Source organism: Crinia signifera, chromosome 7, assembly GCF_055691185.1.
Source record: "Crinia signifera chromosome 7, ASM5569118v1, whole genome shotgun sequence".
Classification (NCBI taxonomy): Eukaryota; Metazoa; Chordata; class Amphibia; order Anura; family Myobatrachidae; genus Crinia; species Crinia signifera.
In genome coordinates this window covers 13158593-13230681 of record NC_139223.1, presented here as the reverse complement: position 1 = coordinate 13230681, position 72089 = coordinate 13158593, and the positions used below count along the sequence as shown (strand labels likewise).

The window sequence follows — 72089 nt, the reverse complement described above, 5'->3', positions numbered from 1 at the left end:
TGATCCATGCAATGCTCACCATTGTAAAAATAGAAGAAAAAAAAAATAATTACAAAAAACGGCGTGGGGTCCCACCCCCCACGGCTAGAACAAGCCCCAGGCTGGGGACCCCACGCTGTTTTTTGTAATAATTTTTTTATTTCTTCTATTTTTTTACACTAAAAGCCTGCATGGATCTGACTGATCCATGCAGGCTTCCTTCAAATATGACCAAAAAACATGGTCTATTTAAAATTCATATTCACTAGGGATTCGTTTTCTCCAGTACGAATCATTAGTAAATTTGTCCTACCCATTGATAATGGAAAGGCTTTTACGGCCGCATTCTACAGATGTGTACTCATTCGTATTTTTTAGAAAACGTAAAAATGACGAATGGCAAAAATTCAAATCGTAAATTTACTGATGAGTTAAATACTTAGGTATTTCACTTCGAATGGGTACGAATACGACTATCCGTACCCATTCGATCTTAGTAAATTTCCCCCACAATATCTCATGTTTTTAATTGCATAATAATTCAGCAATTTTAAAACAAGATTGATAGATCTTCATCCAATGGCGCTGGAATTTGACAGCCTAGGACATAATGTCATTGAAGAACGTCACCATATTCCATTCAGTCTCACAAATATATAAATTGATTAGATAATTCTATCCTCATGTGCCTAAAAACCCAATTGGCCCACTTTAAGGATGGGTTTAAGTAAACACAAGAACACAGAAGTATACAATATGTTCCTTAAATGTGTTTTTTTCACTTGTTCCTTTCTTCTCCAGAAGGGTTTTTCAGGTAAGTTTAATGTTCTTGATTTCTCTCGTTGTGCCGTGGGAAAAAGAACAAAAAATAGAAATAATGTGTAATACTGTTGTTAAATTTCCATTAGTTGTAGTCATTAATCATTTCTATTGGCAAGTGGGTGGCCTTCCACAATCAGGGGAGTAGAATTAGCATACCGTGACACACTCAAAAGGATGGTTGTACAAAGCACATCAAAGGTTTCTTTTATCCTACAAGTGCCCAAATAGAGGTTTCTATGAATGAGTTGGCGTACCCTACTAACACTGGGATCATATGGCTTCAAGAAATTTGCCTTTAGTAAATCTCTGATTTAAATCAATTCAACAAAAAACATTTTTTTTTTAGTAAATTTACTTGGACGCTATCATATCTCATCTAATGTTTGTCAAGCTATCTGTAGCCTTATAAATAAGTGAAAGGAGAAAAACAAATGGCAGAATAATAAGACTAAAGACGGAGACTGGGAGTCTTGTTGAAGGAGACAATGTAAGATGTATTTATTATTATTATTTATTACCAGTTATTTATATAGTGCACACATATTCCACATCGTGTAATAGCAGATCATCTTAATAATTATTGTTGCTCGGTATTTACTACTGAAAGAGAGGGGAAAAGGCCACAGTACAGGTCGAGTATCCCGTATCCGAATATCCGTTATCCGAATTATTCCGAAATACGGACATTCCAGAAAGTGAAAAAAAAAAATTTTTTTGCTAGAAACTCACTGGGGACATTAGTAAAAGCATCACTGGGGACATGATATGTAACTGGCACTATATATGTGCAAGACAATGATTGCTTGGCATTCAAATTCAGTGCTGAGATAGTACACACATTTTGTTTCACGTTTTGAAACCTTGTTTTTTGAACAATTAAAATATATTTGTGTGTATTTTATGTGGTAATAAAATATATTTGTGTGTATATTATGTGTTTATACAGCATTAATGCAAGATACTTCAAAATACATCATTGAAATATTAAAATATTCCGAAATACGGAATAATCCGTTATCCAAAATTCTCCTGGTCCCGAGCATTTTGGATACGGGATACTCAACCTGTACTGTAAATTGCAGGGATTTTTAGAAAAAAATAAACAAGTTAATTTACGTAGGAGAAGATCCAAACAGAACTCTTAAATCTGAAAGTGGATAAATATATGGGGCCAGATGGGATACTTCCAAGGATACTAAAAGAGCGTAAAGTAGTGCTGGTAGCACCATTAACAGAATTATTCAACCAGTCACTAGTTATAGGAGTAATTCCAGAGGACTGGAAACAGCCAACATACTACCACTGCAAAAAAGTGGAAGCAAGGAAGACGCAAACAATTACTGACCAGTGAGCCTCATATCAGTAGTAGGTACATGGATGGAAACACCATTAAAAGAAAGAGTTGTGGATAATCTCAAATGGAGCAATTTACAGGATCTAAAACAGCATGAATTTAGTCAGGGGAGATCATTTCAAACAAAACATATTGACTTTTTTGACTGGGTGACTAAAATAATAAAGGAGGGCCATATATATAGCGTATACAGACTTTGGTAAGGCTTTTGACTCTGTCCCACATTGCAGACTGCTAAATAAACTGAAAAGCATGGGGTAAGATAAGAAGATGATTGAATAGATAAAATCTTGGCCACAGGATAGAAAACAGGAGGTGTAATAAGTGCATTCACATGAGGAGGGGAGTACCACAAGAATCTCTACGTGGACCAGTGCTTTTCAATATCTCTATTAGTGACATTGCAAATGGTATTAAAGGGATATTTGCAGATGACACTACAGTATGCAACAGTGTACTCATACCAGGAAGGGTTAATACATTTTAGATTATCTAGGTAGACTAGAGGAGTGCTCAAGAGCATGCCAAAAATGTAAAATCATGACCCTGGGTCTCAAAATTCCAAAGGCTAAATATAGAAATAATGGCAGCATGGGGGTTATTCAGGTTCACTTGCAAAGCACATTTGGTTTGTGCACTGCAGGTGGGGCAGATGTAACATGTGCAGAGAGAGTTAGATTTGGTTGGGGTTTGTACTTAAAACTGATAGTGTGCAGTGTAAATATAAAGCCATCAGTATTTACCCTGCACAGAAACAAAATAGCTCAACCAAATCTAACTCTGGGCAGTATTCAATGAGAATATTCTACGTGCATGGCGAGAGTTTTTTTCTTCTCTCGCCATGCACTCGCCGTGTTTTTGCGGAGATTCTCCATGTTTGGAGATTCTCTGCCACGGGACTTTGGAGAGTATTCAATGTGACTGAGACTCGCCGCCCCTCGCGGCGAGTCTCAGCCAATCCGGCGTCATGAGGTGACTGCCGCAGGGAGCCTGAGGACGGTGGCAGGAAGGGAGATGGAATCTCCCTGCCTGCCCCAGAACGTATGTGGGGGGAGGTGGAATATCTAATGAGCATCTCCTTGCCCCCTGCTGGCTGTTATGTGTAAAAAAAAAAAAAAAATTATTAAATATATATCCTATGCTATAAGCACATGAAAATAACATGCCCTTTCATAGAATAAAAATCCTGATTTTTTGACACCAAAATGAAAACAAAAAACCTTTTATTTTAAAAGTTCACATTCCACTTCTCCATGAAAAGATGGAGAATTGCTACCTGGAGAGACACAGCGAAAATCACTTAAAAAGACGGTGAGAAGTGCACGTTGAATAGGGTTGTTCGCTTTTTGAGACCAAAATTCTCCGTCCAACGCGAGAAAAGCACAAACTCGCCATAAAATACGGCAAATTTTTCTCATCTACTACTGCCCTCTATCTGCACATGTTACATCTGCCCCCCTGAAGTGCACATGGCTTTGTCTATTAGCAAACCCAATGTGCTTTGCGAATGAACCTGAATCTGGCACTACAGTATTTTGGACACTACCGAGGAGGGTTAGTGGATAAGTGGAACAGCCTCCCATCAGAGGTCATACCTCCCAACAGTCCCGATTGCAAGTATGACAGCCAGAATACAGTTGCAAAAGAGATCTCCCAAGCAATGAAATGCCAGGTTGGCACTTGATGTCGATGTACAACATCTGTAGTGAACATCGTAGTGGTCCTGTGCCCATGCTACCAAATTAAATTACTCTCTAACAGCAATCCTGAAGCTTTATAGGGAAGTTAAAATACTTCTCATGAAAAGAACACTGTACCCACTATTCACCTATAGATATGTAGTGACGTGGCACTGGTCAAACATATGACAACATGAACATGACAACCCACTGGATCACTATCATTCCCAGCAGCCATCATTAACACCTTCATCTTCATAACCAGGCTCACAGCACCAGCTCATGTGTAGGCAAGCTACGCTACGTATTGCTGGCTTCTCCTTAATAGTATGTATGTCTTCGTTTCTTTTGTAATATCACAAGGATGTGCAAGATCTTGCAAAAGGTTGACTACGTAGTGTCAGCCATACGTGACACTAGATTTATGTCCTACTTTAGGTCATGTCTTGTTTTCCAAATGACCCAGATAGAACACATGTAAATACAGTAGATCCTTGTGAGAAGATTTATAGTTCAGATCCCAAGTGCTGAATCCTCTGCTTTAGCTTCTACTAGTGCTGCTATTAGTAGTAATTATAGTTGTAATAATAATTCCAGGGGAAAATAAAAATCACAGACAACAAATGCAGCACAATAACCAGTGACATCTTTTATCTATGGACTGCAGACCCCCCAGTATAATCTTGCACCTGCTGGGAATGTCTAGCAGTGGCTTCCCATAGGCTACCAAACACAGCCAGACAGTCTCCCAGGGGGTGGTATTTTCTCCCAATTGGATGGCCAGTCTGGACTGGGATAGCACAGAGTGCTTCCCATGGGAAGCCACTCCCCTTCTAATATGGCAACTCTAACTGGCTTTTACAGGCTGCAGCTGATGCATCCATAGAAGACTGGCTGCTCTCTACCAGCGCTGGTCTTAAGCCCTCTGCCCCACGGCAGCTGGACTTACTCTGAGTGAAGTCAGTCATCAATAACCGAGGGCAGGGCCAGGGAGATCAACCAGCTACTCCAGCCAAACAGGTAAGGCGCCACCTCAGATAATAGCCTCTGGGCAGAAAGGAAATGCCCAATTTTGAAAGTGACAACTAGCAAAATTCCATTCAAATTGGTTATTGCCAGTACATCATTTCAACATGCAGATGTGTAATTCTATTGCAATGCACTCACAACTCCAGGTAATTTTAAATACAACAGTATTAAAATTGAAATGAACAAATACAGAAGGAAAGAAACTGTCCTCAACCTGCTAGTATGGCATCTAAGACATGTTTCTTGAAGGGCAACAAAGAGAAAAGCGAGTAACACGGATGACTAGGATCAGAAATAATCTTACCAGCCTTTATGATTCCTAGGACCAATTATCCTCCATCTAAAGGTGCGTACACACTATATCATTAACGATGTGCGCTCCTGTGGGTCATTAATGTCATCGGTACATGCAGTCAAATTTTGACTCATCAGCGACATTATGCACCTGGATGTGGCCGCTGAACTTATATAACGGGGTGCACAGATTATAATGCTTAACATTTGAAAAAGTTATAAAACAAATGAGGAAACAAAATGTATGAATTACTTATAAAAAGTGTTAACAAGACCAAAGCTGGAATGATTCCATGTGGTGTTGTGCATTGGATTGAGATAAATAAAGGAGCCTGAGAGTCTTAAGGCGCTTATACACGGATAGATATCGGATCCAATTTCCCTTAAAATCCAGAACAACATATTGGAAGAACAATTGAGTAAACGATCAAAGGATTTACTCAGTCGTTCTGTGTGGCCATGATCAGGGGTGTTCGGGGTCTGTCGCTCCCCCACTCTCTGCTGCACCACGGCCGAACCACCACCACTGGCAGATGGAGAGAGACCTGGAGCGGGCAGGAGATTTCAAAACTCCTATTCAAATGAATGGGTGGCCGCTGATAGAGATGGTCACATCGTTCATCATGTCTACACATGGAATGATGTTGCCCAATCCAGCATGACGAGTCGTTCATCTTTCCACCTGCTGTAGGGATCAGCAGGCTCCAGGAACGACCCGCATTACGATTCTCATTGGATCATAATCATGCCCACACACGGTAAGCTTTTAAACAATTGGTCACTCCAATCGGTCGGAAATGGCAATATCATTTAAAAAAAAATCTTACCATGTGTGGGCACCTTTAGAATGCGCAATACTTTCTGTGACGTAAAATTAGACATCTGAGGATGAACTGTACTACACCACAAGCTCTCCAGACACAAATCCAAAGACTGGAGCCCATCTTGCAAGTTTAACCCATGGAGGTGAGCCAAAAGAGACTGTTCCTATGATGTCAGTCCAATGGAGTGTGATGAGAAGCATGATGCCTGTGCAAGGACAGTTACAGTACCTGAATGGCCTCAAAATATGTGGTGTCACCTGCAGCTGGTCCATGTTTTAATTGACGGTGACTCACCACACTATTAAACCTTAAGAAATGACAATATTCAGGGCTCCAGTTTTTTCTTGCATTGATTCTAGCAACCACTTTCACAGCCTTCTGCACACTGACATATCTGTCTGGCAGAGGTTTGGCACCCTGGCTCCCGAAAGTAAGGTGATAACATGGCCACATCCCATTTTCATGCACATACCTTTCGTGTATATACACATACACACAGCTATATTCATTTATCTACACAATGCTGATCGTACAACAATTTTGTGTATATCCACTGGCGAGTTTACAGATATATATCACTTACACAATGTGCTAAGGTATATTTGTTAGAGTCTCTGTGATCTAAAAGAAACTCAAAGGAAAAAAGACCATAGTGCAATAATGTCTGAAACAAGATGCTGATTTGATGTTGTATTCAATGCACTCACATTTCAGATAGATATTGTATGCATATCAATAGGTCTGTTACGATCCGCTTCCAGCGGATCGGTGTTATGTACCATTCACATTTTCTGTGTGTTCTCCCTGGGTTTATCTCAGCCTGTGTGTGTGTGTACTCGCTAGTGGCATCCAGTGGTCAGCCTGGGCCATTGCAGGTTACTTTCAGTACTGTGTGTTCTGGACTCAGGTGTCTTGATTAGGCTCCTAGCCTGCAGTGCACACCTTCAGGCTATGTGTAATCAGCACCACATTGTGCTCTCTATATAAACCCTCTGGTTGTTCAGTCCCATGCCGGTTATAGCTTTTGCACCTCAGGGTCTCAAGTGTTCCTGGTTCCTGCTTACCCACTGCTCCTGGTTCCTGTGTCCAGTCATCCTGCATCCTGTCATTGATTCCCAGCTGTGTCCTCTATCCAGTCTCCTGTCCTCCCGGTGTCCGTGTGTCGTCCTTTATCCGTCTCCCGGTCCCTGCAGCTCCTGTTGGTCTTTGTGGGATTCCTTCTCCAGATATTGATATCCCTCGGTTCCAGATAAGTTGGGAAGATTCCCCCTCTTTGTCTCCGTACTAATCATTTGCTTATTGTGTCAGCGTATAGTGTATTGTTACACCTGTCAGCAGTACTTATTGTGTCAGCACATATAGTGTATTGTTACACCTGTCAGCAGTTCTTAGTGTGTCAGCATATCGTGTATTGTTACACCCGTCAGCAGTTCTTAGTGTGTCAGCATATCGTGTATTGATACACCCGTCAGCAGTTCTTAGTGTGTCAGCATATCGTGTATTGATACACCCGTCAGCAGTTCTTAGTGTGTCAGCATACTGTGTATGGTTACACCTGTTAAGCATTAGCACAGCGGGTTCCTGTTTAGAGTGCTATCCACTTGCACCCCTCTCCGCAGGGCAGGTTGGTCCTCGCCTCTTTGTTTGTAGATAGGTTTCCCCTTGTTCATCATTGGCCTTGGCGTGTGTGTTGTCCTAACATAAGACCAGGTGGCATCGAGGTGGGAGCCTGACTAACGGGCTCCCACGAACGCGGCTATTATTGGTGAAGCCTAGCACCCCGCACACACACGTCAACTCCATCTGAGTACAACGGAGTCAGGTTGGCGAGGCTGCCCTGGTCCTGTCGCTATCTCCTTCCAGCCAGTGTCACGTGGTGTCTCGCCAGACAGCGTGGCACAGGAGATCCTAACAAGGTCTTTTCCATCCTCTCCAATCTGTCACATGAAATGTCCCTGTGGACTTGATGAGAGGTAAATATAGTGCAGAGACGTTTTTTCAAAAGTACAAATTAACACTTTATTAGATACACTCACATGCGGTAGATAAAATCAAGTAGAAAAAACCCCTCAGGGTGACAGGATCCCGGAACTGTGCCCTGGAACATGCAGGTCCTTCAAGCAACCGGCCAGCGGTGGATGTTGGATAATGCAGCCCCTCTCTTGCGGCCTCAGGAACAGGATCCGTTCGGTGGTGTTCACTCGGCTTAAGCGCGCTTTCGGGCTAGTGTGCCCTTCCTCAGAAGAATAGTGGACACCATCGGACGGGGCCTTCTTATACCCTCCCATACAATTACAAATTTCCATCAGCTGTGGCAGCTCCGATCTCCCGGAAGCCGCGCTCCGGTCTCAGTAGCCGGAAGTGACGTCACGGGCGTCACGTACATGTCCCTCCGTCAGTTTCCTGGCTGTGGAACGCAAATTTTCTTTCTTCCGGAATGCACCACCATTATTATGACACAGTTCGTATTCAATCCATCATTGGTTGAGTCCAGTTTAGATGGTATATCACAAATAACGGGACATGAGTCCAATCAGCTCACAGGGTGCAATCCATAATTTGAAGATGTATAAAAAATATATACATAAAAAACGTATCAGTTACACATATAAAAGAATTCATTATATTTATATAACACAATTCTAAAATATCGATATATTGTGCAACATCGATACATGTAATAATTTATTTAAAAAGGGAAAAATACATATATTTAAAAGGAAGAAAATATATACATATATAAATCCATTATAAAGAGGAAAAAATAGAAACATAGACTATTTTAGGATAAAAAGGTACATGGCTACAAAAACCACTTGAGTTCAAACTCACTGTTTAAACCCAGTGGCACTAAGGTATGTAATTTGTATATCCATTCCATTTCCGTCCTTGCTAGTCTGGAAGCTATATTATTATACCGCCAGCTAGGACTGATGGTCTGGATCCCCCAAAAAGTTTTAATACACCCGGGATTCGAGCCATGTACCTTTTTGAAATGTGCAGACACCATGTGATTTTCAAAGCCTTTTTTGATGTTATATATATATATGTTCCGCTAGGCGGACTTTCAAACATCTCGTGGTCTTGCCTACATATACTAATCCACAATTGCATTCTATGGCATATACCAGATTTCTTGTGTTGCAGGTGATGAAGTCTCTTATAGGATATTTTTGGCCTTTCACTGTAAATTCTTTTATCTTACTTGTGCCTTTCGTAGTTCGACACATCAAGCAAAGGCCGCAGCGGTGGAAGCCTTGGCTTCTTTCACTGCTCCTTTTTGGTACTTCCATTGCGCTTTTTACTACGGTATCCTTAATCGTTTTGGATAGATAAAGCCAGGATGATTAGGTAAATTAGGGCCCAAAACTGGGTCCTTCTGAAGAATAGGCCAGTTTTTCTTGAAAATATGTTCGACTTCTTTATGCTGACAATGGTATTTACTAATAAATGACCATTGGAGTCTATCATCTGCTTTTTTAGGTGGTTTAGTTCCAGACAGCAAGGAAGTTCTTTCGATAACATCAACTTTCCTTTGAGCTTCCTCTATCTGGTCCACATTATAACCTTTTTCTAGGAACCTGGAGCTCATTTGGTTAATTTGTTCTTGATAAACAGATTGTTCTGTATAACTCCTTTTCACCCTCAAGAATTGGCTGTAGGGTATGCCGTTCAGCCAATTCTCGTGGTGCTGACTTGATTTTTCAATAAGACTATTGGAGTCAGTTGGTTTCCTATAGATTTTGGTATGCAGGAGATTTTCTTTAATGTATAGGCTCAAATCTAAAAAGCATATTTGTTCTTTGCTTTTACAGAATGTTAGCTTTATATCACAGTTGTTAACATTAAGTTTTTCACAGAAGGAATTTAATTCATTGGGATCTTCGTCCCACAGGAACAGTATGTCGTCGATAAATCTGGTGCCCTGAGGGTTTTTTTCTACTTGATTTTATCTACCACATGTGAGTGTATCTAATAAAGTGTTAATTTGTACTTTTGAAAAAACGTCTCTGCACTATATATACAGTACCTCTCATCAAGTCCACAGGGACATTTCATGTGACAGATTGGAGAGGATGGAAAAGACCTATTGATATGCATACAATATCTATCTGAAATGTGAGTGCATTGAATACAACATCAAATCAGCATCTTGTTTCAGACATTATTGCACTATGGTCTTTTTTCCTTTGAGTTTCTTTTAGATCACAGAGACTCTAACGAATATACCTTAGCACATTGTGTAAGTGATATATATCTGTAAACTCGCCAGTGGATATACACAAAATTGTTGTACGTTCTATGTTTTAAAGCCACGGTGAAGGCTTTGTTGTATCTCCTGGGCTGAGTTTAAACTGCGCTGTGGGTTATTTAGTAACTTTTTTCTTTGTTACACAATGCTGATGCTCAAGCAGCTGAGTGATTATCGCATTCAATTCAATGCGACAAAATTTAATGATACTGCTCTCAGTGAGAATTGCATTGCAGACTGAAGCAAGGGACAGGGAAGGTAAAGGAGGTGGAAGTAGAAAAACAGGCATTTCAGACATTTTCAAGGCAAGTAACTGCGATCATGTAGGCTTAGAAATAGCACCTATGTCACTACTTCTACAGCCAGCCTATGAGGCCATAGAGAAAGAACCCTCATTACTACTTCTACAGCCGGCCTACATGGTCATAGACTCAGCGCCCTCGTTACTACTTCTACAGCCAGCCTACATGGCCATAGACTCAGCACCCTCGTTACTACTTCTACAGCTGGCCTATGAGGCCATAGAGACAGCACCCTCATTACTACTTCTACAGCCAGCCTACATGGCCATAGACTCAGCACCCTCGTTACTACTTCTACAGCCAGCCTACATGGCCATAGACTCAGCACCCTCGTTACTACTTCTACAGCTGGCCTATGAGGCCATAGAGACAGCACCCTCATTACTACTTCTACAGCCGGCCTACATGGCCATAGACTCAGCACCCTCGTTACTACTTCTACAGCCGGCCTACATGGTCATAGACTCAGCACCCTCATTACTACTTCTACAGCCGGCCTACGTGGCCATAGACTCAGCGCCATCATTACTACTTCTACAGCCGGCCTACATGGTCATAGACTCAGCACCCTTGTTACTACTTCTACAGCCAGCCTACATGGCCATAGACTCAGCACCCTCGTTACTACTTCTACAGCTGGCCTATGAGGCCATAGTGACAGCACCCTCATTACTACTTCTACAGCCAGCCTACATGGCCATAGACTCAGCACCCTTGTTACTACTTCTACAGCCGGCCTACTTGGCCATAGACTCAGCACCCTCGTTACTACTTCTACAGCCAGCCTACATGGCCATAGACTCAGCACCCTCGTTACTACTTCTACAGCCGGCCTACTTGGCCATAGACTCAGCACCCTCGTTACTACTTCTACAGCTGGCCTACTTGGCCATAGACTCAGCACCCTCGTTACTACTTCTACAGCCGGTCTACTTGGCCATAGACTCAGCACCCTCATTACTACTTCTACAGCTGGCCTACGTGGCCATAGACTCAGCACCCTCATTACTACTTCTACAGCTGGCCTACGTGGCCATAGACTCAGCACCCTCGTTACTACTTCTACAGCCGGCCTACGTGGCCATAGACTCAGCACCCTCCTTACTACTTCTACAGCCGGCCTACATGGCCATAGATTAGCGCCCTCATTACTACTTCTACAGTCGGCCTACGTGGCCATAGACTCAGCACCCTCATTACTACTTCCACAGCCGGCCTACATGGTCATAGACTCATCACCCTCATTACTACTTCTACAGCCAGCCTACATGGTCATAGAGTCATAGACTCAGTGCCCTCATTACTACTTTTACAGCCGGCCTACGTGGTCATAGACACAGTGCCCTCATTACTACTTCTACAGCCAGGCTACATGGCCATAGTCTTAGCTCAAGGGGTGGATGTTCCACAGTATTGTGCCATTGCTGTGTATACAGTTGCTGAGGAAGTTGCGATGGTTTCTATGGTCATGTATATTCTTTTATGTACAGCAGCTTAACTAATTAGCAAGTCTGTAAGCTGATAATCACAGTGATGTATGACGCAGCACCATTGTGGAAACTACTGCCACATTTTCAAATTATTAGGACTGCTTTTTCACCTTAATTTCCAATGCGAACTTGCCTCATTCTGCCTTCTTGAATCTTGGCAGCATTCAGTGCATCTTTACTTCTTTACTGCATCAGCCAAGTTTCCCAAAAGCATTATCTTCATAATCACTACCCCAGTTGCACACTGATCTGCGGCCCTTTTTATAGTCAGCAACCAGGATAGGCCAGTGAGCCATGATTTCAGCTACAGTATCACCTCTCATAACCCCCTTTGTGTTTCTGGCTGTTAGGAAACCAAATGATTGGTAAATTTAGCACTATGCATAGGTGCCGATTCTGTGGGTGCTCAAGGGCCCGAGCACTAATGGATATTGATGAGCACCCACTGACCCGAGTCACACTGCTGGGCTGCCATATTAACTTGCTAATTTGCGGCTGCAGCACCCACATTGCCGGGTCTGCCACCTGGGAAACAGTATCCCGGGAAGAGTGTATCCTGTCTGCCGTAATTTGAATATTGGAGACAACTGTGCTCCGTAATATAAATTGGTATTATTTTTGGGCCACACCCCTTCCCCATGTTTTTGGCTTGAGCACCCACCAGCAAAAACATAAATCGGCACCTATGGCACTATGTATTTTACATAAAAATAACAATGAACAGTGAGATCTAACATGGCGATTTGCAAAACAGCAGTTTAGACCTTTAGTAAATCTGAGATCAAAAAGGATTCCAACAATTCAAATTCACACTTTCTATCATTTGCCCTTTGGAAAACATAAGTGTTTTAGTTGACTTCAATGAAAGCAGGTTAGTGCTAATGTGGCACTCTGTAGTGTGTTTGTGTGTGTGCCATACCGGTTCTCAACCAGTCATTTATGGTATCTTGTCTTCGCAGAGAGATAAGTAACACCAGCGTTGATAAAGCTTGATTGATAAATGACAACAAGTTCTGCACGTTCACAAATTTATGACACTAAAATACAGTAGTATGCAATATAATTTTTGATCACCGAAATATGTTTTGTGCTGTATTGCACCAAAGACTTAGGGCAGTATTCAATGAGGCCAATTCGCCATGTTTCATGGCGGATTTATGCTATTTTCACTTTGGAAGGTGATTTTTTTTTGTGTCAGAAAATGAATCACCCTATTCAACGTGCACTTTTCACCGACGGCGAACAGTGAATGACGGACAATTCGCCGTCTGATACCTCCGCAACTCGCTGTGGTTTTTCAATGGGTTTTTCAATGTTATTCGCCGTGATTGTATTCAATGATCAGTGATTTTCGCCGTGTGTCACCGTGTAGCAATCGCCATCTTTTCATGGTGAAGTGGAATGTGAATTTTTTTAAATAATGTTTTGTTTTTTTAAATTTGGTGTAATAAAATCAGGAATTTTATTCTGTGAAGGGGCATGCTATTTTTATTCATGTGCTTACAGCACATATCTCTTATATATTTAGCCAGATCTGTCACTCAACCCCTGTGGAGAACGTTCCTGTGTAGAACAGTTTCACTTTCATGTGTCTGACGTTCCACCCCCTTGACATCACCTCCCCCGCCCAGCCAGGGCTACAGTACACGCCCACCATCCACCATTACTCCACAGCCACCATCCACCATTACTCCTGCACATCCCTACCCTCTGCCAGGACCCCCCTCCCGCGATTCGCGGGACCCCCCGCGACCCCCCCTCCCGCGATTCGCGGGACCCCCCGCGACCCCCCCCTCCCGCGAATCGCGGGACCCCCGCGCCCCCCCTCCCGCGAATCGCGGGACCCCCGCGACCCCCCTCCCGCTATTCGCGGGACCCCCGCGACCCCCCCTCCCGCGATTCGCGGGACCCCCGAGACCCCCCCTCCCGCGATTCGCGGGACCCCCGCTTTCCACCCTCCCGCGAGTCGCGGGACCCCCGCGACCCCCCCTCCCGTGATTCGCGGGACCCCCGCGAACCCCCCCTCCCGCGATTCGCGGGACCCCCGCAACCCCCCTCCCGCGATTCGCGGGACCCCCGCGACCACCCCGGTATCCGGACTATTGTTAGACAGCACTTACATCGACAGCCATTACATCGACACCATTAGTTCGACAGCTCAATAGGTCGACATGATTTTAGGTCGACATACCATTAGGTCGACATGTCATTATGTCGACAGCAGCTCATTAGGTCGACAGCTCATTAGGTCGACATGTTTTTAGGTCGACACTGCCATTAGGTCGACAGTGTCTATGTCGACAGTCAAAAGGTCGACATGGGTTTTTTCACTGTTTATTGAGCCGACATGTGCCGACAGGCGGTATTTCATGCCCTACTATCCACTAGGGCGTGGTGGGAGAATAAAATAGTGTGCTGAGCGCAGCGAGGCACCGTGCCCGAAGCATAGCGAGCGGCTGCGGTACACTTCAAACTGTGTCCATGTCGACTGTGTCGACATTTCGGCCAAAAAAACAGTAAAAAAACCCATGTCGACCTTTTGACTGTCGACATAGACTCTGTCGACCTAATGGCAGTGTCGACCTAAAATCATGTCGACCTAATGAGCTGTCGACCTAATGAGCTGTCGACATAATGACATGTCGACCTAATGGTATGTCGACCTAAAACCATGTCGCCCTATTGAGCTGTCGAACTAATGGTGTCGATGTAATGGCTGTCGATGTAACTGTCTAATATTCGTCCCAGACCCGACCACCCCCTCCCGCGATTCGCTGGACCTCCGCGACCTCCCCCTCCCGCGAAACGAGGGACCCCCGCGACCCTCCCGCAAATCGCGGGACCCCAGCTACCCCTCCCTCCCGCGAGCCCCCTCCCGCGATTCGCAGGACCCCTGCATCCTCCCCTCCCGCGATTCGCGGGACCCCTGCGACCCCCCCTCCCGGCATTAAAAGGGCCCCCCGCGACCCCCCCTCCCGCGATTCACGGCACCCCCCCCCCCTACTGTGATTTGCGACCCCCCTCCCGCAATTCGCGCTGCCCCCTCCCGCGATTCACGGAACCCCCCGTAGCGCCCCCCTCCCGCGATTTGCGGGCCCCCTCGGCACTTCTTGCGATTTGCGACCGCCCCCTAATTCACACATTCGGGGACCCCACCTCCCGCGATTCATGCCCCCCTCACGCAATTCACGGCACCCCCCACACCCCCCTTCCTGCGATTCGCAACCCCCCACGACCCCCCCTCCCGCGATTCACGAAACCCCCCGTAGTGCCCCCCTCCCGCGATTTGCGGGCCCCCTCGGCACCTCTCGCGATTTGCAACCGCCCCGTAATTCACACATTCGGGGACCCCCCCCTCCCGCGATTCATGCCCCCCTCACGCAATTCACGGCACCCCCCATACCCCCCTTCCTGCGATTCGGAACCCCCCACGACCCCCCCTCCCGCCATTCATGCCCCCTCCCGCGATTCACGGACCCCCGCACCACCCCCCCTTGACTCACGGCACCCCACGCGCCCCTCCCGCAATTCACGGACCTCCGCAACCCCCCCTCCCGCAATTCACTAACCCCGACAACCCCCCTCCCGCAATTTGCGGACCCCCCTTCCCACGATTCAAGCCCCCCCGCGCCCCCGCCCACGATTTGCGGACCCCCGCCCCCTCCCGCTAACCGCGGATCCCCACACACCACCCCCCCTCCCGCAATTTGCAGACCCCCAGACCCCCTTCCGGCAATTCCACCCCCCAGCGGACCACCGCGGCCCCCGCTCCCGCATTTCACGTACCCCCGTGACAATGGGGGATCCTGTACCACCACAAGCAGGTACCGCCCCTAGGTGGGAAATCCGGCCCTGGCTGCCGCACTGCAGGTTTCCCCACTGCCCTCTGCACCAGCGCCACAACTTTTATCAATGTCTTGCCCACATACCACTATTATACAGCCTCCTGCTCTCATGCACGCTCACTCCCTCCCAGTGGGAGGAGACGCTCACCCACTGCCGGGAGCTGCATACTGTCCCCCACCCTCCTCCAGTTCTAGGGATGCCCATCGACCATCAATGATTTTCAAATAATCGATGGTTTATGGCCGATGTTGAATACTTTTGCCATCAATGTGGGAGGACACTGCCCTGCCTCCTGTTCTCCTGCCCCGTAACTTCCGCCAGTGGAGACCCGCTCACCCTGTGTTGCCCACATTCCCCTATCATGCTTTACCGCCCAGCCTCCTGCTCTCATGCACCCTAACTCCCACCCAGTCGGAGGAGACACTGACTCCTGTATTTCTGTGCTGCCACGCTGGACCCTCACCCACTGGCAGAAGCTGCACAGTGTCCACCACCCTCTTTAGTCCCCCGTATGCCCACACACCCCTATCACTACCCAGCTTCCTGCTCTCCTGAACCGTAACTTCCACCACTGGGTAATCGCTGACGCTGTGTTGCCCACATACCCCTATCATGCCTCATATCCCAGCCTCCTGCTCTCATGCACCCTAACTCCCACCCAGTAGGAGGAGACACTGACTCAGGGCCACCGTCCGGTACTCCTGTGCTGCCACGCTGGACCCTCACCCACTGCCAGAAGCTGCAATACAGGGCATCTTTCATACAATTCTAACCATATTTCTCACAATACAAATGTTCACAAATTAAGGGGCGTAGCCCCTTACGCCGGTGTGAAGAGCGCCCGTAGGGCGCGATGAATCACCTAGTCTTATATATTTGGCTACATCTGTCACTCAAAGTGTGTCTGGAGCTGTAACGCTGGGTTGTGGACTTCCATCTTAATTTATGATTGTCATCACCTGTTTTAAACAGGGTAATTGATCAGAAAGGTGTTTAAGCACAGGTGATGGTAATCCATAAATTAAGAAGAAAGTCCAGAAACAAAGCAATGTGTCCCTCCTGGAGAGGGTCATGTTGGGTGTGCACCTCCCTCCCTCCCCCCCCCCCCCCCATTCACGGCATCCCCACGATTAAATGGCACATGCAAAACACTGACATGGCTATGGTCGACAATGAAAAAGGTTGACAAGATTTATTTTTCACTTTTTCAATGTTTTCATATTCATTCTCATGTGTCGACATGGACACCAATGAAGTGCCACACTTATGTCAACATTTACATGTGTTGACCTTTCTGTGTTGATTTTTTCTTGTGGCGATTCGCGGCACCCCCCGCGACCCCCCTCCCGCGATTTGGAGCACACCCCCGCAATTCGCGGCACTCCCGCGATTCGCGGCCCCACCCCGTGACACCCCCCCCCTCCTGCGATTCGCGGCACCCCGCGACCCCCCCTCCCACGATTCGCGCCAACCCCCCGGGCCCCCCCTCCCGCTGTTCACAGTGCCCCCCACGACCCCCCTACCGCGATTCCCCACCCCTGAACCCCCTCCTGTCATTGCGGCAACCCCCCGCCCCCACGAACCACCCTCCCGCGATTCACTGCAACCCCCCGCGCCCCCCCCCCCTCCCACAATTCGCGGTACCCACACACACACACACCCCCGCGACCCCCCCTCCCGCAATTCACGGCATCCACCCACGGCAGCACCCCTAAGCCCCTCTTTAGTCCCCCGTATACTCACACACCCCTATCACTACCCAGCTTTCTGCTCTCCTGAACCGTAACTTCCACCACTGGGGAGTCGCTGACGCTGTTTTGCCCACATGCCCCTATCATGCCTCATAGCCCAGCCTCCTGCTCTCATGCACCTGAACTCCCACCCAGTAGGAGGAGACACTGACTAAGGGCCACCATCCTGTACTGCCACGCTGGACCCTCACCCACTGGCAGAAGCTGCACAGTATCTCCCACCCTCCTCTTTAGTCCCCCTTATGCCCACACACCCTTATCACTACCCAGCCTCCTGTTTTCCTGTGTCGTGACCTCCGCCAGTGGGGAGCCGCTGACTCAGAAACACCCTACTATACTATTGCACACACACACCTAAACAACACGCACACACAGCCCCCCCCCACACCCACAAATGTCACTGTACCATCCACACTATCAATGAACATCTTACTCTGTAACCGCTTTTTAATTAAACAAAACAATACACGGTACTTGTTTCCTATCTGGGCGCCCAGGTTTTCTACGTACGGCACCGTAATGAAATCTGATCGCATCGCATCGTACACATACACGATATTGAACGATGCGATGCGATGCGATTTGATTTCCCATAGGAAACAATGTGAAATGGCTCAATTTAGCCAAATTATCATAGGAACAATAGTAAATGGGCCAAAAACACCCCTGAACATTGAAATGTCCCCCCAAAAGTAGTTGACGCCACCCCGCCATCAACGTGAACCCGAAGCGTGGCGAGCGCAGCGAGCCCGCGAGGGGCGGCGGTACGCGTCCTCCGACCTTTTCATGCCCTACTATCCACTAGGGCGTGGAGTGAGAATAGAATAGTGTGGCGAGCGCAGCGAGCCACCGAGCCCGTAGCGTGGCGAGCGCAGCGAGCCCCGCGAGGGGACGCGGATACCTTCACAGGTAAACGCGTCCCTTCGCGGGCTTCCCAGGTGTCCGCGTCGCCATGGACACCTGGGAAGCCCGCGAGGGGACGCGTATAACTGTGAAGGTATCCGCGTCCGCTCGCCACGCTTCGGGCTCGGTGGCTCGCTGCGCTCGCCACACTATTCTATTCTCACTCCACGCCCTAGTGGATAGTAGGGCATGAAAAGGTCGGAGGACGCGTACCGCCGCCCCTCGCGGGCTCGCTGCGCTCGACACGCTTCGGGTTCACGTTGATGGCGGGGTGGCGTCAACTACTTTTGGGGGGACATTTCAATGTTCAGGGGTGTTTTTGGCCCATTTACTATTGTTCCTATGATAATTTGGCTAAATTGAGCCATTTCACATTGTTTCCTATGGGAAATCAAATCGCATCGCATCGCATCGTTCAATATCGTGTATGTGTACGATGAGATGCGATCAGATTTCTCTACGGAGAATAGCATGGTGCGCAATTAACTTAGCAGGCGCCCAGATAGGAAACAAGTACCCAATACACACCCCTTCCAAATCATATGCTCTCTATTCAACACATTTCACCTATAACTCAAGTTGCAATACAGGCATCTTTCATACAATTCTAACCATCTTTCTCATATACAAATGTTCACAAGTTAAGGGGGCGCAGCCCCTTACGACGGTGTGAAGAGCGCCCGCAGGGCATGATGAATCACCTAGTGAATATATATTTCATTTAAAAATATATATATATATATTTTTACACATAACAGCCAGCAGGGGGCTGGGAGCTGAGAGCCGCTCATTAGATATTTTTATATTCACTGCTCCCGATCATTACATATGCACAATCGGGAGCAGTGCATACCCGGTCCCCTGTTAGCTCTCCTGGGGGGCAGCTTGTGCTGCCTGGGTCCCGGGGAGCTCTCCTACCCCCCACATACATTCTGAGGCGGGCAGGGAGAATTCTATCTCCCTGCCTGCAGCCATCCCATCCGCCATCTCCCTGCCTGCAGCCATCCCGTCCGCCGCAGGGGTTAACATTCACCGTCAGGGGCAGCGAGCCCCTGCAGCATTGAATAGTTTGTCAGCGAGGACTGGCAGCGAGTGCTCCAGCCCTCCAGAAAACGGCGACAGTGCAGCGAATCCTAAACAGAATTCGCTGCACATCGCGATTATAGTCATTGAATACTGCCCACAGAGTTTGTCAATAATTCTCCAACATCATCATGTCACGGTTTACATACAATGAAGGTTACACTTCTTGGCCGTAAATACTTTACACAATAAAATCCTGTAATGATTATAAATAATACAGAGAAGAGGGTGCACCGCCTTGGGTACTGTAATAGCGTGCCCCTTCTGTTTGGTCCAAAGACTATAGAAGAAAATATGAAAGAAGAACATACAGTATGTCAACTGCCTTAAATAACTTCAGGCACTATGCAGTGACTCTATATCAGGGCTGGGTAATAAGTGGCCCTCCAGCTGTTGGACACTTATTGCCCACCCCTGCTCTATATCAAATAAGGTTATGCACCTTGGGAGACACAACCAGTGTGCAAGTTACAGCCTTAGCGGAGAGGAACTGGGTAATTCCATACTTTAAAAGGATCTAGGAGTCCAAATAGACAGCAAACTGGGATGTAGTTCCCATTGTAATGTAGCTACAAAAAAGGGCAACAAAATTCTGGCATGTATTAAGAGGGGAATGGTAACTAGGGACTCAAGGGTAATTATGCCACTGTATAAAGCATTGGTGAGACCTCACCTAGAGTACGGAGTACAGTTCTGGGCCCCACACTATAAAAAGGACATCATAGAATTAGAAAAAGTCCAGAGGCGAGCAACAAAGCTTATTAGGGGAATGGAGAATTTAAGCTACGGGGAGAGATTAAGCAATTTGGGACTATTTACATTAGAAAAGAGATGTTTAAGGGGGTACATGCTCAACATGTACAAGTATATCAAGGGCCAATATAAGGAACTGTCACACACCCTCTTTTCTACTAGAAAGGAATCGAGGACACAAGGGCATGAGTATAGATTAGAAGAAAAAAGATTTCATTCAGCTAGTAGAAAGAATTTCTTTACGGTCAGAACAGTCAAACTCTGGAACTCTCTTCCCAGAGAGGTGGTAACGGCTGGCTCATTAAATGCGTTCAAGGCTAAGTTGGACAAACATTTACTGGAGAAAAACATCCATGGGTACAAATAAGAAATATATTCTGTCTGTAAAATACCAGAACCTACCAAATCAGCAATGGATATCTATACCAGGTTGAACTAGATGGACGCAAGTCTTTTTTCAGCCTTACCTACTATGTAACTATGTAACTATGTCACTCCAGATACCAGGATGTTGGGCATTAAAGGCCCGCTGGCACCTATAGTCCTCCTGTAAAGGAAATATTTAAATAAAAACAAACACTGGTTTTAAAATATTTTATTAAACTGCATCTTCTCTCTTCATCCACGGGACAGGGGGGCGGCTTCTGTGGTGGCTCCTAGGACATCAGGAGCACTTCTCTACTCCTCCTCCGGTGGACTGTATGCCCCCTGTCTCACGCTGGCTAATATAGCCAGCTCAAGTGGGCTGCACAATGATGCAGCGAGCTGTGATTTAAAAAAAAAATTTTAATGCCATTTCAAAATTCCACCACCGCAGATAGGGGACCTGGAAACACCGCCCTGCACATGGGAGCCCTGGACAGCCACCGCTGCAGATGTTGGAACTGGACCACCATCGCCAGAGGGGGACTCAGAAACAAAGACACTGATAATGAAGATACTATTCCAGCACTGCAAAGCCTTTCTCCTTCGTCCTCCTTTCCCCAAAACTGCTTTTGGGGCCTCCAAAATCAACTTAAACATGATGCAATAATTAAAATGATTAAATTAATATACATATGACACAGAATATGTAAAGGTCTGGTAAAATTACCTTAAGTTTTGCTAGAAGCTCTCTCTTCGCACAGGTTCTTTGCCGGGTTGATAGGCAGCGCCGCACCTCCGTAGAAACCAGGGCAAGGCGTTCGAGTCAGGTATAACTGCTTATGTTTTATTTAGTGGCAAAGTGCAAATAAAAGGTTGTTACACATTTAAACGACTGTAAGTGATTAGAGACAGCTTAATTCTACAATAATGAACTTCTACCAGCCTAGCGGGTTACCATCCCGAATAGGGTCAACAACTTTACATAAAAATGCAACACGATCTCCCACGTCACTGGGGAGTGAGGGTACAACTCCCGCAGACCATCAATTGGGTTTGGGGAAAATAATACCCTCACTCAGCAATGCTAGCAACCCGATGGGGCCTAGCCACCTGCTCACATATAATCACAATATACATGTAAAATAATGTATACAAAATACAAACAGTACTGGATGTATAATAGGACCTTGAAATGTATCTTACTAACACTAACTTAGATGAGTTCTGCCTAGGTATACACCCTAGTATGATGTCCCTGGATGGGGGGTAAAGATTGAAGTCTTAAGTAAGAATAGCAAAACTTGCTCCGAGCAATATGAATTTTAGCCACAAGATGGCAGTGTGCTCCTTTTCCTGTGCAGATGCACTAACGGTGGCGTCTCTACAATTTACACACAAGCTTCTCCATACAGATGCCCTGAAATGGAGGGCTAACTCCCCTCGTGGAATGGGGCTGACGTGAGGCTCTCTGTATTCCAAATAATAGGTGGGGCTGCCCTCACCCTGGCTTGGGGTATCTCTGTCCAGTATTCCGGGGCTCTACTATTATGGGGTTTTCACCCACTGGTCTTGCTGGTGGAATGCGGAGGGTGGCGTGTGGTAAAGGGACCCGGTGCGGTGTGGGTAGAGGTAGGTGCGCTCCGGGGGAGCGATATGGTGCCTTGCCGTGGGGTACAGGGGGGGGGGGGGGCGCTGGGCAGTATAGGGCTGGCAGCTGGACAGTACCTGATACTGGAGCACGTTGCAGGCTCCTGCCCGTCACGCTTCCACCCACACTATGTCCGGTCGGCTGAAGGCTGAACACCAGGTCTCCTTCCACCGGTCTGCATGGCCTCCTCTTCTCCTTCTTCGGCCAGAGGGCGTACTAGTGTGGGCATCGCAGCATTGCCGCACTCAGTTACCCCTCCGGCGGCTGTCTTCTTCTCTGGACCTCGCGCTGTCACTCACGCGGCGGCTCTCCAGGCAGGTCTCCCCCTCCACTGGTCGGGTCGAGCCGGCTGCTGCTCCGCGTCTCTTCTCCCTTCCCCGTCACTCAGGTCAGTTCTCCGTCTTCCTCTCTCCTTCGCGCGCTCTCCTCCAGCTTCACGTGCTGCGAACTCTGCCCTCTATTCCGGATCTCCTCCCTCACTTCCTTTCACCTCATATACGTCCTCAGGGGCTGTCCGTCAGCCTGGGGACATTCCTTTGCGCCAACCGAGGTGATTAACCCCTTGGGTCCAGGGTGCATGCCGGGAGTCACTTTATGGTTGCCTAGCAACCCAATTCACACTGTTGCCCCTGTATATGGGGTGCCACAAATATGTGTCATAAGTATCTTCTTTGTATTAAAGAAAATTGGTTGTCGCATAAAAAACATGCAAAGAGGGAGGTCATCATATAAAACTGTGGAGTATCTCTCATGCAGTCGCTCTGTTCCTCTGGAGGTAAAAAATATAATTTAACAAAACTAGAGCGCACTTCAGTAGTTTCTCCATCAAACAACAAGTAGTTGTAATTCATATGTTCTGCATTCTGCCCCCAGCAACACATACCTGTACCAGCTGACACCAGTGATTGTATTTTAGTGGTAAGACAACATCTGTATATTCTGTCCCAGTGGTCGAAGTGGGGCGGTATACGGGGGTATGGCATACCCCCACTTTAATCTGAAGATAAAAAAAAAAAGTTTTTTTTCCCCCTCAGGATGCTCTCTGATCACTCAGCAGCACATATTGTGCTTTTGTAATACCCCTGTACAACGGGGCAGTCTGGCAGGGGACGTTGATGGACAGGGGGGTGTCCGAAGGTGCGCACTATATTCACTCTTTACTTTTCCATACCCCCACTTCAAAATTTCCATACCCCCACTTCAAAATTTCCACTTCGACCACTGTTCTGTCCATCATATCACTCATGTTATTGCAGCAGCTTCCTCGTTAGCCTGTAGTTATGTTTTCCCTGTAGAAGGTTCTGAGGCGACAGAGAAACGAAAGTGAAAGTTCTCATTTCCAGATAATAAATCCGCCTATTATTCCGTATAAGCTATTGTTTGTTAGCTGATAGATCTGGGCTCAGCCTCAGCAGACAGACATGCTAAGCTCATAGAGGAGACATACATGGGGCTGCTGGGGGCTGCACACAGGAACACGGAGAGAAGGTAAATTCATTTGGATCCTATCATTTGTAATGAGATAGTTTTACTTAAGAGGTTACAAACCCACTGGGACGGGTACAATGTAATAACCACATCAGCTTTCACAATGTTGTTATTCCTCCATCTGTTTCTCATAATCAGTCGCTGGTTCTGAGTCCCCGGCAGCTCTGTATGAGGCTGGATAGCAAGTGAAATGCTAATATGTGTGTATAGTAATGTAATGGATGTGTAACGCACAGCGCAGATTGTGTCTATGTGTGCCAGCAGCTGTCATCACTATCACTCACGGGGGGATTTGGGTTGGTTTGCAAAAGCAAACTCCTTCTTTAATAGACAAAACCATGTGCACTGCAGGTGGGGCAGATATAACAGGTGCAGAGAGAGTTACAGATGGAGCGCCTCTCATTTTTGCTGGCGCTGCGCCAGCGCCAGAATCTGGTGGAGAGGCGCCCCATCTGACTGAGACGTCAGTTTCCCGTCAGCGGGGGGATGGGAATCCTGTCCGTCTCCGCTACAGGGAGACGGACAGAGTTAGGGGGGGGGCAGCAAGGCGGCGGGGATCTGGGGCGACCCTCGGCGAGGCGGCATGGACCCGGGGGGAGCCCCATTGTAAGGCGACGCGTGCGCATCTCGTGCGCGCACGTCCCCTTACGGCGGCTGGCGGGGGATGGCGGCTGGCGAATCTTCAGCCACCCCCTGCAAGAGCGAGACCCGCTCCATCTGTACATTTGGGTGGGGGGTGTTTAAACTGAAATCTAAATTGAAACGTAATAATAAAGCAGACAGTATTTACCCTGCACAGAAACAAAATTACTCACCCAAATGTAACTCTCTCTGCACATGTTACATCTGCCCCCCTGCAGTGCACATTGTTTTGCTGCTCATTAGAGAAGGAGTTTGCTATTGCAAACCAATCAGAATCACCCCCATAGTACCCTAAGGGCCTGATTCAGACCTGATCACTGCTGAGTGAAGTAGCAGCAGCCAGTGATCGGGTAGACGCCGCTCCGCTATAGTGTTATCCCACCTGCTGAATAGATGTGTACGGCTGCTTACCTATGTGTAGCCATGCAGATACGCCCAAATCCACTTGTCAGATGTTTCCCCACTGGGCACCAGTCATCACAAGCGCTGCATAGCCAGGAGTTTACTTGGCGGCTGCGATGAAGCCTGATCGGGGCCGGAGCTGATGTCACACACCCTCCCCTAACACGCTTAGGAATGTCTGTGGGTTTACTAGGCATGTCTGCGGTTTTCAGTCACACCTAGCATTGGCACTCCAAGTAAATGGCCAGCTACCGCGCCCAAACACCGGCTTCCTGTCAATCACTACAGCAGTGATCAGGTCTGAAGTGCTGGGAGTAAGAGATGCACATGCAATAGTCGTCCTCTCAGCGTATGCACAACTCACAATATGGAGTCACTCCTGGCCACCTGGCAACAATCGGCCATCGATGATTCATAATCATAGTTTTGCCATCAATGGGGAGAACCAGATGGTTTCCTTCCATCGATGGCACAGCAGAACCGAATATTCCCCCCCCCCCCCCCCCAAGCTTTTGGTACATGGAGCATAGCCCCACCCCCCATGGGGCAATTAGTCAAAGAAAAGGGATGACCATCGATAGGTGTATTATGTAGCGGTCATCTGCTACATAATATGCTTCCTTTGATGGCCGTTTGCACTATTGCCACCAATGGCAACCATACCAATGGCCATCCCTACCACATGACCCTGCCATAAGTCAGCTGTCCCCTAGAACCAGAGGCAGAACTCTGGGAGGCAATGGAGTCATCTGCCGCTGGGCTCCTGCTCCTAAGGGGGCACCTCTCCACCCCCTGGAAGTTTAAATCAGTTGTTTAAAAGCCAACAATATTGCTTCTGTGGCTGAGTTCTGAAATATATATGTGTTCTCTATCTGAACAGAAATATATATTTTATATAAGGTTACATAGGGTTGTATGTGTGTGTGTGTGTGTGGGGGGGCACCAATTTATATCTTGCCTCCGGCCAACTGGAACGAACTTACGCCACTGCCTAGAACCATCTATTATATGGAGGGAGAGATACAGCCATGATGCTTCTGACTTCTTCATTCATAGCTATACAAAGATGCATATGCCATAACTCCCAACTATTGGAGGCTTAAAGGGGGTGGGCCTTGTTGGGGTGGGTGGGGCCTCAGGAGGAGGAACAGGGCCTCACACCACAACCCCCGATTTTATTATTTTTGGGGTGTGCCCAGCATTCCCCAGCAGCTGGACAGACCCCGGGTGCCCTCCCCCTGCAGTGATGAGATACCGTGCGCGTATACACAGCATCTATTCAGTGATCACCGGATCCCCCGGCTGTACCCCCTTTAGGCGAGACAGCGACACAGTGACCAATTAGCAGGACTATCCCGCTGTAACCAGGACAGTTGGGAGCTACCTGTAGGTGCATGCTGGTTGCAGCGCTTGTGCAATATGACCACATCTGGACCTGTACTGTACAGTATATATATATATATGACTCTGGGGGTGACTGAGTCATTCTCTTACACACCATAGTACTTAATGGGGATGTGATAATTGGTTGGGAGCATGGGATCGGTGCTCTCAGATTTAATCAGCGCCTCACTATCCATTTCTAGGACAGTGTACACTAGTCACCTGTCATTTTGCGCTAGCACTGTACACTATTTATTTATGGGAGCACTACTGGTGCCAGCTTGCCCTAAATGTCTGGGCATATTGGCATTTGTTGCATCATGCTGGGACAGGCTTGCTGAGACCTGTAGTCCAGCTTTACAGAGCAATATTATCTTTTCTGTAACCATTAACCCCGCACCAACTGCCACCAAGGCTGGTAGTTCACATGGTACTTCTGTAGTTTCACGGCACCAGTATGGCGCCGTGCGTCTGAGTCCCCTTGCGGGGCTAGCTTTGCTCGCCCCCGCTGCGGGCTCGGTGGCTCGCTACGCTATTTAAAATCAACTCCATGCCAACATGGATAGTGGGGGTATGAACTATCCATGTTGGCATGGAGTTAAGTTACTTTTTTTGACATATTTCGTGGCGAGCGTAGAACCCGGAAGTAGCACGGCGCCATGCCGGCGCCGTGAAACTACAGAAGTACCGTTCACATTTTATTTTTGGGGTCCACCCTTTCCAAGGAATTACAGTTGGGTTAATGTTATCTCAGGGGGAGCTAATGCTGTGTGTGTCTACCTGCTATACCATCAGCCCCGGATGGTTTTTGTTAAAGGAAAATAGAGGAAAGCTGGTGCTGGAAGAGGACGGCGGAGTACTGTGAAGGAGCGCTAGTGGGCGGCAGGTGTTCCCTGGAGACTCACCTCTTCAGCCTGCTTGTCATATTCCAGAACCGCCCACATAACCTTTATAAACATCTCCTATCCAATCACATCACATCCCCACTGTACAGTCCTCACTTTCCCATCCCCGGCCAACATTGCTGGGTGACTGTACCATACACCCCACCAAGAGCCTCTGCATCCTGGGGACCATTATGCAATAGATACCACCTGTCCTTGTGCATCACATACCTATTTCCCTATAGAGTGTAAGCTTATGAGCAGGGCCCTCCTACCATTTTGATTGTCTGTAACTATCCAGTTTGTTTTATCGCTGTTTTCATTTGTAAAGTGCAACAGAATTTTCTGCGCTGTATAAGAAAGTGTTAATTAATAAATAACTAAATCATATAGTACATCTTTTTCAGTAACTCTCTCCCTGTGTTTGCAGATTGGCCCCAGGACGTGGATCTATTTAGCAATCACGTACTGTGTTCCTTTGGGAATGAAAGGTCAGGATTTAACAAAACACAGCGCTAAAGGTATAATCCAATCCCCTGAATGCTCAGTTGTGTTTCTTAACTATTTCCTTACAAGACCAGCTGGGACTCTAATTACCCCCTGGTGCCCCCTGTCCTGGAGGAATTTGTCATTACAACATACTGTACAAGCTCTTGGCTCATTCTACTGTACACAGTGCCAGATTAAGCCTTTGGGGGGCCCGGGGCACTTTAGACAGGGGGGCCCCCTTGCACTTGTCATCACTGGCCGCAAACTGCATGGGGGAATATTACACTGTCAAAACACTTGTATAAACTTGGTCAATGGGTAACTTCAGGGGATATATATATATATATATATATATATATATATATATATACATACATACCACATGAAAAGCCTGTGTTTGTCCCTCTGCACCTTACTCTGTAGGAGACCTCACAGTCCCAGTGCTGCCTCTGATTAAAAACCCTCCCATGACTAGGCTGCTGCTGCTGTTATCCATGGGCCTGAGAAGCATGTAAAGAGCTCCACCAATCAGAGCTCAGCACAAACGTCTCAGCCTCTGCCCTCTGGTGCAAAGTGTCATGGGACTTAGTCAACTCCCAGTAATGTACTGCACACTTGGCTCCCAATGCTCAGCACCATTAATCATTGTCACATTGGCAGATAGGTGAAGCTGCAGCACTACCCCACTCCCATGCACAAAACTTTTTTTTTTTAAATACATGCCAACCACAGGGGGCCCCTAGCTAGAGGGGGGCCCAGGGGCACTGACCCCTTGTGCCCCCATTATAATCCGACCCTGACTGTACATGATGTATATTTTCATATTCATATTTTTGTAGCATACACACTATATTACCTTGCTACAGTACTTCATAATAACACATTTAATAACACATTACTACCCCACACCTCCCTGTCTACAAGAGAGGACAAAGTCATTATTCATGCAAATCTGTGCAACTTCTTCCTGGTGAGATTAACCACAAGTGTTCTCATGTTGACTGTACGTTCTTGTGCTGGGAACTCATACAATTAGGGTAGGGCTGCAGATAGGGTTATGGTTAGTCTTTACCTAAAACAGTACTGGTGACATTCTGTCAAGATTTATAGTATGGGCATTCATGCAGTTTATCTCTAATATTAGTATTATTATACATGAGATCTATGGCACCACAAGGGTTTCCACGCCATCTAACAAAGTACATAAACAAACAAGAAATCTGTGACTTACATTACAACCAATGTAGGACAAGTGGACATAACAATGTGATAAGCGGCAGGATGGCAGAGACTGAGGGTTAGGTCCTGATGCAGGGTGTATGGAGTAGAAGTTAGTACACATAAGGAGAGAGGGCCCTGCTCTAAACATAAGAGAAGGGGCAGACAGGCAGGGATTACACAGATGGGGTAACAGTGAGCATGGAACAGAGGGTTAGAAGAGTTGGGGTAGAAGTGAGCATATAGCAGAGGGTTATACCTAGGGTTGCCACCTCTTCCGGATTTCTGGAATTCTCCCAGATTTGATGGCAACCCACCAGGAGGCTTTTCCAGTCTCCCGGAATCCGAGTGAGTGAAAAATCCTCCACAGCCTTCCACTGCGGGCCCGGCGTTGTCACTGCCAGAGGCCGGCACCGTCAATATACAGGAGGCGGCTCCAGCAGTCCCTTGTGCTGGGTTTGGGGGTGAGCGGTGATGGACAGCGCTGCTGTCAATACACAGACGGCTGGGGGGGCGCTGGTCTATGGCTGTGCGGCTGTCACTGGGCTGGTAGGCGGCGCTTCTCCCCGGCTGTGCGACTTTCGCTGGTTGGGAGGCAGCGGCGGCTTAATTTAATTGCCCATTGGAAGGTGTAGAAGGTGGTTCCCTCCTACAATGGCTCCCTGTAGTCCGACTCTGGGGTATCTTTTTTTCCTAGCAGCTAGCAGCTAGGGTGGACAGTTACCGCACAGTGCCCACAGCTCCTGTGCTCTAACTCCTTCCTGCCACCTGCGACTGCTGCTGTATGTTTACAGCTTACGGCCCTCCTATCAGCAGTAGCGGAGTATACAACCAGGTGGGAGCTACAGATGAGCTCTGACTACTTTGCCGGCTGCTCACTTAGCTGTCAGTCTAACAGCGCTGTTTACATGCCACTTTTCTGAAGAGGCCACACCCATTTCACGAGGCCACAACCACTTTTCCGGGAGCAGGGGGCAATCCCCAGGAATCAATGATGTGTGAGGTGGCAACCCTAGTTATACACCTTTCACACCACACAAATAACCTGGGTTTCACCTGGGTTGTTGTCAGTGTGAAAGGGCCTTTTGAAAAATACTGAGTCCAGCAACCCAGAAATCCGACCCAGGCTAAAAGAAGGGTTTTACACAGGTCGGACCCAGATTGCTGGGCAGTGGGAATGGATAACCTGGGTCGAGTGACTCGTGTCCCATTCACAGGATAGGGAGAAGGCAGCATCATCTCCAATTGCTGCCTCCTCCGCCACCCCCCCCGGTGATGCGTTGCCTCTCCACCCACCCAATGATGTCAGCGAACCGGCTTATTGGCAGTTCTCTGTAGGAGCTTCACCTCGCAAATTCCTGGCCCCCAGAGGATGCCCTCAAAAGACATACCGCTATGGTATGTCTCCCCATCAGTCACCCCGCCCAGCTGTGTCAAAAGTAGGAAATCCTGGGAAAGGTGGTGAGGCTGAGAGACACAGAGGGGGAGGGTATGAAGCACAGAGGGCCAGACTGAGAGACACGGGAATGACTGAGAGATGGGAAGGTGGTGAGGCTGAGACAGAGGGGATGGGTATGAAGCACAGAGGGGGAGACAGCACAGAGGGCGAGATGTATCAAATGGAAAATGCGGTAAAACCCCAGTTTTACTGCATTTTCCTATGTATCAAAAATGATACCGCATTGAAGGGTATCGCCACCTTTGGGTGGCGATACCCTATAGAAGCCTATGGGCTTCTTTTCGCCTCCGCCGATGCAAACCCGCCGCCTCGCCGACCCCCCCTCTGGCTTACCTTCCTGAAGGGTCCTCCTGGACCCTGGAAGGTAAACCCCTCCTCCCCCTAGTGACACAGCCGGACAACCTTCCGGCTGCAGGGGGCAGGAGGAGGCGCCGGGGACAGCTTGCTTAGCTGTCCCCGGCGTGACGCCGCGTGAGGGATGCAGGAGCTGGCTGGGAGGTGACGGAGACCCCCCGCACACCACATTCCAGGTATCGCGGGGGGGCCTCCGTCACCGCACCGCAATGCCAGCCGCATATGTTAGTACATATGCGGCGGGGGGGGGGGGGCGCGAAGGGCGGCGATGTATTTTAATACATCCCCCCCAGAGGGAGAGACTGAGAGACACAGAGGGGGAGGGTATGAAGCACAGAGGGAGAAACTGAGAGACACGGGAAGGTGGTGCGGCTGAGAGACACAGAGGGGGAGGGTATGAAACACAGAGGGGGGAGACTGTGAGACATGGGAAGGTGGCGAGGCTGAGAGACACAGAGGGGGAGGCTGAGAGACACAGGGAAATGTGGTGCGGCTGAGAGACACAGGGGGTGTGAAGCATAGGGTGGAAGACTAAGAGACACAGGAAGGTGGTGAGGCTGAGAGACACAGGGGGGAGGGTATGAAGCACAGAGAGGTAGACTGAGAGACACAGGGAAATTTGGGGAGGCTGAGAGACACAGAGGGGGAGGGTATGAAGCACAGAGAGGGGAGACTGTGAGAAATGGGAAGGTGGCGAGGCTGAGAGACACAGAGGGGGAGGCTGAGAGATACAGAGAAATGTGGTGCGTCTGAGAGACACAGGGGAGGTGTGAAGCATAGGGTGGAAAACTGAGAGACACAGAAAGGTGGTGAGGTTGAGAGACACAGGGAATTGTAGTGAGGCTGAGAGACACAGAGGGGGAGGGTATGAAGCACAGAGGGAGAGACTGAGAGACACAGGGAAATGTGGTGAGGCTGTAAGACACAGAGGGGGAGGGTATAAAGCACAGAGGGGGATACTGTAAGACACAAGGTGGTGAAGCTGAGAGACACATAGGGGAGAGTTTGAAGCACAGAGGGGGAGACTGTGAGACATGGGAAGGTGGCGAGGCTGAGAGACACAGAGGGGGAGGCTGAGAGACACAGGGAAATGTGGTGCGGCTGAGAGACACAGGGGGGTGTGAAGCATAGGGTGGAAGACTGAGAGACACAGGAAGGTGGTGAGGCTGAGAGACACAGGGGGAGGGTATGAAGCACAGAGAGGTAGACTGAGAGACACAGGGAAATTTGGGGAGGCTGACAGACACAGAGGGGGAGGGTATGAAGCACAGAGAGGGGAGACTGTGAGAAATGGGAAGGTGGCGAGGCTGAGAGACACAGGGAAATGTGGTGCGTCTGAGAGACACAGGGGAGGTGTGAAGCATAGGGTGGAAGACTGAGAGACACAGAAAGGTGGTGAGGCTGAGAGACACAGGGAATTGTAGTGAGGCTGAGAGACACAGAGGGGGAGGGTATGAAGCACAGAGGGGGAGACTGAGAGACACAGGGAAATGTGGTGAGGCTGAGAGACACAGAGGGGAGTGTGAAGTATAGGGTGGAAGACTGAGAGACACGGGAAGGTGGTGAGGCTGTAAGACACAGAGGGGGAGGGTATGAAGCACAGAGGGGGATACTGTAAGACACAAGGTGGTGAAGCTGAGAGACACATAGGGGAGAGTTTGAAGCACAGAGGGGGAGACTGTGAGACACGGGTTAATGTGGTGAGGCTGAGAGACACAGAGGGGAAGGGTATGAAGCACAGAGTGGGAGACTATGAGACACGGGAAGGTGGGGAGACTGAGAGACACGGGGAAATTTGATGAGGCTGTGAGACACAGAGAGAGAGACTGAGAGACACAGGGAAATGTGGTGAGGCTGAGAAACACGGGGGTGTGAAGTATAGGGTGGAAGACTGAGAGACACGGGAAGGTGGTGAGGCTGTAAGACACAGAGGGGGAGGGTATGAAGCACAATGGGGGATACTGTAAGACACAAGAAGGTGGTGAAGCTGAGAGACACAGAGGGGAGAGTTTGAAGCACATAGAGGGATACTGTGAGACACGGGTTAATGTGGTGAGGCTGAGAGACACAGAGGGGAGAGTTTGAAGCACAAAGAGGGATACTGTGAGACACGGGTTAATGTGGTGAGGCTGAGAGACACAGAGGGGAGAGTATGAAGCACAGAGAGGGATACTGTGAGACACGGGTTAATGTGGTGAGGCTGAGAGACACAGAGGGGAGGGTATGAAGCACAGAGTGGGAGACTATGAGACACGGGAAGGTGGGGAGACTGAGAGACAGGGAAACTTGGTGAGGCTTAGAGACACAGAGGGGGGGGGGGTGAAGTATAGGGTGGAAGACTGAGAGACACGGGAAGGTGGTGAGGCTGAGAGACATGGAAATGTGGTGAGTCTGTGAGACAGGGGGGGGGGGGGGGGGGCTTTGAAGCATAGGGTGAAAGACAGAGACACAGGAAGGGTGTGAGGCTGAGAGACACAGGGGGGATGGTATGAAGCACAGAGGGGGTGACTGAGAGACACGGGGATGAGGCAAGGCTGTGAGACAGAGGGGGAGATTTAGAGACACAGGGAAATGTTGTGAGGCTGAGAGACACAGAGTGGGGTGTGAAGCATAGGGTGGAAGACAGAGAGACATGGGAAGGTTGTGTGGCTCTGAGACACAGGGGGAGGGTATGAAGCACAGAGGGGGAGACTGTGAGATACGGGAATGTGATGAAGCTGTGAGCCACAGAGGGGGAGGGTATGAGACACGGGAAGGTGGGGAGACTGAGAGACAGGGAAAGTTGGTGAGGCTGAGAGACTCAGAGGGGGGGTGTGTGAACTAAAGGGTGGAAGACTGAGAGACATGGGAAGTTGGTGAGGCTGAGTATGCACAGTTAGTATTGTGGTTGAACATAGTCCTTATGCAAGATTCATACTCTGGGAGATACAATACAGGTGACTTAATCCAAGATATGGTCCAATAAGGCTAATCGCAGTGTGCTCTATTTTCCTCTTTCTCTCTACTTACTATCCTTTTTATTCACAAATTTGAGTGTTTTAATATATATGCTTGTGTGTATGCACAGTTAGTATTGTGGTTGAACACAGTCTTTATGCCAGATTCATAGTCTGGGAGATTCAATACAGGTGACTTAATCCAAGATATGGCCCAATAAGGCTAATCGCAGTGTGCTGTATTTTCTTCTCCACCTTTACTTACTATCCTTTATATTCATATTTTGATTGGTATAATGTATATGTCTGTTTCTGTGAATACGCAGTCAGGATTGTGCCTGTACACAGTCTCTATGCTAGATTATAACAGGGGTGAGGTAATATAGGAGATTAAATTCGATATATGGCCTAAACAGGCAAATTGCAGTGTGCTTTATTTTCCTCTCTGTCTTCACTCACTATCCTTTATATTCACATCTTTGAGTGTTATAATATGTTAGTCTGCATACCTAGACAGGAATGTGGGGGGATATAGAGTTTTGTGTCGGATCTATGGTCTGGGAGATGTAGTATAGGGTACTTAATCGGACATCTGTCTATTTGAGGAGCTAGATTCTTAGCTATGATATAAAATGTGCTCCATTGAAAGAGCAGTACTCCTACATATAACCGTACGGATATATATTTTGTACATATTGTGTAATCTCTGATAGGCTCGGAAATTTGTTCCCCTATGTTTAAATATATACATGTGTGTGTGTGTGCCCAGGTATATATATGTGCATGTGCATAAATGTATTTTTTTTTTTTTTTTTTTTAATCCCCTCCCCTTTCACCAGGGAAAATATTTGTGTATTGAGGGAGAATCCATATGCTGCAGATAGAGGCGGGAAAGTATTCCTGCACCTCCCAAAAGGGTTAGATAGTTAGCATATTTTTTATCTAGGGAGCTAGGTATTCCTCAGGGTGAGGGTATACAGGGCGGGTTAGGGAGGGTATCAGGGAGGATGTATGGGATGTTGTCTAAATGTCTTAATGTTTCTTTTTCTGATGCTTATTTTTCGATTTGTTTATGTAATTTTGGGTCATTGAGAAAAATGCTATATCTTAAGCACTATAAAGTCAATGTATATAAGGTAGTACCAAGTCATCTGTGCACAACATTATGCCTACCAATACTATACTATGACTAAGCGAACACAAGGATTAAATATCATGAGTTGGAATGTTAGGGGGTTAAATAACAGTGTAAAAAGATCTTTAGTGATGTCTCAAATTCGCAAATATTCAGCAGATATAATTTGCTTATCCGAAACGCATTTACATGGAGACAAGGTTAAGGCTTTGAGAAGGCCCTGGATTGGCCCCATGTTCCATTCAACCTTTACTCAATATGCAAGAGGGGTAACAGTCTTTGTAAAAAAAAGTGTGAATTTCCGCGTTGAAAAGAGTTTGATAGATACAAAAGGTAGATATGTATTTCTAAAAACTATTGTAAATTATGAACCCCTATATATTATGGCGGTGTATATCCCACCACCATATAATAATGATGTCCTGTATGAACTGATAACATTTGTAGCCGAATACCCGGAAATTCCCATTGTGTGCATGGGTGATTTTAATAATGTTATGAGTAAATGCGCCGATAGATGGAAGGAGAGTGGAGCAAGGATGCTCATTCCGAGCAGGGTTGTCCCCACTCTCTTTTCAAAACTTATAGGTGAAATCGGGCTGATAGATATCTGGAGACAAAGAAACCAAGAAACGCCACAGTTTTCATGTTATTCACCCACATATAATACTTACTCAAGAATAGATCTTGCTCTGATATCCCCTATATTAGCTCCAGCAATCATTGATATAAAATACCTACCACAGGGGATTTCAGATCATTCCCCCATCCTTCTGACTATAGATCTAAAGTTGGACCGTGGTGAAGTGACTTGGAAATTAAACCCCTTTTGGTTGGAATTAATGGGTACAGATAAAGGTCCGGTACAAGAATGGGAGGGTTACAATATAAACAACAAGCAATATCCGAACATCGATATTAAGCATGATGCTTTAAAAGCAGTGATGAGGGGGACATTTATTAAAAATATTGCAGAGATAAAAAGAAAGGGTAAGAAGGAGGAAGATGAGAGGATAAAGAAATATCAGCAACTTGAACGGGACTATATCAGTTCGGGGAATGGTGGTATTAGAACACAGTTAATAGAAGCAAAACAGGAGTGGGTGGAATATCTATATGATAAATCAAAAAGACAGATGATGTTCTCCAGGCACAGGCAGTACTATGAATCAGACGTAGGGGGTAGTCAATTGGCATTTTTGGCCAAAGGAGAAAATAGTAACAATATAATATCCAGCGTAAAAAACCCTCACGGGGAAATATGCTACACGGCAGGGGAAATGGTAGCGTTTTTTTTTGAGGTATTATTCAGAGCTATATGATTCAGCCCAGGCACTCAAGGAAAAACAAGCAGAAGAGTACCTCAGTTCAATAATTATGCCATCCCTCTCCGAGGTAGACTCGCACTTGCTAGAAGCCCCATTCACTAGGGAGGAAGTAGGGCAGGCTATATCAGCGCTTCCATCCTCCAAGGCTCCGGGTAGGGACGGAATCCCGGTTGAAGTGTATAAAAAATGTATAGAGTTTTTTGTCCCTTATTTTACAGAGCTGTTTAATAAACTATTAGAATGGGGCTCTCTTCCGGCTACCATGTCAGAGGCATTGATTATATTAATAATAAAAAAAGATAAGGATCCTCTACTCCCGGAATCTTACTGGCCAATATCCCTGTTAAATACGGATGTTAAAATACTTGCCAGAATGCTTGCCACGCGGCTTAATAACGTAATAACCACCATTGTCCATCCAGATCAGTCAGGATTTATGCCTGAGAGAACCGCATCTCAAAATTTGCGCCGTCTATACTACCATTTGCAGAGAGGACAGAGCCTAAAATCGGAAGCCTTGGTTGTGTCTCTTGACGCGGCCAAGGCTTTCGATACAGTAGATTGGAATTACATGTGGGCTGTGCTCCGGAAAATGGCCTTCGGCCCCCAATTCATCAAGTGGATCCAGTTATTATATGCCGATCCAGTGGCAAGACTCTCTGTAAATGGGTATATCTCAAACTCCTTTAAACTGAAGCGGGGTACACGCCAGGGCTGCCCTTTGTCCCCGGCCCTATTCTCATTGGTCATAGAACCCCTTGCATGTCAAATACGTTTAGATCCAGAAATAAAGGGTATTAAAATTGGGGAAATTAAAGAAGTTATAGCTTTATATGCAGACGATGTGCTGCTGTTTCTCCAAGATTCTGGGAAATCCCTACAGCAAACCCTAGACGTGGTGAATAAATTTGGTGACTTCTCAGGTCTACGAATAAATTGGGAAAAATCGAACATAATGCCAATATCCGGGTATATACCAGAAGATCAGCAGGTCGTATCTCCATTAAAGTGGACTACAAAAATCAAATATTTAGGCATATGGATAACCCCCTGCCCAAAGAGTTATGTGGAGCTTAATGTTCAACCGATAACCGACAGATTTAAAGAACGTATGCATACATGGAAAAAATTACCCATGACACTAACCGGGCGGATAAATATGTTTAAAATGGTAATACAGCCATAATACCTATATATTTGGCAGAATTCGCCCATATATATTCCAAAGAAAGTCTTTGGTGTAATAGAAAAGTTAATAGTTTCTTTTATATGGAATGAAAAGTCACCGCGTATTGCAATCAAAACATTATATAATTCTAAAAAACAAGGCGGATTGGCGCTTCCTAATTTAAGAAATTATTATATGGCAGCCCAAATGGCACATCTTGTGGGCTGGGCCAAAAACCTAAAGGACCCGTTACTGCAAGCATATCTTCAAGAACAGATAGGCCAATGGGCTTCCCCACTCGCATTACTCTTATCAGGAATCTCCACATATAAACTCCCTCCTATTCTCCGTCAGGCTGTGTTAATATGGAGATCCATTCACTCTGCAGGGGAATGGATGGGGATAGATACTGAAACGCCCCTGTGGTTTAATAAAAAATATTTAGAGTTAGAAAAAATTTCTCCCAACAATGTATGGCACTTAAATGATATTATAGTTATTGGCCAAATTTATACTAACGGGTTATTAAAGACCTACGGACAATTACAAAGCGAATTCAATCTGCCAAAAGAATATTTTTTCAGATATTTGCAATTAAGGCACGCAATTCAAGCCCAATTTGGGGGGCTTGAACTGACCATATCTGAATCTCCGATAAAAAAAACTCTCCAAGGTTTGGGCAATAGAGGTCGGGTATCTTGCCTATATAATAGCTTAAATAGATGTCATTCTGCACCCCCACTGGAAAAATTTAAAATGAAATGGGAAGTAGACTTGGGCCCAATATTGCTGGAAGACTGGGAGGCAGTACTGGGGTCCATTAAATGGGCAACATCTTCTGTCAGATACCAGCAAATACACTACTTTTCGCTTCATAGAATATATCACACTCCAATGGGGATGCACAGGGCTGGATTAAGGGAGGATGACAGATGCCCGAGATGTAAGATTATAGAGGCCGATTTCCTCCATATGATCTGGGCCTGCCCAGAAGTTCACTCCTTTTGGGAGAAAATTTGGAATGACATCAAAATGACAACTCCCTTAACCATCCAACTAGATCCAAGAGCTTGTCTCTTGGGTCTAGAAGTTGGGGGGCAAGGTATACCAATGCTCTACTCCTATGCTATTAGCTTAATCACAATGGCGAAAGTGGTTATAGCTCGTTTATGGTTCTTGACTAAGAGCCCAACACTGGCAGGGTGGAGAGCATTGGTAACAGAAACCATGAAACATGAAAAACATATGTTCTATACTAGAAATATAAAAAAAAAATTTCATGATAAATGGGATCGATGGCGGGAATACTACCCAACCTGGCTAGATGAGGAGGAGATAATAACCTAACTATAAATTTTGTTAATCACATAGGAATCCGCTTGACCAATAAAAAGTAAAGTGTGCACATCATTCACGGCAACTAGCCATGGAAGGCATGGCAATGAATATGTAATTATGCTACCAGCTTAGATACACAGAATTTATAAGATGACTAAGAGAAGAGCAAGGGCTGTCAGGGAAAAAAAAGAAAAGAAAGTAAAAAGGTATAAGCTGATTAATTCGCTTTGAAATGAGTAATTGACCCAAATATAATAATTTTTTTTTTTTTTCTTCTTCTCTCTTTCTTCTTCTATCTCTTTTATATTTAGATGTTGGGGGGGGGGGAACTACTGTGTTTGGGGATGTTGTTAGGTGATTAAATTGTCAGGAATGTAACATATTGCTACAATGATATCAATGTATTGTATTGTATTATATATGTAAAAATACAAATAATAAAGAATTAAAAAAAAACAGAGGGGGTGACTGAGAGACACGGGGATGAGGCAAGGCTGTGAGACAGAGGGGGAGATTTAGAGACACAGGGAAATGTTGTGAAAGACACAGAAAGGGGGGTTTGAAGCATAGGGTGAAAGACAGAGACACAGGGAGGTGGTGAGGCTGAGAGACACAGGGGGATGGTATGAAGCACAGAGGGGGAGACTGAGAAACACGCAAATGTGGCGAGGCTGTTAGATAAAGAGGGGGAGACAGAGACACAGGTAAATGTGGTAAGCCTGAGAGACACAGAGGGGGGAGTGTGAAGCATAGGGTGGAAGACAGAGAGACACAGGAAGGTGGTGAGGCTGTGAGACACAGGGGGAGGGTATGAAGCACAGAGGGGGGAGACTGAGATACGGGAATGTGATGAAGCTGTGAGCCACAGAGGGGGAGGGTATGAAGCACAGAGGGGGAGACTGAGACATGTGAAGGTGGGGTGGCTTAGAGACACAGAGGGGAGGGTGTCCATGGACTGTAAGCAGACTGATCACTATATTAATACATATTTTCAGCCTGTGAAGCTCAGACTACAATGAATTCAAACAGAGAAGCTCTGACAACTATGAAACAACTGCGATGGAAACTAATGGAAGTGCATGTGGAAAATGTAGAAGGTTTGTGTGATCATCTGAAATGTTCCCATCACATTACCTACTGGGAGTATAAAGCTGTGTATGAGGCTACAACCCCAGCAGAGAGAGCGGACAGGCTGATAAGCCTTATACTACAGAAGGGAGAACTAGCCCGGGAGATGTTCCTCTACCACCTGGAGAGGATGGTGCTTATGTTCCCGCCATTGGCTGATGTGTACCAACACTTACCGCAAAGTGAGTACCTTGTTGATAATACTTTTGTAGACATGAGGAGGATTTCTTATTCTGTGTCTGAAAGTATCAGTGATACAGAATCACATCTATTGAAAGGGTATGGTATAGGGTTCCGACAGTCGGGATCCCAACTGGCTGGACTCAGACAGCATGGCGAGCGCAACAAAGTCCCTTGCGGGCTCGCTTCGCTCACCACGCCTATTCTATTCTCCCTCATGGGGGTCGGGAACCTGTCTGTCAGTGATTTAGCAGTCGGGTAAATGACTGTCAGGACCCCGGCAGGCACCCCTATTGAAATCCAGATGATATTGTTACTATCTGACCCAGGTTCAGGTGCTGTAGATCTAAAGATGCCCATACATGGTACAATAATTTGGTGCATGGTGCAATTTGCACTAGATGGGATCGCATGAGATCAAATCGCATGCGATTTGCATGCAATTTGAGTGCAAATTGTTAGAGTTAAGGTTAGGCTGCGGTTAGAGTTAAGGTTAGGCTGTGGTTAGAGTTAAGGTTAAGCTGCGGTTAGAGTTAAGGTTAGGCTGCGGTTAGAGTTAAGGTTAGGCTGCGGTTAGAGTTAAGTTTAGGCTGCGGTTAGAGTTAAGGTTAAGCTGCGGTTAGAGTTAAGGTTAGGCTGCGGTTAGAGTTAAGGTTAGGCTGCGGTTAGAGTTAAGTTTAGGCTGCGGTTAGAGTTAAGGTTAGGCTGCGGTTAGAGTTAAGGTTAGGCTAGAGTTAAGGTTAGGCTGCGGTTAGAGTTAAGGTTAGGCTAGAGTTAAGGTTAGGCTGCGGTTAGAGTTAACCCCTTCCTGACACAGCCAGTTTTTGCCTTCCTTACTTTTTTTTGCTTTTACTTATCCCAGTGATTTTGAGATTGTTTTCTCGTGACACATTGTACTTCAAGTTAGTGGTAAATTTGGGTCGATACAGTCTGTGTTTTTTTGTTAAAAATACCAAAATGTCGTAAAAAAAATGGAAAATTTAGCAATTTGCAAAATGTTAAATTTTCTGCTTGTGAGACAAATAATCATACCACTCAAAATAGTTAATAACTAACATAGACCATATGTCTACTTTATGTTTCCATCATTATTTCAACTTCCTTTTAAATTTTTTGGACACTAGGAGGCTTAAAATATGAATAGCAAATTCTCAAATTTTCAAGAAAATTTCAAACACTGATTTTTTTAGGGACCAGTTCAGTTCTGATGTGACTTTGAGGGACTTGTATGTGAGACACCCCCATAAATGATGCCATTTCAAAAACTGCACCCCTCACAGTATTCAAAACAGCATTTTGGAAGTTTGTTAACCCTTTAGGTGTTTCACAGGAATTAAAACAAAGTGTAGGTGAAATTTCAAAATTTCATTTTTTTTTGCAGATTTGCAATATTAATACATTTTTCTAAGGAACACAGTAGATTTTACTAGAGAAATGTGACTAAAAATTGATTCCCCCAATTCTTTTGTTTTCATAAATATCCTATATGTGGCCCTAGTGTGCACGTTGACCAAACCACAGGCTTCATAATAGAAGGAGCACCTACTTGATTTTGGAGCCTCCTTTTTATGAGATTATTTTTTAGGCACCATGTAGGTTTCTAGGCACCATAAGATGCTAAAAGTTAGGAACCCCCCCACAAGTGACCCCATTTTGCATACTACACCCCTCAGGGAATTCATCTAGGGGTATAATGTACATTTCAAACCCCCAGGGGTTTCACCAATTGTGGTACAACTGGGCTGTGCAAATGAAAAATTACATTTTTTTACACAAAAATGCAGTTCTGGCTCAAAATTTTTCATTTTCACAAGGAATGAAGGAGACAACGCACCCCAAAATCTGTGCCCCAATTTCTCCCGAGTATGGCAATGCCTCACATGTGACCAAAAAATACCATTTGGGTGCATGGCAGGACTCAGAAGGGAAGGAGTGATTTTTGTATTTTGCAGCTCAGATTCTGGTGGAATTTTGGTGGGTGCTATGTCGCATTAGCAAGACCCCCAAAGCACCAATACAGTGGAAGCCCCCCACAAGTGACCCCATTTTGCAAACTACACCCCTCAGGGAATTCATCTAGGGGTATAGTGTACATTTCAAACCCCCAGGGGTTTCACCAATTTTGATACAACTGGGCTGTGCAAATGAAAAATAAATTTTTTTTACACAAAAATGCAGTTCTGGCTCAAAATGTTTCATTTTCATAAGGTATGAAGGAGAAAAAGCACCCCAAAATCTGTGCCCCAATTTCTCCCGAGTATGGCAATGCCTCACATGTGACCAAAAAATACCATTTGGGTGCATGGCAGGACTCAGAAGGGAAGGAGTGATTTTTGGATTTTGCAGCTCAGATTCTGGTGGAATTTTGGTGGGTGCTATGTCGCATTAGCAAGACCCCCGAAGCACGAATACAGTGGAAGCCCCCCACAAGTGACCCCATTTTGCAAACTACACCCCTCAGGGAATTCATCTAGGGGTATAATGTACATTTCAAACCCCCAGGGGTTTCACCAATTGTGGTACAACTGGGCAGTGAAAATTAAAAATTAAATTTTTTACACAAAAATGCAGTTCTGGCTCAAAATTTTTAATTTTCACAAGGAATGAAGGAGACAAAGCACCCCAAAATCTGTGCCCCAATTTCTCCCGAGTACGGCAATGCCTCACATGTGACCAAAAAATACCATTTGGGTGCATGGCAGGACTCAGAAGGGAAGGAGTGATTTTTGTATTTTGCAGCTCAGATTCTGGTGGAATTTTGGTGGGTGCTATGTCGCATTAGCAAGACCCCCAAAGCACCAATACAGTGGAAGCCCCCCACAAGTGACCCCATTTTGCAAACTACACCCCTCAGGGAATTCATCTAGGGGTATAGTGTACATTTCAAACCCCCAGGGGTTTCACCAATTTTGATACAACTGGGCTGTGCAAATGAAAAATTACATTTTTTTACACAAAAATGCAGTTCTGGCTCAAAATTTTTCATTTTCATAAGGTATGAAGGAGAAAAAGCACCCCAAAATCTGTGCCCCAATTTCTCCCGAGTACGGCAATGCCTCACATGTGACCAAAAAATACCAGTTGGGTGCATGGCAGGACTCAGAAGGGAAGGAGTGATTTTTGGATTTTGCAGCTCAGATTCTGGTGGAATTTTGGTGGGTGCTATGTCGCATTAGCAAGACCCCCGAAGCACCAATACAGTGGAAGCCCCCCACAAGTGACCCCATTTTGCAAACTACACCCCTCAGGGAATTCATCTAGGGGTATAATGTACATTTCAAACCCCCAGGGGTTTCACCAATTGTGGTACAACTGGGCAGTGAAAATGAAAAATTAAATTTTTTACACAAAAATGCAGTTCTGGCTCAAAATTTTTCATTTTCACAAGGAATGAAGGAGACAAAGCACCCCAAAATCTGTGCCCCAATTTCTTCCGAGTACGGCAATGCTTCATGTGTGACCAAAAAATGGCAGGACTCAGAAGGGAAGGAGTGATATTTGGATTTTGCAGCACAGATTCTGGTGGAATGTTGGTGGGTGCTATGTCGCATTAGCAAGACCCCCGAAGCACCAATACAGTGGAAGCCCCCCACAAGTGACCCCATTTTGCAAACTACACCCCTCAGGGAATTCATCTAGGGGTATAATGTACATTTCAAACCCCCAGGGGTTTCACCAATTTTGATACAACTGGGCTGTGCAAATGAAAAATTACATTTTTTTACACAAAAATGCAGTTCTGGCGCAAAATTTTTCATTTTCACAAGGAATGAAGGAGACAAAGCACCCCAAAATCTGTGCCCCAATTTCTCCCGAGTACGGCAATGCTTTATGTGTGACCAAAAAATGGCAGGACTCAGAAGGGAAGGAGTGATATTTGGATTTTGCAGCACAGATTCTGGTGGAATGTTGGTGGGTGCTATGTCGCATTAGCAAGACCCCCAAAGCACCAATACAGTGGAACCCCCCCACAAGTGACCCCATTTTGCAAACTACACCCCTCAGGGAATTCATCTAGGGGTATAGTGTACATTTCAAACCCCCAGGGGTTTCACCAATTTTGATACAACTGGGCTGTGCAAATGAAAAATTACATTTTTTTTACACAAAAATGCAGTTCTGGCTCAAAATTTTTCATTTACATAAGGTATGAAGGAGAAAAAGCACCCCAAAATCTGTGCCCCAATTTCTCCCGAGTACGGCAATGCCTCACATGTGACCAAAAAATACCAGTTGGGTGCATGGCAGGACTCAGAAGGGAAGGAGTGATTTTTGGATTTTGCGGCTCAGATTCTGGTGGAATGAATGGTGGGTGCTATGTGGCATTAGCAAGACCCCCGAAGCACGGTGAAATGATGAACCTAATAATCCATAGATGTGTGGTATATTTTAAAACACTCCTTTATACATAGGCCGGGTTTGTCGGGGCAAGTGTCACACTGGAAAATAGTTTGCTTTCTTATTCCCTTTTTATAGCAAACTTTGCACCTTTTTTGTGTCCTGCCCTTTTTTCCAGTGGAGGGGATTTCATCAGGAAAATGCTGCCCTGGTACAATACGGGGGCCAGTACTAGAAGTACTGGGGCCCTCTGTCTGCTGGTTCCCAAATATTAGGCCCTTTATGACTTCCTCTTGAAAGTGCATAAATGTCCCCCTCTGGCTGGTAGAACGGAATAGCACGTAAGCGTTATACAGTGCCATCTGGATGATATACACGGCCAGCTTCTTGTACCAGATTTTTGTTTTCCGCAGGGCACTGTACGGCTTCAGTACCTGATCTGAAAGATCCACTCCGCCCATGTACTTATTGTAATCCAGGATACAATTAGGTTTTGAGGTGTGGGTACTGGTACCTCGTACAGGGACGGAGGTGGTACTGTCTCCATGAATTGTTGTCAGTATAAGGACATCCCTCTTGTCCTTATATTTGACCAACAACATATTTTCGGTGGATTGTGCCCTGCTTTCACCCCTTCTCATTACTTGGGCAATGTGCGTTTTTGGGAGGCCTCTTTGGTTCTTGCGCACAGTACCGCAAGCTGCTGTACCTCTTGAACCAAGGGCCTTAAACAGGGGGATGCTAGTGTAAAAGTTATCCACATAGAGGTGATAACCTTTATCCAGGAAGGGGTGCACTAAATCCCAGACAATTTTTCCACTAACACCTACGAGGGAGGGGGGGCATTCTGGCGGTTCAATTCTTGAATCCTTCCCTTCATATACCCTAAACCTGTGAGTGTACCCTGAGGTGCTTTCACACAGCTTATACATTTTTATGCCATACCTTGCCCTCTTATTGGGAAGGTACTGGCGGAATTTAACCCTTCCTTTAAAATGTATAAGGGATTCGTCTATGCAAATTAATTTATCTGGGATGTACATCTCTGCAAATTTGGCACTGAAATGATCAATGACCGGCCTGACTTTGAATAGCCTGTCAAAGGTGGGATCATCTCTGGGTGGGCACTGTGCATTATCGTTGTAATGCAAAAATTTAAGGATTAACTCAAAACGAGTCCGGGTCATGGCCATACGGTAAAATGGGGTGCTGTACAGAACATCTGTACTCCAATATTGCCTAATTTCTGGCTTTTTTACTATGCCCATATGAAACACCAGACCCCAAAACGTCATCATCTCTACTGCATCTACAGGGGTCCACCTAGCAAATGATGACGTGGGGTTTTGAGCAATAAACTGCTGGGCATATAAATTAGTTTGGTCCACCATTAAATTTATAAAATCATCAGAGAAAAATAATTTGAAAAAGTCAATTTCTCTGAGACCTGTGGAATCAAATTGGATTCCTGGGATGGCCAAAAACTCAGGAACCTGGGGCTCAAAATTGTCTGGTGGTGGGGTCCATACGAGATCAATTATTGGGGGGGGGGGGGGTCTCAGCTGCTCTACGGGGGCATCTTTGAGGGGGTCCCTCATCACTAGAGGAGGAAGAGGAGCTTAAGATGAATCCTTCAAATTCCCCGCTTGCATCACTGGCTGTGTCAGAGTCAGAGGCAAGCATGGCATATGCCTCCTCCGCTGAATACATTCTTCTGGATGACTGGGATGACATTTGGGATGACATTTGGGATGACATTTTTATTTTTGTGTTTCTGGTAGTGAAATGTTTCAACACGTGTATAGTGTAGGGGGGGTACAAACTTTATTTCAACCCGGGGGGGTATGTAGTGTGTAGTGTGTATGTAGTGCAGAAAAAAAAATACTTTATACAGGAATTTGATCCCAATAAAAAAAAAAAAAAATTGAAGGGGTTAAAAAAAAAAAAAAAAAAAAAAGGTCCTGCGCCAAAAATTGAGCACAGATGTTGGTCAGTAACGTCCGTCACTGAACAGCGCTCAAAGGCAATTTGATCAAAAAAAAAAAATAGATCAACCCTGTGCCGAAAAAGCTGATCAGTGATGTACGTCACTGATCAGCGCACAGTGGCCACAGGACACCCACAAAATCACAGTGTGTGTAAAAAAAAAATTAAAAATAGACCCCACAGCACCCTCAAAAAAAAAAAAAGGTGATCACTGATGCGACACTGATTACCAGTGAGGGGCAGCAGGTGCACAACCTTTGGTGCAACTGACAGTGCAACTGGCAGCAACTGACAGGTATATATAAAAAAAAAAAACCCTGCACCGCCAAAAAGTTGCTGATCAGCACAGATATACTGATCAGCACAAAAGGGGGGGGCAGCAGACACAAAATATAGCACTCTCTATCACTCTCTGTCACTATCTCTCTCTATCTCTCTATCTCTCACTATCTATCACTCTATGACACTGCAGCAGCAGCAATGACAGTTATATATATAAAAAAAAACCTGCACCCCCAAAAAGTTGCTGATCAGCACAGATATACTGATCAGCACAAAAGGGGGGGCAGCAGACACAAAATATAGCACTCTCTATCACTCTCTGTCACTATCTCTCTCTATCTCTCACTATCTATCACTCTATGACACTGCAGCAGCAGCACTGACTATAGGTATATATATATAAAAAAAAAAACCTGGACCCCCAAAAAGTTGCTGATCAGTTAATTTATACTGATCAGCACAAAAGGGGGGGCAGCAGTCAGTTGCACACGCAGCACAGCTGTATATATATAAAAAAAAACCCAGCACCCCCAAAAAGTTGCTGATCAGCACAGATATACTGATCAGCACAACAGGGGGGGGGGGCAGCAGACACAAAATATAGCACTCTCTGTCACTATCTCTCTCTATCTCTCTATTTATAACTCTATCACACTGCAGCAGCACAACACAGGAAGTCACAAGAAGTCACAAGATCCAGGAAGCATCCAGCACGCTACAAGCAGTGATCAGGTAAGTATTTGCAAGGATCAGGTCAGTATATCACGGCAGATAGGCACGGTGACCGCACTGCACGCAATTCCAGACCGGAATGGCGTCTGCAGTGCTGTCACCGTTAGTTTAAATCACCCTCCATGGCTGTGATTGGTCTGTCGGTCCGACGGACCAATCACGGCCTTTGGGGGCGGGTGGGGTGAGGTGGGGTGACACCAGTGTCACCCTTACACCCCGTGGTGATTGGTGCTGTACTTTACAGCACCAATCACCACCGATCCCTGTGTCACCGGCGAACGTTATTCGCCGGTACACAGAAAACGCTGGAATTGGCTGTTCACATTTGAACAGCCAATCACAGCGATCGCCGAACGGGGGGGGCATCGCTGCCCCCCCTGGGCGGCGAGGGGGGATGTCTGCTGTCAGGGACAGCAGACATCTCCAAACTGTCACCGCGTCTATAGACGCGGAAACAGTTTAAAGCCATGACGTACATGTACGTCATGTGTCGGGAAGTACATCCCGGCCATGACGTACATGTACGTCAAATGTCGGGAAGGGGTTAAGGTCAGGCTGCGGTTAGAGTTAAGGTCAGGCTGCGGTTAGAGTTAAGGTCAGGCTGCGGTTAGAGTTAAGGTTAGGCTGTGGTTAGAGTTAAGGTTAGGCTACGGTTAGAGTTAAGGTTAGGCTGCGGTTAGAGTTAAGGTTAGGCTGTGATTAGAGTTAAGGTTAGGCTGCGGTTAGAGTTAAGGTTAGGCTGCGGTTAGAGTTAAGGTTAGGCTGCAGTTAGAGTTAAGGTTAGGCTGCGGTTAGAGTTAAGGTTAGGCTGCGGTTAGAGTTAAGGTTAGGCTAGAGTTAAGGTTAGGCAGCGGTTAGAGTTAAGGTCAGGCTGCGGTTAGAGTTAAGGTTAGGCAGTGGTTAGAGTTAAGGTTAGGCTGTGGTTAGAGTTAAGGTTAAGCTGCGGTTAGAGTTAAGGTTAGGCTGCGGTTACAGTAGGGATACTTGCACAATGTCAACATAATGAGCATGTCCATATGATAGCCATTTCTGTATGTCAACATGTCACATCAAACCTATAAATAACAAATAGATTTGGTAGGATTCGTCGACAGAATGTCAACATGGAATTGTTTAAAATGTTGGATTGTGAATAAAATGATATTATTTGTTGGGGAGATATTTAATTTTTGATCTGTCAGAATGTCGACCGTGTAATGTCCACTAGAGAATACGCCACAATAATACTGATGGTTAAGCATTGTGTTTAAAGTTATAATAATGCCGAGACATAATAATGTTCAAAATAACATGAATACCAACAAATGAAATTCTTCCCCCATAAGCCTTTATTCCATGATTTTATTCACAAACCAACACAGATAAATAATTCTGTATAATTAGATAAATCCTGAACTTATACTTTATTTCAGATGGAGAACCTCAGAGAACGACAGAGTCTATCAGACAAGCATTGATCGCTATTAAACGGCTAAGATGGAAACTAGGGGAAGTGTCTGAGGAGAACGTGGACGGTTTGTGTGATGAGCTGGACTCTCTCCACCTCATTACCCCCCAGGAGTATAGACATCTGCATGAGGCTGAGACCCCAGGAGAGAGAATTGAGAAGCTGATAAACATGATATTACAGAAGGGAGAACCGGCCGGTGAGATGTTCCTCCACCATCTGGAGAACATGGTGTCCAGGTTCCCGTCCTTGGCTGATGTGTCCCAACGTGTACCGGAAAGTGAGTAACCTCTCCTTACATGCACTAGTAACTACAGATACATTACACACACATGGTCACTGGGTACTGATGGAAATCTAGACATTAGGAGGTTTTTCTACTTTATTTCTGCAAGTATCAGTGAGACAGAATCACCAGTGCCACAGTGATATAGGTAGCAGGGTTTGTGGTATAGCCGCAGTGTAAACACATACATAAATATACTGTATGTGTCCTAGTTATAATCCAGTCCTCCTGCTGAACCGCATCCAGTGGCTGCGGGACCGCTGCATATGTGTAGATGGCCACATAGACTCCTTCCCGCAGATTACTTCCTGCCAAACAGGTACTATTGAATAGGACCTGTTAAAACGGAATGTGTGGCCCAAGCCTAACCATAACCCACCCCCTCCTGCGGCCTAATCCTAACCATCCCCGTCATCATCCTAACCCCCCATCCCATAGCCTAACCCCCCCCCCTTCTGCAAGCTAACCATTACCTCTCCCTTCCACAGCCCCCCTCTCTTGCAGCCTAGCTCTAACCACGGCCTCTTACATCCTAACCCCCTCCCAATGCCTAACCCCAAAGCCCCTGCAGCCTAACCCACCCCTTCTGCAGCTTAACCCTAACCCTCCTGAAGCCTAACCCTAACCCCACGTAGTCTAACACCAACCCTCCCTGTAATGCTTGACCCTACCCCTCCATTCGGAAGCCTAGCCCTAACCCCGCCTTTCAAAGCAATAACACCCCCCCCCCCTGCAGCCTAACCCCTCTCCCTGCGCTATACAGACTACTCCCAGAAAGATGCTTTTGTGATCATAACAGATGGTATCAGAAATGGTAAAGTGATGGGTGGCTGAAGTGAATGCACAAAAAGACTGACTTTTGTAATCCACAGAAATTGTACTTGCCATAGTATCAATCCACGATGGTGTTGTGTAAAGAATCACCAGTGGTATTACAAAGGGCAAAGATGTAGGAAGTGGGCATATCACAATTGTCAAATTGAGACGCAGGCTTCTACACCAGGGGAAGGTTGATGCCAGCATTGCATTCTATCCCAGCTGCATCTCCTGGAAAAGATGCAAGAGCGGACATAGCAGCGTCCACCTCTGACTCAAATTTTTCACACTAAGCCATTAATATAAATATGAGAGAATAATCACACACTGTACACACTACAAATGACAATTAATATCTTCTCTTTATCACCCTAATTTATTACACACAGGTACTGTAAATCATTCTGTAATCGTGGTGTAAACAGCCTAATCGTGGTGTTTATCCTTATTTTCAGACTGTGACCCTCAGAAAACATTGGTTCCCATCAGAGAACCTTCACAGACTGTTCAACGGCTAAAATGGAAGTTAATGGAAGTGTTTGAGGAGAATGTGGATGGTTTGTGTGAGGAGCTGGACTCTCTCCACCTCATTACCCACCAGGAGTACATAGATCAGTACAAGGCTGAGACCCCAGCAGAGAGAGCTGAGAAGCTGATAGACATTATACTACAGAAGGGAGAACCGGCCTGTGAGACGTTCCTCCACCATCTGGAGAACATGGTGCTCAGGTTCCCAGCGTTGGCTGATGTGTCCCAACACTTACCGGAAAGTGAGTAAATTCTATCCCCACAAACATATGTGCATTACATACATAATGGTACTTCATTTTATAATTTTATTATTTTATTTTAATTTGCTGGGAATTTTCTCTGAAAACTCAGCTTCTGTGGGCAAGCCAAGATGCTAATGAGCACATTATAGCCAAGGCTGTCTGCAGAGGTCAATGGAAGTCTCTTGCTTTTTCCTTTTGTGACAAAGATTACAAATGTACACAGGCTCTCAGATGACGACTTGGTATTTTTTTCTTATCAGCAGGTACAGCATAGCAGGTGACATTCACATACAGTTTGTATCACAGGCAGTAGTATACAAGCATAGCAGACTCCTAACAGGCTCCAGTGGTCCCTAATCTAATCCACACCCTTGGCCTATCACTCGGGTAGATAGTCCACCATCAAGAGCAAGGATACTCTTCCATGGGATGCCTTAAATCAGGACATCCCAGGTGCTGCTGATTACACCTGGGATTCTGCTTGGGGTCATGGTACTTCCCCACCCTTCTTTTAATAGATCTAGAATTCCTCTGTGCTGTCTCCCATAGAGGAGCTCAATAGAACTAAACCCTGTAGATGATTGGGGTAATTCTCTGACCGCAAACATCAAGTGAGGTAGAAGCAGATTCCAATCTTGTTTTTCTTGAGACACTGCCCTCTTTATCATTTGCTTAAGGGTTTTATTAAATCTTTCTACAAGGCCATCTGTTTGTGGGTGGTACACTGAGGTGGTAATCATGTCTACTATTAGCAACCGGCATAAATCCTTCATGAGACTAGACACAAAAGGGGTACCTTGGTCCAAATAGGGCAGGAGTATAGCCTCGGGGTACCTTGTAGCATAATCAACTACCACCAATATGTATTGGTGCCCTCAAGCATATTTTTTCACTGGCACTATCAGATCCATACTAATTCACTCAAAGGACATGGAAATGACAGGGAGGGGTACCAGTGGAGCCCTAATCTCTGGCCGTGGGGCTGTCCTCTGGTACACCTGGTATTCCTCTTAAAGAACCTTAGCTGGATGCATTGGAGTGTTTTCTTGTCCCCAGATGGCCACCCCACAAATGCATATGTGTGGCTTCTAATACCAACTGCTCCAGTTTTTGGGGAACTAAGAGCTGATCTACCCTTTTCCCTTATACAGTAGCAACACGATAAAGCAAATAATTTTTCAAAACAAAGTAATGTACACCCTCTGATGGTAAAGCATCAATTACCCTGCCATTAATTACTTGAACAGTCTGAAAGGCGTGTACCAAATTGCTATCATTACATTGATCTCTCCCAAAGTCCTGTATTGATATCTTTTTGCCAAATGGGTTCCATTTGGCCTCAGACTGTCTCTTGGGGTGGTTCAGGACTGGCAGCATCTCTCCTGGATGCCAAACTTTGGTAGTCTCTGGCCCATGAGTTGCATTAGTGGCTGACAATTTGTTGGTGTCATGCCAGGTAACCAGCTCCTGCAACAATGGAAAGTCATGGCCCAAAATCAGTGGGTAAGGTGGTCTGGAGGTCACCGCTGCTACCACCTTTAATGACTGACCTTGAACAGTCAGAGGTAAGTAGACACGTGGGCACTCCTCCACATCACCATGGTTGCACAGCACCCTGACAGGAGGCTGGACCTTGTCAGCTCCTGAAGTAACCACATTGGCAGCAACAATGGTGAGTTCACTGTCTGTATCCATCAGGGCCCAGATCTCTTGGCCTTCCAACTGCACCAGCACCCAGAACAGGGAGGACTCTGCTTGGGATACACCAACAGCTGCCATGCTGACCAACGGCCGAGCTATTTTCCCCGCACTACATTCCATTGGCTCTCCTTGTTTCAGGAAGTCCCACCGCACATGACAAGGCTCGCCGCATTCAAAGCACATCAAGGGAGGTGGAGCCATTGGTTTAACCACTGGGGCCCGAGTTTTGGGCTTCGGTATTGGCACATATCCTGACCTGGCTTTATACAGCTTTTCCAGCATCAGGTGCCACTCAGTCAACACCGCCAACTCTTCAATGCCTGGGGGTCCATCAGAAGGGCCCACTGCTGCACCGAGCGGTCTAACACCTGCATAGCCTGGTCCAGTGCGACTATCCCCACAATCCTAACTGCTGAGTTTTTATCTGGCCGCAACCAGGCCTTTGTCAGCTCAGCTTGTTTGGCCAGATGAACCAGGGAGGCTCAGAGCCCTCCAGCTGCCAGTCATGGAACTCCTGGGCTTTCTGGGCCCTGTCACTCAAATCCTATCCAGTATTGCCTTCTTCAGGCTAGGATAGGTACGTGCCACAGCCACAGTCCTATCCACATAGGCTCGCTGTGCCTCTCCTGTTAAACAGGGAGCCAGCCTGTAAAAGCATTCCTCTGCAGGCCATCTCAACTGCGTTGTCGTGCACTCAAATGTGCAAAGGAATGCCTCTATATCATCAGCTGGGGTGAGTCTCGGTAGCCTTTCTCGCTATGGCTCACCTTTTTTTTAGCACTTTTAACTCTTCCTGCAACATTTGAATTTTTTGCTTCCGAACGGCAGCCATGTCAGTTAACCTTTTTAGTATTTCCTCCATATTGCTCTGCTCTACCCCTTTAAGGGCCAACCTAGGAGGTTTTACTTAATGTGCCAGGCTTATCAAACAGGCCCATCAGATACCATCCTGCTTTGCTGGCTACTTAACACCAGCAACAGTTTATAATGTGATGGCCCTTTAAGGCTACAAGCACAAGGAATAACCAGAGAAGAGGAATAAACTTGCAGTTTATACTGATATGTCATCCAGGCTCATGCGGTACCATGTCCTGCTGAGATGGATGCTCACATTCTTCACCAATTGTGACAAGGTGTAAGGACTCTGAAAGGGTACTGCCAAACCTGACCCCTAACTCTGTTGCCTCTCCTCGCGGTTGACAGACATGTGCGGTGCTAGGCTTCACCTGTAACCACCCCGGCTGTAAGGGCGAATTAGGTCCGCCCAAACTCCGCTGCAGTCAGGTCTTAGGAGGGACAATGTGTCCGCCAAGGCGAGAAGAGTGCAACAGGAAAAGTTGACTAAAGGGACACAAAAGATGGGGTACCCCTAGAGTCTACCCAAATGTGGGTGCAACAATGCACTAAGGTGGTATATACAAAATAAAACTCCAGACTCTTGCACAGGGTAGGAATGACACCTAGAAGGCAAACCTGACCCCTTATTGTGAGCTGCTGCAACAATGCAGAGATGGTACCATATAATAAATTATAAAAGAAGCCACTTCAGGGGAAGCCCCTGAATTATCTGTAAAGATGGTGACACTGCAGACAGATCTCAGGGGACTGCAGCGCAGGCAGACAGGACCGCTGACTGTGACCAGGAACACAGATTGTGTACCACAATTCAGGCTTGGGACTCAGGACGTTCAGCAGGGGTGCTTAGCTGAAGTACACCGGACCGTAGCAGTATCCCAACTAGGCTGAGACAAAGGGCCTTATTCGAGTTCACTCTTTCTGACAAAATCCTTCTTAGATAGACAAAACCATGTGCACTGCAGGGGGGCAGATGTAACAGATGTGCAGATCTAATTAGATTTGGGTGGGGTTTTACTTCAAAGTGAGATCTATATTGCAGTGTAAAAATAAAGCAACCAGTATTTACCCTGCAAAGAATCACCAAAAAATCACCAAATCTATTTCTATCTGCACATGTTACATCTGCCCCCCCTGCAGTGCACATGGTTTTGTCCATCTAAGAAGGATTTTGTCAGAAAGAGTGAACTCGAATAAGGCCTAAGGCTAGCAAGAACTCCCCTGGAAAATAGGAGCTATAACTGGCGATGAGGTACAAGCCAGGATGCATATGATATCCAGCCCAGCAAGGACAACGAGATCACACTTGTGCATAAATTATCCACAGACGACTGGGCTGAAATGGCACAGGCTCACCACTGGAGGCCACCAGAGAGTAAATTACCAACACAGGCTGAAAATGACACATAACAATCAAGACAGATATGAGTCATTCATAATGACTCCTAACAGTACCCCCCCTTGAGGAGGGGTCAATGGACCCCAATACCAGGTTCTCCACTACATGGATAACTCCAAAACCCTGGCATGTGGGTCCAAACAAAACAAACATGAAAAACAGAAACAGAAACAAGCTGCGGCTGAAGGTGGCCATAGGACACAACAAGACCAGACAAGTGCATATGACAAGCAGGGCAAAGGCAAAAGGTCACTGCTTATTTTTCTTTTTATACTTTTCTTCCCCTGTGCCTGCTTGGAGACACCAGGAAAGGAAGAGATCTCTGGCTCAAAATAATCTTCAAAAAATATAGGTCGAGCAACCAGATGATTCTTCCCTTTCATACCTGAATGCTCAGACACATTGGGAATCTCCTCAGCTTCAGAATATGAGAAAAGACCATAGATCGGTTCCATTCTCCTAGGAATTGAAACTTTAGGAGAGTTCCTGTAGGGAGAAGACAGTTGAGCATATACAGCGGCAATAGCTATAGGCTGTGCCTTTTGCACTGACTGGCTTGAGTGGTACACTGGCACCAGTGACCTCACTTGAGGCTGTAACTTTAAAGACCCCTTTAGGGGTTATGGTCTTCAGCATCTCATCTAGGACTGTGAGCCATTCTGAGGCAGTGGCCCTCGGGACCTCGGTAGAGGCAGTGGCCCTCGGGACCTCAGCAGAGGCAGTGGCCCTCGGGACCTCAGCAGAGGCAGTGGCCCTCGGGACCTCAGCAGAGGCAGTGGCCCTCGGGACCTCAGCAGAGGCAGTGGCCCTCGGGACCTCAGCAGAGGCAGTGGCCCTCGGGACCTCTGAGCACACACTTGGGGCTACAAACTGAGACTGTGGGCCCCCACTTGGGGCTACAAACTGAGACTGTGGAACCCCCACTTGGGGCTACAAACAGACTGTGGACCCCCACTCGGGGGTAAACTGAGACTGTGCCCCCCACTCGGGGCTACAAACTGAGACTGTGGGCGCCCACTCGGGGCTACAAACTGAGTCTGTGGGCCCCCACTTCGGGCTACAAACTGAGACTATGTGCCCCCACTCAGGACTGCGGCCTTTGGGCCCCACTCCGGGTTGTGGCCTTTGACTCACTTGGTGGGCCCTGAGCATTCCAATCAGCCGACGGACCCCCGGTGTCAGACTAACCCAGCGGACACCCGGCGTCAGACTCACCCAGCGAACCCCCGGCATCAGACTCGCCCAGCGAACCCCCGGCACCTGAGTCGCACGGCAGGCCCCTGGCACCTGAGTCGCACGGCGAGCCCCTGGCACCTGAGTCGCACGGCGGGACCCTGGCACCTGAGTCGCACAGGGTGCCCCTGGCACCTGAGTCAAACGACAGGCCCACGGCACCTGAGTCACACGGTGGATCCCCGGCATCGGACTTGCATGGCGGACCCCGAGCAACACAATCGTCAGATGGGCCTCGAACATCGCAATTGACCGGCGGGTCCACGGCATCGGATTCGCCTGTGGGGACCGGGACACTGGGTACCAATCCTGGACCCCAAACATCGGAGGCAACTCCGGGACCCCCAACATCGGAAGCAACTCTGGGACCCCCAACATCGGAAGCAACTGCGGGACCCCCAACATCGGAAGCAACTCTGGGACCCTCAACATCGTAAGCGATGCCACTAAGCATCCCACCTGGGCCTATCACCTGGGCTTTCCCCTTAAGGGTTTGCAACTCTTATTTTACAGGATAAGAAATCACAGTATGTGAGGAGTACCTCCTCTGTTGATTCCTGAACCTAAAATGAGGCTTCTTAGTCCCCGAACCCCATCATTAATCAGAGAGCTTTTAATGGGTGATTCAGCAGCCAGTTCCTTTGCCATAGTGGAGACAGGCATACCTGACTCGACTTGGCCAGAGGAAACAACTTGTCGCCACCACCAGGATTGCGCAATTCACAAGCCTGTAGATAGTGGCCTGAATCTCCACAATATTAGCATAGATCTAAGTTTATACGCCGCTGACGCTCCTCCAGAGAAAGCTTCGGCCATAGAACACTTGTATGCTTTTCCTGGGCCTCCGGGTCTGAGAACTCGCAGACTACAAACTTTTTAGACAGGGTCTCATTATGGGCTGAATGAACTCCAATGACCTCTGGGAGGATCAGGAAAATCTTGGTTAGCAGTTTTTGCAGCTGCAGTAGGGACTGCTGCAAAACATCTAACCGCCCAGGATTAAAGAGCCGCTAATGACTCTTGCATGGCCTGCATGGGAGAGCCATGCAAGGTCACAAACCAAACAACTACAGAAAGACAGACTATGACAAGACAATCAACGGAAAGACAAAAAACTGGACTGGACTGAGAGGACTGAACTCAGCTCCAGAACTTCTTTGTTGGCCAGTTATAATATAAGGGCCAGCAGAGGCGGAACCGGACCTGCCCTCTGACTGTTGCCCCGGACCAGTGTCAGTGAACAGGAACACGGATTGTGTAGCACAATTCAGGCTTGGGGCTCAGGATGTTCAGCAGGGGTGCTTAGCTGGAGTACATCGGACTGTAGCAGGATCCCAACTAGGCGGAGACAAAGCTAGCAAGAACTCCCCTGGAAAATAGGAGCTCAGACCAACAGACTAGCACACAGGACTGGAAACTGGGAGCTATAACTGGCGATGAGGTACAAGCCAGGATGCCTTATAAACGGCTCAGGTAATAAACACAGCTGTGATCTCCAGCCCAGCAAGGATAACGAGATCACACTTGTGCATAAATTATCCACAGACGGCAGGGCTGAAATAGCACAGGCTCACCAGTGGAGGCCGCCAGAGAGTCGATTACCAACACAGACTGAAAATGACACATAACAATCAAGACAGATATGAGTCATTCATAATGACTCCTAACACAAGGATCACACAGGGTCTCAGATGACGACTTGGTAGTTTATTCTCATCAGCAGGTACAGCATAGCAGGTGACATTCACATACAGTTTGTATAGCAGGCAGTAGCATACAGGCAGAGCAGACTCCTAAAAGGCTCCAATGGTCCCTAGTCTAACCCTCACCCCCGGCCTATCACTCGGGTAGATAGTCCACCATCGAGAGCAAGGAGACTATGTTCTGGGAAGCCTTATACAGAGTTTAAAGGTTGACAGGGTCTAAAGGTCTACATGAAAAAGGTTGACATGCATTTTTTAACTACATTTTCAGTCTACATCGTTATTTCATGCCTTACCATCCACTAGGGCCTGAAGCATGGCAAGTGCAATGAGCCATGAGAGGGGACTCGGTACACTTAAACAGTGTCCATGTCTACCTGTGTCGACATAGACACCCTAAAAACATTAAAAACTCATGTTGACCTTTGGACCATGTTGACGTTTTACCTGTCGACTTTTTTCATGTTGACATTTTTCATGTTGACCTTTTAACTTTGTCGACATTTTACTTGTCGGCCTTTAGAACCTGTCGACATTGTGACTGTCGACCATTAGTGGTCGACCATATGACGGTCTATCATGAGTCAGTCTATGATTTATACCATAACCCACTAACCTGCTGATGGACCTGAGGACAGTCTCCCAGTAGTCATGCTGCAGCTATGCCTCTCTTCCTGTGATTGAGTTAGGACTACTGTACGTACTGTGATTATACTCCTGTAAGTCAGGACCTACAGAGGGAAGATCCTTCTTCAGTAGCTGCTTCAATAGAAATGTTTTTCTTAGGTAAAATAAGCATTGCCATCTTGGGCTTACTTAATATTACATTGGTGGGCTTTTCACTGAGAGACAGCAGTCATTTCACACAGACATACCTCCCAACAGTACCGGTTTTTAGGGACGGTCCCGCCCCCCGCCCGGGACCGGCAGTGTCCCACCGTGGGGAAGGGGAAGGGGGGGCAGTTGGAAGTCCCCCCCCAGCCTGAAGGAATAGACGCACAGATACTTCTTCTTCAGTGTTACATCAAAATGATATATGGTCATAGTGAGCAACCTGTAGCGTGGCATTTTGTGCAAGGAGCCAATAGCCTCACCTCACTAAAGTATAGGAGGATTGATTTTGTACCTGATAATATTAGAGAAAGGGATCGAGCTCTGCGCCTATAATTCAGGCTAGATCGATGAGCTTGGTTATATATATATATAATAGATATGCATCATAATTCAGCTCTAATTCTTATCGCATTTTGCCTTATTGTTTGTATTTATTTAGATTATGTGCATATTATCACTTATGTTGTTTATTAGCTATTTTGACTTATTCTATTTCACTATTGCTGCTTTATTGTTCTTGTATATAGCAACTTTATTTATAACATTGTATGATCCGAGTAGGATGCGTCCTCTCGTGACAGGTGCAATGATGATGTCACCCACGTTTGATTTCACTGGGAGGTTACTCCAGGTGTGTAATGAAGCACCAGACACCTAGGTATTTAAGGATATTGAATTGCTGTGTTGTGTGAGCCTGATGACAATGCCACACTGAGCATTGAAACGTTGCTGTGATTAATACTGACTTTCCTTTAGACCAGGCCAGGGCAATTGCGGCCCTCCAGATGTTGATGAACTACACATCCCAGGATCCTTTGCATTAGTTTTTCTATGTGGCCATGCTGAAACTGATGCAAGGCATGCTGGGATGTGTAGTTCATCAACATCTGGTGGGCCGCAATTGCCCAGCCCTGCTTTAGACGGAGTGCTGCTTATTTATGGTCGTATACAACAATAGATTAGCTGCCAATTCTCAACTCCTCTTATACCTCATAAAAATACTATTTTTATAATGGAAAGACACATCTCTTTCCTGAGTAGTGAGAAAGAGGTTCAGGAATGAGCTCTGCCTGTATTATGGGAAGCCAGGACACCTTCTGCCCAGTGGCGTAGCTAGAAATTTTTCTCCCCCCTGCCAAAAAAATTCCGGCGCCCCAGGCAGCAGTGAGCACTGAGCTAGTCCCGCTCCGTGCATATTTAATGAGCTGGAACCCATCACAGTGCATATTTAATGTGCGGGTACCCGCCCTGTGCATATGTAATGAGCAGGACCCACTCATCAGATATGTAAAGGGCAGGACCAGCTCAGCGCTCACTGCTGCCTGGGTCACCTGTCAGTTCAGTCAGCGGTGCCCACCACAGACTCCGCTGGGGCCGCTCCCCCAAGCCGCCGCAGGGTCTGCCACATATGTAGCTATGCCACTCCTTCTGCCCAAAATATTCAGGAAATGAGAAAAAGCCTAACTAATCTTCAGGTCAATGCATCCCAAAAGATGATACCCTGTCACAGTTTTCAATTTTACCCCTTGAGTGGTGGGATTTGTTGGGGCAGGACAAACCTACCAGGGCAGGTTTGTCCTGCCCCAGCAATACTCACCACTCAAGGGCAGCAGCCAGTCCCGACTCCCCCCTCCTGTTGCTCCCCCCGTTCCTGACCTCCGCCCTCCTGCAATCTTACAGCGGAGCGCCCCACCGCCATTCGCACTGCAGCAGTGACCAGTGGTAGGCCATGCTTGGGGAGGTTACGGGCTGCTTGGGGGGGGGGGGGGAACTCGGGTGCCTGAACTCCTGAATGCTCCCGAGTCCCCCTGAGCTGCCCTGAGCCTGCCATCTGGTCACTGATGCAGTGCTAATGGCAGTGGGAGGAGTGGCAGAGGAGCTCCGACGTGCGATCGCCAGAGCGCGGAGGTCAGGAAGGAGTGACTGGAGGGTGGGGGGAGCAACGGGAGGGTGCCGCTAGATGTGGTGCACCAGTGGTGCAGCTGAGCCTGAAAAATTTCCGGCCATACCACTGAAGTGGTTAATTCTCCTTTCAGAGCAAATATGAACCTTGTCACAGCACAGATAGCTAAAGAGTTTTGATTCCTACCATGTCATTGCAGTCTCCTCTCAGTAACTGGAGTAGATGCACTGGCGTAACTAAGCTACCGCAGCCCCCGCCATGGCGGGGAGGCGCAGAGTAACTATGGGCGCCTGGGGGGCTGCGGTGCTATAGTTACCCGCTGCGCTGCTGCCCGGCCGCATCTGCGGTCACTGCCCGTCACTCGCTCCCGGCGCCGGCTCCTGCTGATAATGAAAAGTGACACTTAGAAAATGGCTGCCCCCGTATTGCAGACAGTTTTGGCAGCCATTTTCTAAGAGTCACTTTTCATTATCAGCAGGAGCCGGCGCCGAGAGCGAGTGACGGGACAGTGACGCAGATGCGGCCGGGCAGCAGCGCAGCGGGTAACTATAGGGATTCGGGACTATCTCTAGCAGGAAGGTGGGACTGGGAGGAGGCGTGCGGGCACCGCAATCTGCTGCCGCCGCCGCACCGGGCACAGTGAGCGTCTCCCCTGGAGGACATGCCGACACAGAGGGACAGCACCATGTCCCAGCTGGTAGATCACTCCCACCAGGTCCGAGTCAAGGCATACTTCAAAGGGTGAGTAGCTGCACTAGGGCAATCCCATCTCTGCCCCACTTCCTGAGTGGGCTTAGCGTATTATTAACAGTTTTAATATTACAGTATGGGGGGGGGGGGGCGCCGAAAAAATTTGGCGGGGGGGCGCAAAATTTATAGTTACGCCACTGAGTAGATGGGAGCTAAATTCCTTCTGCTACTATTCATCATCAGACCTAATGTTTAATCTTGCAGGTTGGTGTTCTCCATAAGGAGCTAATGTCCTTCATTTTCATATAAAGGCTATACATTTTTGGGCCTTCCCTGGCAATGCTTACACACTGCCATCTTTGTTTGGAGTAAATCCTACACACTATAATGTGATATAGCAGTTAAATAAGAAAACATCTCTTATTTGCTTATATTGAGACCTAGACATATGTTTCACCCTATGCTGCGGCGTAACTGTAGCACCGCAGCCCCCGCCACCGCGGGGAAGGCGCTGTGCATGTGGGGGCGCCGGGGGCTGTGGTGCTATAGTTACACCCCCCCCCCCAATCCCCTGCAGACTTACCTATCTCGCTGGTCCCGGTGGCTCCGTTCTTCTGCTGAGGACCACCACAAAATGGCCGCCCCCATATAGCACACAGTTCTGCTCTATGGGGGCGGCCATATTCTGGTGGTCCTCAGTAGAAGAACGGAGCCGCCGGGACCAGCGCGATAGGTAAGGCTGCGGGGGATTGGGGGGTTTTGCATGGGGGGCGGTGGGTGGCGCCCAAAACGTAGCTATGCCACTGACCCTATGGCTTAGTCAAACCTCAGGTAGATACAATTGTGATACAGTAGGTGCATTTAAGATTGTATTTGTTATTTTATAAAAGGTTTGAAGTTGTCAGTAGCGCACGCAGGGGGGGTTTCTGAGTACCCAGAAACCCCTTCAGGAGTCTAAGGACCCTAGCCTGAAAGCTGAGGGTCCCCTCTTTCCATGGATATAAGAATTTTAAAAATCGGCCTGTGGGAACCGGAGATAACTGACTTCAAAGCAGTGGTCCCCATCCAAGCCTGTTAATTGCTATTCCCAGTCAGATATTTCAGGTTATGTCTGACTTGGAGTTTTGCTGAGGCTATATTCCAAAAGGTGGGACTCTCCCCCTTTGATGGACACTAGTAGCTTGTCTCTACTTTTCCCAGAACCAGAGATATCAGCCTTCCAGCAGCTGGTTACTGCTCCAGCTCCACACACCTGGTATGTAGTTTTATATACTCGTTGGCAGATTGCTCTGCCTCCTGAACTCTGATCCCCTAGTACCCAATAGAATTTGGTAGGTGGGATTCTCTAGTTTTATTTCCATTAAAATCTAAGAAATCTATTTCTGGGAACTGGAGATATCTGCAGTCAAGCAAGCTGTCCTCCCACCAGAAAATTATGAATAATTATCCCACTCCACTATACACAGGGGCTGGCTGGCAACTTTTAGCCTGGGGGGCAAGTCCAGAGCACTGGCCCATAAGTAACAGCGCCTTGTTATTGTTAAATGAAGGTTTTTCGTTTAAAAAATATGTATTAATAAGATTAGGCCTGGAGTTGATTATACCCCCTGCATAACCCCCCCCCCCCCCCATAATAACACCACAGACTGCTCCCCTGCATAAAATTAAATGACACCACAGACTGCCCTGTATTAAAAGAACAGGACACTTCAGGCTGCTCCCACTGTATCATTATTACCAGGACACCACACCCTGCTCCCACTGTATCATTATTACCAGGACACCACAGGCTGCCCCCCCCTGTATAATAATTACCAGAACACCATAGACTGCTCCCCCTGTATAATTAATACCAGGGCATCACAGGCTGCTCTCCCCCCTGATATAAGAGGGAGGACCCCCCTGATATAAGATGGAAACCCCCCTGATATAAGAGGGAGACCATCTGGATATAAGATGGAGGCCCCCCTGATATAAGAGGGAGACCCCCCTGATATAAGAGGGAGACCCCCCTGATATAAGAGGGAGACCCCCCGTTTATCTGGCACCTTGTCCAGTGTATGAGAGCCCAGACATTGCCCAGGATTTCCTGACGAGCAAATGTACAATGAGCACCTGTTACTGACACTTATTATTGCTAAATTATTCAAGTTCCCCTCGGTCAACGTGATACAGGAGGGTGTCATCTTACCCTCTACACAAAGGCGTACAACAATTGACAACAGCACAAAGTGTATGCCACACATCCAACACTGTCATGACAACACCTGCATGAATGGACGGTACTCCACAGCCAAGGAGTTACAATGTGATGAGGGCCCAGAGGTTCGGGTGCCCCTGTATCACTACTATCAGAGATCGATATATATAGATATATATATATATAGATTATATACACACACACACACACACACACATACAGTTTGCACTCAGGATAAATAACATCTGCTCCAGGTGTCCTTGCCATATGAGGATAGATAGACCAATGGGACACTGTCGGTGACCAGGTCGGCACTCCGGAGACTTACAGCAAAAATAAAGACACTACACCCCAGTCGGTGTGGTCCACGCTGACTGGGGTGTAGTGTCTTTATTTCTGCTGTAAGTCTCCGAAGTGCCGGCCTGGTCACCGACAGTGTCCCATTGATATTGATATAGATATATATATATATATATATATATATATATATATATCTCTATCTATATCTATAGATAGATATATATATCTATCTATCACCTACCAGGTTCCCAGCTGTAATTAATGTCAGCTGGCAGCTGGCCCCTCACCTGGTCTCCAGCAGCTTGGGGGGTTAATGATAACATCACAGGAACCTATTCGTGGACCCTCCTCATTAGCCTCAGGATCCAGAGGCTATTGCAGGGTTAAGTAGCTATCAACTATTAAACACAACAGACTGGGCCAGCATGCTGGGATTTGTTGTGCCGCAGTATCTGGACCGCCCACCCAAACCTGTCAGAGCCCTGGTTTATTTATGGGCACTGTCTGATAGTGTTTAGCAGCCCAGGGGTATACACAGCACTGTACTAAGGCAGCATACAGATAGTGTAGTGGATAGTTGTAACAGTCCCTGCACCAAGGAGCTTACACTCTAGTGGCACTACAGAAGACCAGAACCCGGGGTACAATATTCTGGTGCCAACAAGGTTTGCAATCTAGTAGTACAACACAAAGGCATGACCCAAGATTACACATTACACTGAAATGTCTCCTGCCCACAGAGCTTACAATCCATCTCGCTAGCTGGAGGCAGGGGGAGCACTGAGGCCACTATGCAGTGAGTACAGGCACTTTCCTGGAGGGAGATCAGCAGCCGGCAGGCAGTGCCCCCATATATCCCCCTCCCCAGCTAAGCTTAACCAGTGTAGCTTCATTAAAGTGTTTAATCTCCTTGATCTCCAGACCCCCAATAAATGTCACCTTGCTGTCGCAGGAACTGTCAATGCCTTTTAAAGTTTTGCCATGCTCCGTCAGTGCTGCTCTGCTGCGGCTCCCTCCGTCCTCCGAGTAATAGTATCTGACCTCCGACCCAGCCTCCCTAGACACACGTGTGGGCGCCGGCATCAGCGTCTGTCACACTAAATCACAGTGCCAAAACTCAAGACGAAACAAATGTAATACAGGCGGCCGGCCCTGCATATTTATGCCTGGACACATGTCCTCATGCAGGAGGCCGGCGGCCATGTTCCTGTAGCCGCGGTGCCGCGGAGTGGATGAGGTAACATATAAGGCGGCCCGCAACAATACATGTTAGAGCAGCCCGGGGGGCACATGGCATCCTGCCCCCCGGCCCAGCCCGCCCCTGACTATACACCCCTCCTCTGCATATTAAACATACTCTACCACCCTGGAAGTTATGTATCAGGGCCCCTTCATTCAGCCCAATGCCCCCTTCTCCCACTCCATCTCCCACCATCTGTACAGTAAAGGGGTAATTAGTGGAAATTACTGATCCAGGCCCTACATGCTGAGCTGTTAATATAATACCCCCTACCACCCGCAGGACATCAAAGCTTCCCCCACCCCTACTGCTGGAGGATCGGTAGGGGCCCCAATACATTGCATTGCATGTATATATATTTATTATTCTTTTTTATAAATTTGGTCTATCTATAATACTTTAACTGACCCGGCATATACTGGGTCACCTAAGTGTCCATCTCCGTGCTTTGCTCTGCCCCTCTGGAAACCCCCTTCTGAAAACCCTGCGTTTGCCCCTGGTTGTCACTATGTAATTGACAATGTATAAGTAATTGTCTATAGGGCTAATAAAAAAGACACTGCACTGTATTTGAAAATATGGAGGTACATTTATTTAACTAAAGAATTGATAAACAAATATGTTTTTTTTTTTAAATAAAAATTTAATATATAAAATGGAATTATTATTTTTTTGCAGACAAAGTAAAGATGTTTAAGAAATTTCTGGAGAATGTAAATATACAACACCCAACTGTGTCAAAGCTGACCCTGAGAGATGTTCTAGAGATTGGGTCAGAGAACCTGGATGATGCTCAGCCTCAGAACATAACAGATATTCCCTGGAACTTTCTAAGGAAGATCATGGCCCTGAACAGAACTGCAATAAACACTCAGTTAGATAAACTCCCAACTAAGCTGGGACCAAATGACAATGAAAATGAGTTTGACCTATCAGTGTGTGAAACGGAGGATGATATGTCTTCATATATCCACCCCCTGGACGTGGTGTGCGCTGTCCTGCATTGCTCAGAGAGTTTTCTACAGCAAGAGATTGTTTCAAAAATGTCCATGTGCCAGTTTGCTGTCCCTCTGCTGCTCCCTGCTGGTGGTGGCCCAGAGTGCACCTTCATGCTGTGGGCAATGAGGGACATTGTGAAGAGATGGAGACCTCAATCATTGGCTGACAGTAAAGGGTTCAAAGAAGAGAACGTTGTGGATATTTCCATGCCGGTCTTCTCCTTTGTAAAACTGGGGGGAAAAAAACTTTCCAAATCTAAAATCCTGAACCAAATTCTGAATCCACCACAACAACATCACAACTTCTTCATATATAAAGATATGGAAGGAGGAAACATTGATAGGAAAATATCTGATGGACTTGTGGAAATGTCCTGGTATTTTCCTTGCGGTAAGTCTGATGTCTTCCCAGAGCCCATTGCAGTGACCAACCTACGCGGTGACCTGGCGTCCAACTGGGAACAGTTCACGTTTCTGACACGAGTCTCCTCGGCTGTGTTTGTGTTTGTTGAGGATATTAGTGAGAGAGAATTCAGGCTGTTATCCACCTGTAGTAACACTGAGACCCAGTATTATCTCATCCTTACTCCAAGACCCGGGAATAAAGTAACTACAGAGACAGCAAAGCACATAAACAGTCTGATGCCCAAGTTAAACATTACCAAAACAAATATCATTATCAAGAGCAGCACAGCTAACTATGCAGCATTTGTTAAACAAATACAAAACACCATCCAGCGCCTTTTGATTAATTGTCGCCAAAAAAGTTTGGTTAATATAAAAGATGAGATCCATGGAGATTATATCTGTGTAGATGAGAACACGACTGCATTTCAGAAGGCACAAGTTTCTGCCACGAACATTACTTCTGTAATAAGCGATGTCGAAAAGTACAAGAAAGAAACTCTGAAGTTACAGGGAGATCTGTGGAAACAATTGTCAAAAATAGAAAAAGAACTTTGCAGAATGACGAAGCAAGGCGGAAAAGATACACAGATATATAGAAGTGAGCTTATACAGCAACAAAAGTCCCTGCACAAGGAACAGAACCAACATGATATTTCTAATGGCATCTCATTATTTATTAATGAAATTACCCATTTGTCTCAAGCAGAAAAACATTATTTCTTGAAATGGATGAAATTTGAGCTGGATTCAGTTGCCAGAATTAATATTTCTACCCTGCAGTCTGAGTACAAGGAGAAATGTAACAATAAATCAAATAATGTAGAACAACTAAAGAAATTGGATCAGAAAATCTCCGACAGCTCATTAGGAATTGAACATTTCCTACGTGAGCTGGGGCAGGTCTATGAGGCTGAATGTGCAATGGTTAAAGAGAGATTAAATGCTAATATGGAAAAACAATTTACAAAACTCCCAGGAATCGCTGCTGATCTTCTGCTGGACGGGTTCCCATTGGAGCTGATTGATGGAGATGCCTCCAACATCCCCATGCAGTGGATAACTGATGTCCTGACAGAGCTGGACACCAAGACAGGAGGACACTGCAGAATGAGAGTAATAACTGTGCTCGGAGTACAGAGTACGGGGAAATCCACCCTTCTGAACACCATGTTTGGGCTACAGTTCCCGGTGGCCAGTGGACGATGCACACGAGGAGCCTTCATGACCCTTATTAAGGTGAAAGAGACCTTCCAGGAGGATCTGGGCTGTGACTTCATTCTGGTGATTGACACAGAAGGTCTAAAAGCTCCTGAGTTGGCTTCTCTGGAGGACAGTTATGAGCATGACAATGAGTTGGCCACACTAGTGGTTGGGCTGAGTGATATCACCATCATCAATATGGCCATGGAAAACACTGCAGAGATGAAAGATATTTTGCAGATTGTGGTCCATGCATTTCTTAGGATGAAAGAAATTGGGAAGAAACCCAACTGTCAGTTTGTACATCAGAACGTGAGTGATGTATCCGCTCATCAGAAGAACATGAGAGACAGGAAGAAGCTTCTGGAACAATTAAATGAAATGACAAAAGTTGCAGCAAACATGGAGAAGAAAATTGGAATTACATCTTTCAGTGATTTGATGGACTATGACTTAGAGAGACACAATTGGTACATTCCTGGACTGTGGCAGGGGGTCCCACCGATGGCTCCAGTAAATTTTGGCTACAGTGAGAATGTTCATGAACTAAAAAAGTATTTAGTTAAATTCCTGCAGTCACATGACTCTGATCACAAGCAATGCCGGATCCCTGAGTTTATTACATGGATAACAAGTCTGTGGAGCGCAGTTAAACATGAGAAGTTTATCTTCAGCTTTAGGAACAGTCTTGTAGCTGAAGCCTATAACAAACTGGCTGCACAATACTCTCTCTGGGAATGGGGATTCACCAAATCCATCCACAGCTGGGTGACCAGCACAGAGACCAGTATTAGGAATCAGCCTGCTGATAGACTGGACACAGAAACCTGCACTCAGTATAGGAACAGTCTCCAACAGCTGCTACATGATGAAGAAACAAAAATGTCGGAATTACTGGGAAAATACTTTGACGACAAAACTGACAATGTTCATCTCATCGAGAGATACAGAGAAGACTTTTTCATGAGTGTAAGGTTCTTAAGAAAAGATCTAGAAAGGAACGCGCTCAGTAAGGTCAATGAAGCTGTTTCTATTCGGAAAGGGAAATTTAAGATTCAGAATATCCAGAACACGTCTCAGAAACTCATTGAAGCAAAAATCACAGATCTCCTGAGACGCTGCAGAGAGAGGAACTGTGAGCTGGGGGACATGGAAGTGAAACAAGAATTTGAGGACATGTGGGAGCAAACACTCTCCGACTTACAGTTGGAAGAATTACCGAAACAAGACGTTGGCCAATCCATGCTTCGCCTGCTGAGAAAGGACATGACTGCAAAAAGTGGTGACATAAATGAAGAACTTTCTAAAGTAATAACTTTAATTAATTATAGACAAAGAACATTTCAAATGAATGAAAAGTACATGAATGATTTTTGGCTTAAACAAAAATTTGACAAATTTTGGCATAGAACAGAAAATCATGACAAGGTTGTTGATCTTGCTACATCCTTGTTAGCTATATCTGACAAATATGTTATAGAGAAAGTAGCATCCCCTGAAGACTACAATGAGACTTACTGTCAGGAATTATTACTCAAGATCAATGAAGAACTCAAGGAAAGAAATTCAAAACATGAGCATTTCTCCCCCCAGTTTGAGCTGGACATTAAGCTTATCATCTTTGGGAGAGCATCTCAGAAATTCCAGAAGATGCATGACACATATATCCGAGAAAATGACCCAATGATCTGCCTAGAAAAGTTAAAACCTCAATATTTATCCACATTTGAGAGTATATTTCAGGAGAAAGATGAGTGTCGGAACAGAGCCAAGAAATTCTGTGAGCTCTGCTTGAAACCAGCGTTATATGACTATGTACTGAGGCATCTCGGGGAGGAAATCATGGATGAGATATTGCACAGTCCTGATCATATATTTAGCAACAGAAGTAGGTTTCAGAGAGCTCTGTTGGAGGATCTGCTGGAAGAAAACTTGTTCCAAAACTACATCCAATACATTAATTCCTATGAGATATTTTTAAGAGACTGGATATTTAAGTACATTGCAGAAAAATACCAGAGTCCATCAGCTGTGACTCATCTACAGGTAAAGTGTTTGCAAGTTATCACTACAAAAATACAAGACATCCTCAAAAGTGAAGAACGTTTAACTACAGACAGCATTTCAGATTTTTTACAGCAATTTTGCGAATTACTGACAGAAGAATTAGTTATTTCTCAGAATGAGATGCAAGTGGTCACTTTCCACAATACAGCAGATGTTGGGCAGTTCTCTGAGGACATTCTGTCCTATCTCCCCACAACAGAGGAAGAGATCCTGTCTGAGCTGGAATCATTAGATATTGAGACTCTACTATCCAGGGTCTCACTGAAGCCTCAGGATGAGCTGTGTAAGAAGGTGATTGGGTGTGGACAGCAGTGTCCATTCTGTAAAGTCCCCTGTGAGAATGCAGGGGGTGATCACAATGAACATTCTGCATCTGTCCACAGACCAAAAGGATTGGGAAGGTACAGGTGGTCAGAAAGCAAGACACTGGTCACTGACATATGTTCTACGGCTGTTGTATCAAATGTTCGATTTAGAAATTCGGACACAAATGGAGACTATCACCCGTACAAAGAGTATCGTACTTATTACCCAGACTGGGCCATCCAACCCGATGCCAGCATCAATTCCTCAGATTACTGGAAATATATTTTTGCTCAGTTCAACAAACAATTTGCTAAAGAATATGAAGCAGAGCCGGCGGATTTACCGAAGGATTGGAAGAAAATAACAAAAGAACAAGCTGTAGAAAGTCTAGAGGCAGCATTTAGCATTAAGTGAGAATACAAAGGATATATTGGTTTAATCATTCAAACCATGAACATAACTAGACATCGCTTGGACACATATGAACAATCAAACTAGAAATGTACTATGATAGTCCAGTCAAATGCAATATACTGTATATAAGCCCCTATCCTAAAAAAATCCCTGTAAATATTATTTCCATTTGTCTTTGAGTCGCCAATATCCCTGGCTCTGTTCATGCAAAGATACAAAACAGGGTAAACAATGTATCGTAATAACATATAGGCATAACTGCATGTGTAGGCATAAACTACTTACAGTATATTATTAGCTGAGATAGCGAACCTCGGAGAAGGGAAGAAACAATAGAAGGGCCCTGCTCGTGAAAAGCTTACATTCTCAAAGTTAACAGCCCCAAGTGATGTCCAGCACCTGTGTGTGTGTGTATATTATTTAAAAGCACATTTTATTTCTACCTATAAAGCAATTACATAAATAAATGAAAAGGTAATTTGCATATTCTCCACCTTCTCCAGGCTTCATAGACTTTTTAAGCCTTTCAAGTCGCACTGTCTTGAAATCTATGTCCCCATCCTTCAACCTACTCGGGGCCAGATGTATCAAGCTTCAAAAAGTGATAAAATGGAGAGTGATAAACAAGCAGCCAATCAGCTGCTAACTGCCATGTTACAGACTGGGTTTGAAAATGACAGTTAGGAGCTGATCGGCTGGTTGTTTATTACTCTCCACTTTATCACTTTTCGAAGCTTGATACATCTGGCCCTCAGTAACAGGACGTGGTGGCTTTTATTTTCACACTGTGGCAAAGGTAGACATCTTACTAGCGGTTTCCAGCTGCGATGCAAGAGTTCTACTGAAACATGCGGCCCCACAACTAGAAAGCAGGCATATATCTCCTGGAGGAAACGGATCAGGATGGTTATGGTTAGTGCTTTCAAATTGCACTGTATTACATTAAAGATATTCTACTGTGTTCTACGGCCCTCTGGTCGCAGAATTTAACAGCCAGGAGAGTCTTATCCAGGAAGTGATCACGATCAGATAGGGTTGGGCTACATTTGATATGAGAATCATGTGATTCCAAATATCCTCATGCGATTGGAGATAAGTAAAGTGCCCGCTCCTTTTTGGAACACCATTATAGTTCCGCCTCTTTAAGCTTTTCAACATGTCATGCACTTAAAATGTTTGTTTATGATTAAACAAATAAATAAATCATGTTTATATCACGAAACAGGTGCAATTTTGAGTATTTTTTTTTTTTAAAAACTTGCAAAATTATGCATTTGCATAGTGGGAGCCATGTGAAATGTGGATGCAATATTATTTTTACTGTTTAGTGTTTAATTTTGAACTCCTATTAAATAATGAGGGGATTTGCACATACAGTAAGTTTCATCAAGCAAATTTGCTAGCAATCTTGCTATTACTGCCCCCAAATGGCAGCAGAATGATGTCACAGACCCATACTGCACATGACAGGGCCAGCACATGCACAAAGTACCAAACATCACTACATTGCAGCATTTGCCCCAGATCCACCCAGACCTGAATTAGGCCCAACGTGCAGTTTAATCACCCGTACTGTGGTTTGATGTATCCAAAGCTGTGCGGTCATACATTCTATACAAACAATAAGAATAATCTGATGAGCAACTTCTCCACTGGTCCAAGTCACCACTCTTTTAACTACTTGATAAAAGATCCCCTAAATTGCATAATAATAATAATAATAATAATAATAATAATAATAACTAAAATTAAGAATTAATTATATTGATGAAGAGTAGAATAAAAATGGGGGCTAATTATTTTTTTAAACTTGGATATACTGTAGAATGAGAGATAGCTTTGTCCACTCCATGTATTTACCTGGTATTTGTATTAGTAAAATCCTTTATTTTTATTGCACCAAAAGGGTTCCACAGTGCCTAGTAAAGTGAAAAACAACTGAGCAAAACAAGAAAACTTCTAGTACAAGACTATGTAGGAGAAGTACAGTACATGGTATATACACATTGCTGCATCGTCAGGGGACAGGACACTGATATAAGCCAAGGGCTAGGTGCTGTTTAAAGGAGTA

At 46.3% G+C, this 72089-nt stretch overlaps 1 protein-coding gene across 3 annotated transcripts; it reads left to right on the top strand.

The window, feature by feature from the left end:
• Window positions 1–23628: 23628 nt before the first annotated feature.
• LOC146019783 (interferon-induced very large GTPase 1-like) lies at window positions 23629–70608 on the top strand. 3 transcript variants are annotated; one of them, XM_083152338.1, is made up of 6 exons: window positions 23629–23863; window positions 27605–27665; window positions 39595–39909; window positions 48658–48972; window positions 50250–50564; window positions 65304–70608. In XM_083152338.1, the coding sequence occupies exons 2-6, from the start codon at window positions 27659–27661 to the stop codon at window positions 70016–70018; spliced, it is 5667 nt and encodes a 1888-aa protein (XP_083008464.1). In that variant the 5' UTR covers window positions 23629–23863; window positions 27605–27658; the 3' UTR covers window positions 70019–70608. The 3 variants fall into 3 exon arrangements, with proteins under 3 accessions (XP_083008464.1, XP_083008463.1, XP_083008465.1); XM_083152337.1 differs by having other exon boundaries at window positions 27605–27695; XM_083152339.1 differs by lacking the exon at window positions 27605–27665.
• The last annotated feature ends 1481 nt before the right edge of the window (window positions 70609–72089 follow it).

What these genes read in the sequence shown, in the direction of transcription:
- LOC146019783 (XM_083152337.1), top strand. Translation starts at nt 27,659, where the DNA reads ATGAAAGGTCAGGATTTAACAAAACACAGCGCTAAAG. An exon ending in AACAAAACACAGCGCTAAAG is followed by an intron (nt 27,696 to 39,594) that starts GTATAATCCAAT and finishes ACATATTTTCAG; the next exon opens with CCTGTGAAGCTCAGACTACA. An exon ending in GTCCCAACACTTACCGGAAA is followed by an intron (nt 50,565 to 65,303) that starts GTGAGTAAATTC and finishes ATTTTTTTGCAG; the next exon opens with ACAAAGTAAAGATGTTTAAG.